The 72,089-nt window shown below is 42.6% G+C and overlaps 2 protein-coding genes and 1 long non-coding RNA gene across 6 annotated transcripts in view; 1 reads left to right on the top strand and 2 right to left on the bottom strand.

Moving 5' to 3' along the window:
* LOC121548620 (frizzled-3-like) overlaps positions 1–9,508 on the bottom strand; it is a 39,530-nt gene extending 30,022 nt beyond the window's left edge. The window contains exons 1-2 of the mRNA XM_041860137.2: positions 9,422–9,508; positions 6,464–7,161 (exon numbers count right to left, since the gene is read on the bottom strand). Coding sequence (XP_041716071.1) covers positions 6,464–6,676 — 213 coding nt within the window. The 5' untranslated portion in view covers positions 6,677–7,161; positions 9,422–9,508. The remainder of the gene's footprint in view (positions 1–6,463; positions 7,162–9,421) is intronic.
* Positions 9,509–22,848: 13,340 nt separating this feature from the next.
* LOC121548617 (CYFIP-related Rac1 interactor A) lies at positions 22,849–64,617 on the bottom strand. Of its 4 annotated transcripts, none has more exons than XM_041860127.1 (12): positions 64,486–64,616; positions 43,807–43,861; positions 36,517–36,596; positions 32,843–32,964; positions 32,510–32,615; positions 32,034–32,170; positions 31,815–31,892; positions 31,398–31,514; positions 31,062–31,141; positions 30,813–30,939; positions 24,263–24,333; positions 22,849–23,763 (listed from the first exon to the last, which is right to left on the bottom strand). In XM_041860127.1, exons 3-12 carry the CDS (start codon positions 36,587–36,589, stop codon positions 23,700–23,702), a joined length of 975 nt encoding a protein of 324 aa, XP_041716061.1. In that variant the 5' UTR covers positions 36,590–36,596; positions 43,807–43,861; positions 64,486–64,616; the 3' UTR covers positions 22,849–23,699. The 4 variants fall into 4 exon arrangements, with proteins under 4 accessions (XP_041716061.1, XP_041716063.1, XP_041716062.1 ...); XM_041860129.1 differs by lacking the exon at positions 36,517–36,596 and adding an exon at positions 36,837–36,916 and having other exon boundaries at positions 64,486–64,615; XM_041860131.1 differs by having other exon boundaries at positions 23,729–23,763; positions 24,263–24,373; positions 64,486–64,617.
* LOC121548618 lies at positions 58,587–60,067 on the top strand. Its single transcript, XR_005996678.1, has 3 exons — positions 58,587–58,837; positions 58,955–59,067; positions 59,341–60,067. It is a non-coding gene; the product is annotated as an uncharacterized LOC121548618 (long non-coding RNA).
* Positions 64,618–72,089: the final 7,472 nt, after the last annotated feature.

Raw genomic sequence — 72,089 nt, 5'->3', positions numbered from 1 at the left:
TGTTTGAACTCATTACCTGTATAAAAGACACCTGTCCACACAATCAATCAAACAGACTCCAACCTCTCCACAATGGCCAAGACCAGAGAGCTGTGTAAGGACATCAGGGATAAAATTGTAGACCTGCACAAGGCTGGGATGGGCTACAGGACAATAGGCAAGCAGCTTGGTGAGAAGGCAACAACTGTTGGCACAATTATTAGAAAATGGAAGAAGTTCAAGATGACGGTCAATCACCATCGGTCTGGGGCTCCATGCAAGATCTCACCTCGTGGGGCATCAATGATCATGAGGAAGGTGAGGGATCAGCCCAGAACTACACGGCATGACCTGGTCAATGACCTGAAGAGAGCTGGGACCACAGTCTCAAAGAAAACCATTAGTAACACACTACGCCGTCATGGATTAAAATCCTGCAGCGCACGCAAGGTCCCCCTGCTCAAGCCAGCGCATGTCCAGGCCCGTCTGAAGTTTGCCAATGACCATCTGGATGATCCAGAGGAGGAATGGGAGAAGGTCATGTGGTCTGATGAGAGAAAAATAGAGCTTTTTCGTCTACAACCCCAAGAACACCATCCCAACCGTGAAGCATGGAGGTGGAAACATCATTCTTTGGGGATGCTTTTCTGCAAAGGGGACAGGACGACTGCACCGTATTGAGGGGAGGATGGATGGGGCCATGTATCGCGAGATCTTGGCCAACAACCTCCTTCCCTCAGTAAGAGCATTGAAGATGGGTCGTGGCTGGGTCTTCCAGCATGACAACGACCCGAAACACACAGCCATGGCAACTAAGGAGTGGCTCCGTAAGAAGCATCTCAAGGTCCTGGAGTGGCCTAGCCAGTCTCCAGACCTGAACCCAATAGAAAATCTTTGGAGGGAGCTGAAAGTCCGTATTGCCCAGCGACAGCCCCCGAAACCTGAAGGATCTGGAGAAGGTCTGTATGGAGGAGTGGGCCAAAATCCCTGCTGCAGTGTGTGCAAACCTGGTCAAGACCTACAGGAAACGTATGATCTCTGTAATTGCAAACAAAGGTTTCTGTACAAAATATTAAGTTCTGCTTTTCTGATGTATCAAATACTTATGTTATGCAATAAAATGCAAATTAATTACTTTAAAATCATACAATGTGATTTTCTAGATTTTTGTTTTAGATTCCGTCTCTCACAGTTGACGTGTACCTATGATAAATATTACAGACCTCTACATGCTTTGTAAGTAGGAAAACCTGCAAAATCAGCAGTGTATCAAATACTTGTTCTCCCCACTGTATATTAACTTCACCTATATTAACATAACCTATATTAACTTCACCTATATTAACTTCACCTATATTAACTTCACCTATATTAACATAACCTATATTAACTTCACCTATATTAACATAACCTATATTAACATAACCAATATTAACATAACCTATATTAACTTCACTATATTAACATAACCTATATTAACTTAACCTATATTAACATAACCTATATTAACTTAACTTATATTAACATAACCTATATTAACTTCACCTATAACCTATATTAACCTAACCTATATTAACTTCACCTATATTAACATAACCTATATTAACTTAACCTATATTAACATAACCTATATTAACGTCACCTATAACCTATATTAACTTAATCTATATTCAGTCTCCAAGAAAGAGAAATACACAGCAGCACTATTCAATACACACACACACACACACACACACACACACACACACACACACACACTCTTCCTATGACTAAGATAGCAGGCACATCCACCAGTCATTCATCATCACCATAGCTTAACCAACATACTGTATTGCACCAGTCATTCATCATCACCATAGCTTAACCAACATACTGTATTGCACCAGTCATTCATCATCACCATAGCTTAACCAACATACTGTATTGCACCAGTCATTCATCATCACCATAGCTTAACCAACATACTGTATTGCACCAGTCATTCATCATCACCATAGCTTAACCAACATACTGTATTGCACCAGTCATTCATCATCACCATAGCTTAACCAACATACTGTATTGCACCAGGCATTCATCATCACCATAGCTTAACAAACATACTGTATTGCACCAGTCATTCATCATCACCATAGCTTAACCAACATACTGTATTGCACCAGTCATTCATCATCACCATAGCTTAACCAACATACTGTATTGCACCAGTCATTCATCATCACCATAGCTTAACCAACATACTGTATTGCACCAGTCATTCATCATCACCATAGCTTAACCAACATACTGTATTGCACCAGTCATTCATCATGATGTATAAATGCAGACCCTGGCAGTAGACAGGATCTCATTTCTGACACCAGTGTTCTGGGCTGCCTCACAGACGGCTGGCTGTATTTAAAAGGATTAGGACGGCTGTTAGGCTTGCCGATTCCCACACAAAGAACCCACATCACATCCACATCCAGACAGCTTTTGTAAATGCCTTGTACATATCAAATGCAATATTTCTGCTTTCAGATTTTCCATCTGCCATAACATAAAGGGGGTGACGTTGATGTGTCGTTTTATTATGGTTTAGTGACTGTTGGAACGTGAGGCTCAGACAGACATCTGAGATGACTGACATCATCTGGACAAAATAATAAATGAATTCCATCCTCACATACAGTATTTGAGTCTAGAGATGCAGTTTTTTTTTTGTGCTTCACAGCAAGTCGCACTCGCCTGGGAAAATATATTTTACTGCATTAAATTGTAATATCAAATGCCATGTGTCATCATCATCATCACCAGGGAAATGAAATGATTTTGTGTAGGCTTTGATCACTTTCTACTGTATCTGTACTAGTCTGGTTTATTCTGTTGTTTCTGTGTCTTTCAGTAGACTGGTTCACGTACACACCTACATTTTACATTACATTTGTCATTTAGCAGACGCTCTTATCCAGAGCGACTTACAGTTAGTGCATACATTTTCATACTAATCTCTTCAAATTGCACACTCCACATTCAATACAATATTTAGGGTTTCGCGAATGAGCTGCTTAGTTTGATACACCGACCACACGGTTAACAGCTACAGGCAATAACCTGCCCTTCATGGTCTGGAGAACATGTTGGGAGTAGGTCAGCAACCTGATTCTGCACCGCAACACGTCAGAGAAGACACCTGTCAAAAATGTATCCATCAACCTGTCAAATCAATCGTTAACTGATCCATCAACCAGTCAAATCAATCATTAACTGATCCTTTAAGCAGTCATATCAATCATTTATGAATAAAAGGCCCTGAGGTCGCTTGCTTTAAAATAGGAAGAACAACAGATTTAGGGCTAGATTCAATCCGTCTCAAGGAAAATCTGTGTTATTGTGCAATTGAAATGTAAAGGTAATTTTTGATTTAGCCGACATATGTACTGTGGCGTGAATGCATTCGCCGCGAACGTGGGAACATTGCCTTTAAATTTCAATCGCACTATAGTGCGTTTCTTCTGCAATACGGATTGACTCCAGACTTTAGAGCGTATTATAGGGTCTCTATGGGAATAACTTCCTTCATAGTGACCAATCTGTCTGTTACACCAACTCAGCAGCATTCCTTTTCATTAAACCAACATCTTATGACACACCTGGCACCATCTTCCTTATGACACACCTGGCACCATCTTCCTTATGACACACCTGGCACCATCTTCCTTATGACACACCTGGCACCATCTTCCTAACCAAATCTTTAAGATCAAGCCAGCAGGCAAAAACATCCACATTTATCTGCTCTGTATAGAATAAAACAGGGTGGCACCTTCGCAAGTCTCCAGTCCGGTGACATGCATTACCTTATCAGAGCCCTGTCATGGTGCATTACACACACAGACAGGACAGAGACAGGACAGACAGGACAGAGACAGGACAGGGCTGATCTAATGAACTTCAAGTGGATGCATCTGGGTTTCCCCTCCCTCCCTCCCTCCCTCCCTCCTCACCCCCAGGACAAAATGTGTGCTGTAGGAGGAGATGAATGTACGGTACAGGGTGTGTGTCTGTATGGAGGGGGGTCTTCCTGTGTGTGTGTGTGTGTGTGTTATCTTTATCCATACGGCAGCCCAAGCAAGCAAATGTGAAGATGTCTTGTCTTGCGGCCTCTGGAACAGAACAGTGGATTATGGTAACTTGGTCACATTAGAAACAGCTGCTGTGTGTCTGCCACAGAGGTTGGCTTGCTGTTGCCACAAAGCCTGTGTGTGTGTGTGTGTGTGTGTGTGTGTGTGTGTGTGTGTGTGTGTGTGTGTGTGTGTGTGTGTGTGTGTGTGTGTGTGTGTGTGTGTGTGTGTGTGTGTGTGTGTGTGTGTGTGTGTGTGTGTGTGTGTGCGTGCGTGCGTGCGTGTGTGTGTCTGTGCGTGTGTGTGTGTGCGTCTGTGTGTGCGTGTGCATGCGTGTGTGTGTCTGTCTGTGTGCGTCCTTCCGTCGCGTTCTGTTGCCCCAGAGCCAGGCCTCTCACTCCACTGTTACTATGTAAGGGGCTCAAGCATGTAACACAGTACATCCAGTTGTGTCAAGTACTGTTCTAGCCCTGAGGGTAGGTATGAAAGTATGGCAATTTCAATTTGCAGTAACGTGATTATGTATTTATGGGGTTAGTTAAGACATTTGGATATCAGAAAAAGTGGTCAAATTAGATGCAGTCATCTGGAAATGGCTGCCCTCGAAAATACATCAATTCAAAAACGAATTGTTACTTTGAGGTTTGTGTGTGTGTGAAATTTTTGTATTTTTAGATGTCTATTCGAAGACCAAGGTTCGGTTAAGCTTATTTTTGACTAAAATGAAATCACTGATGAGAGAATCAATGACAGATGAATCAACATTGTACTGTATCTACACATACAACTGATCTGAGTGATTTACTACTATATCTGGAAGAAGTATCTCTCACACTTTCCTGGATCTATCTTCCATTCCCATCTATCCCTCCCTCAATCATTACCTTTCTCCCCCTCTCCTTGCTCTCTCCCTCCCTCTTCCTCCTCTGTGTCCCTCTTCCTCCTCTCTCCCCCTCTCCTTTCTCTCTCCCTCCCTCTTCCTCTCTCTCCCTCCCTCCTTTCTCTCTCCCTCCCTCTTCCTCCTCTCTCTCCCTCTCCCTCCTCTCTCTCTCCCTCCCTCTTCCTCTCTCTCCCTCCCTCCTTTCTCTCTCCCTCCCTCTTCCTCCTCTCTCCCCCTCTCCTTTCTCTCTCCCTCCCTCTTCCTCCTCTGTCTCCCTCTCCCTCCCTCTTCCTCCTCTCTCCCCCTCTCCTTTCTCTCTCCCTCCCTCTTCCTCCTCTCTCTCCCTCTCCTTTCTCTCTCCCTCCCTCTTCCTCTCTCTCCCTCCCTCTTCCTCCTCTCTCTCCCTCTCCTTTCTCTCTCCCTTCCTCTTCCTCTCTCTCCCTCCCTCTTCCTCCTCTCTCCCCCTCTCCTTCCTCCTCTCTCTCCCTCTCTGCGCCTTCCTTCCTTTCCCACTCTCTGCTCAATTCTCTGCATTTCTACCCTGACTGCCATGACAATGGCTGATGCACCAACTGACGGAGGGACTAGTTTGAAGGCGGGCCATGGTGTGTTCAGCAGAGGTCAGAGGGCGGCGAGCGTGGACCACCGCCTGAGAGCCACAGAAAGCCTGCTCCTTTGTTAACAACACAATTGGGACCTGTTTCCCAGGCAACCGTGCAGTGTACCTTGCGTGGGGGAAGGGGAGGGAGCGAAAGACAAAAGACTGAGATACGGCAGAGGAGACGGAGAGAGAGAGAGGGATTGGCCACCTCCTCCTTCAGATAGACAGCCCTGTCATTCACACAACTGTTTTTAAAAAAACACACACAAGTTGTTGTTTAGCCAGAGAGAGAGAGAGACTCCATTCAGGTCGGAGCTAATAAACAATATTAAAATATATAATGTGCAAAAATATTCAAGGAAAATTCTAATTTGCAGTGTACAAATTTAGCATGATGAATAGCAATTACATTTACTCTCACAGGTGGCCAAAAATAACTATATGAAAGCCACACCCTTAATAGACTCTCTCTCTCTCTCTCTCTCTCTCACTTACTTTCTCTCTGGATGTATCAGAGAGTCTGGCACAGATAAGGACAGTTGCAGTACAGTTGCAGTACAGTTACAGTCTCTTCATCCAGACACATGGTACTACTCAAGCACTTGATTAAACCCAGCAGCAATAATCTTACTATCCCAACTAAATGGCAATGCCTGAAATGAGAGAGAGAGAGAGAGAGAGAGAGAGAGAGAGAGAGAGAGAGAGAGAGAGAGAGGTGAGAGTGAGAGTGAGAGTGAGAGTGAGAGTGAGAGAGAGAGAGAGAGAGAGAGAGAGAGAGAGAGAGAGAGAGAGAGAGAGAGAGAGAGAGAGAGAGAGAGAGAGAGAGAGAGAGAGAGAGAGAGAGAGAGAGAGAGAGAGAGAGAGAGAGAGAGAGATGAAAAACTGCGAGTCAGTGTTTACCTCCATGGCGAGCGCGGCGGTCTGCTGGTCGTAGTGGTTGAGGAGGTTGGGCATGAAGGTGGAGTTATAGAGCAGCCCCTGACACAGGCGCAGGGTGATAGGTTCACAGGTGAACATGCTGTGGCTCCCAGCTGCAGACTCCATGGGGATGGCCTCCACCACCACTGCTGGAGCAATCAAAAAGGACACACACAACACCCACAGCAACTCCATGGTCCCCGCAGGCTGGTGCACGGACAAGGACAGGGTTAGGGAAGGACCCAGGCTGGTGCACGGACAAGGACAGGGTTAGGGAAGGACCCAGGCTGGTGCACGGACAAGGACAGGGTTAGGGAAGGACCCAGGCTGCGGACAGGGACAGGCCAAATCATCAGCCTCATTCACAAAGCAGTAGGTCGGTGACCGAGAGCGAGGAGTATGGGTATAGATAAGTGGCGATCAGGGGAGAGACTGGTCCTGTTCCTGGTCTCAGAGTGTACCAGTCTGTGTGTGTAAAAAGATGGCCACCATGGCTGAGGCTGGCTGTATCCATCACCCTCTTGAGTCATAGGATCTTCATCACCTGAGCATGAGGCCTGGCGTTGGGTTGTCTGACCACAGGGGTCCCCTTCTCACCACGCCACTGTTTATACACAGATTATAAACAATGATTTAGATCGGAGAGTGGATCCCTGCAATAGGTGTAGATGTCAAGGGATCTGGGGGGAAATAGAGAGAGAAAGGTAAGCACATTGTAGCCTGAATAATACCTGCTTCCAAAAGTCAATAATTGCATAACTAAAATTAGTTATATCTTTGCACAATATTTTAAGAGGCTCTTTACAAAAAATTATCCATTATTGTCCTTTCATGACAATTAGATGTGGATATGGAATAAGTTAATTAGTAGAATTTGTACACTAATTCTATCTATGTAGTAACAGTAGAATACCATAATAGTCAGTGCTTGACTTGGGCAGGAGCTGTCCGGAGCTCCCTACCAGCACCTCAAATTATTTTGGTAATTGTGTACCAGCTCCTCTATAAAACAAAATAGACTATCGCCGGCCCAGATTTACAGACCGAGGCAAAAAAGGTTGATCAAAGAGTAATGAAGGCGAGGTCTGCATTAAATAGCAATGGAGAGTGGGCATTAATTTCCTGATTACGCTTTGTTCAAGTTTATTTTCCACTAATCTGTGAATCTGTGCTTGACAGTAGGCTGTTTGAGATTGTGCAGATTGTAAATTCGCCGACCTGTATGCGCATGATGCGCTGTTCCAAACGGTGAAATTAGGGTTTGTAAGGTCATGAAAAGTCATGGAAATGTGTTTAATAATTGTTGTTAATTTAATTCATAAAGGCACACATTTTAAATATGATCAATCACTTAAAAATCTACATATCACCCATTATCGGAATGACCCTTCAGTGAGTGTCTATGTGTGCTGCGTGTGTGCGGTTGCCCGAGGAGAGAGAGCGCGACATTTCTGCAGCAGGTATAAAATAATGACAGACAGACTAACTAGATATCCAATTCAAAACATATCTTGTAGCAGTTATCACGCTAGTTAACTATAACTAACTAAGCATTAATGTGGTTGTCGCCTTTCCACCGGCACTGTAGATAGCCTAATTAAATCTGCACCATTGGAAAGCTATGATTCCCCTCTATTAAACAGTAGCCATGTAATTACGAAAACGTAAAAAATATTCTAAGAATAGACTAATTGACAAATAACTTGCCGTGCTTAGATCTCCCCTGAAACATGAATATTTTCACCTTATATATAAACATGTCTAGTTAGATACCTTGCTTTGAAGTAGCCTATTTTATCCATTTAATCCCTGATTCATTGAATGAGGGAATACTTTTATAAAGACAAAAGTATTTGGTTCTAATGTTACAATATTTTATATCAAGGGTGGCAGACTTGGGTGTTTCAGGGCTGGATCAAAAGCCAAGGCCGCACACCCAGGAGCTCTCCTGATGGAGGTCTACTTTGTGGGGGGTTAAGTGCCTTTGTCAAGGGCATAACGACAGGAGATGGTAGGCCTACATGAGATTAAACACAGCAGCCTTCCAGTGTCAATAATGCTTACTTTTTCGTGTAGGCTATAATAATAGTCATGAAAATGTGGTTAAAAGTCATGGAAAAGTCATGGAAAATGTGTATGAACCCTTAACAGTGAATGATCAGAAGTCTCTAGCATAATGTCATTTGTGAATTTCGGTGAACATAGTCTAATGGACCGACTTGGAAAAAGACAGCTGCACTTTCATCCCAAATCAAACACTGATAATTGTACAGTTATAGCACAGAAATGTGCATTATACTGTATATTGTCTCTGTAAATAGGCACAGACCCTGTAGGAAGATAATTATTCCCAGAAGCTCTTTGCCACAGCATTCTTAATTACCACTACCATCCCATTATTACTATAGAACAGCCAACAGATCATGCACTTTAAAATATGACACGTAAGATAACCAAAAGGTTTGACACAATATGTGATATTAAAAAATGTAATATACCGGTAGTGTCTTGCACTGTAGTCAAATTACCGTGCGTAATAGCATTTACTCACGTCTCCGGCTGGCTTTACGTGCATAACATGCTTGGAACAATGTTACAAAACTACCGGTAGACACAACAGTGATGACATGAAAGTGTAGTAGTTTATATTTGTCAAAGCCAGCTGGCCACTCCTCCGACCGCGCGTAATGGCCAAACCAATGTTATCCATTCCGACAAATAAAAATGAAGCAGAACAAAAGATGACGTTTGGGCTACTTCATCTCAACTGATATTGAATGTATGAAGGCTATTCTACATAAACAGAATCACTACAAGCGTATCCCGATTGTATAACGTTACTACGATCCCGCCAGCGGTATTGGCAACAGGCTACATGTGTTCGCAATAAACAGAAAATATTTAGGCGAGTGACAGAAAATATAATAAAATAAGATTTACCTTTCTGTCGGGAAAATAATTAACGTGTAGGGGTCTTCGCCGCTCCCCGAGCCGGTACCAATGAGTGAATAGCCCACTCCTCTCCCCCTCCTCCCGCCTCCTCTCCCAGCAGGTTTACGATTGCGATGATGTTCTCGAATAGCGATAGCGGTCATTAAACCCGGACGCGGCAGCCAATTGAACCCAATGCCTTTTCTATCTTGCAGTAGTTGTGTGTAGCCCTATGAATGTTTTCAAATATTTAGGCTAGTCTACTAAAAACAAAATACAATTTCAGTTTTGAAATGACAAAATTACTTTTTGAATTAGGTTTACACATTTATGTGCCCCAATGAAGGTCTATACCTGGAATAATAAAAACTATATGGATACCATATTTCTCTATTTTTTACGTTTTTATTTTATTCCAGGTATAGGCCTTCAGTGGGGCACACACGTGTAAATAGTATAGGCTTTTACTTCATATTGCAACACGAAGTCATCAAGCTAGCTGAATGGCAACATTTGATTTGTAGCAAACTAAACAAAATCCTTTGGTGCAACATGCCCAGCGTGTGTTTTGCAACATTGTAAACAGTGTGTGTCCGTTGAAGCCACATGCATGCCGCACCTTGTGTGTGTGGATTGTATTTCGGTTGGTGGCAACAGCGCCACCTATGTGTGTCAAGCGGTATTTGTGCCGCTCATGTCATTGCTCTTGATGACGCAGAGCGGCGACGGTGACAGTGTTGGATAGAGAGGGGCTGGTGAACCCTAGGTACACCCATTACTATGGAAACTGGTCAACTGTATGAATGCTTCCAGAACACAGTGACATTTACTGGTAATCATATGGATAAGATATGAATACATATCACTGAGGATTCGTGATTGTCATAATAACTATGCATGCCCCATCATTATGCGTTGGAGGCGCAGTGGTGATGCAGTGGTCTAAGGCACTGCATCGCAGTGCTAGCTGTGTCACTAGAGATCCTGGTTCGAATCCAGGCTCTGTCTTAGCCGGCCGCGACCGGGAGACCCATGGGGCGGCGCACAATTGTCCCAGCATCGTCCAGGGTAGGGGAGGGAATGGCCGGCAGGGATGTTGGTAGAGCATGGCGTTTGCAACGCCAGGGTTGTGGGTTCGATTCCCACTGGGGGCCAGTATGAAAAAATAAAAATATATAATGTATGCACTCACTAACTGTAAGTCGCTCTGGATAAGAGCGTCTGCTAAATGACTTAAATGTAAATGTGAGGCGGGAGGAAATTGATGGTAGGACTAGTCCAGTAGACAATGACCATCTAATATAGATAATAATATGATCTCCTTTCTATGTGACTTTTATGCATTGGCTAATAAAAGCCAATTTATGCTTGATCCGAAAATGTGGTCAGAGGCTTCATATGGATGTGACGTCATTGCGGATCCTCGGGAGGCATGCAGAGGCCAAATCAAGCTCCATACCGCAGTGGCGATTTTAGCATGTACATTTTGTTGGGGCAAACTCCCCAAAAATGTTTGGGATGCATGCCAGCAAAGCGACAACACTAAACAATACATTAATTGCACTACTGTTAGGGCTTACATAAAGCTGTCCTAACAGCAGAACTTTCTTTTCAGCACCATGGAGTGAATCCTTAACACTGCTACACCTGGCTATCAGCGGAGCCTTGTCTGGCAGCGAAACAGTTCATTCAGCCTCATTTACTGGCTTTTTAAAAACCATAGCTGACTTGCTTAAACAAATGTGGTTACTACTGACTCCTTGTGGATTTGTGTAAGTCAATAAGAACCGCATTCTCCTTCAATAATAACAAACACCAAAATGAGTTTTGAACCATACACAAAACACCAAAATGAGTTTTGAACCATACACAAACATTACAAAACGTATGTTCAGTAAATTCATCATGTTTGTTCTTATATCATTAACACTTAGCTCTAAGTATAAGAAAGTGCAAGTAAACGAGCTGCGACGAGGTAGGCCTATTAGTTCAGCACTTTCATAATGGACACGACAAAAATTCAGATAGATGTTAGTTCAGATAAATTCAGCAAGATGTTGAGGCCTTAATTTTACTCTTCTTTAAGTCACCACACAGAGAGAGAGAGACTCGGTTAGCCTACAATTTTAAGTATTTTATTAGGTCTATGTGGTCTAAAAAGGAAAGAAAATACAATCATGAGCATCCACTTTTATATACAATGTACTGACGCACAGACTGCACATAGAGCAAACAAAACAACCCTCGCAATATCAATTGGAATTACATGGGTCTATTACTGAACTTTTTGTTGAAAACAAATATTTGAATGGGAAGAGAATGTCACTGGCAAACGTGGTTATAGACCCAAAAACATTATATAGTATCCCCTCCTCCTCAAGAAAGCTAATTATAATACACAAAGTAAGCAAAACAATGACATCATTCTAACATTGCCTAAAATGATGAATAAGATACTGAGATAGACCTACTGTAGTGATTGTTTTCCAACGCTTGCAGTTAGTCACTGATTCCTTCCAAACCACTCATTGTGTAATGTTTATGTCCAATGGCCGATGAGCACCGATACATTTTGTCTATAATTTCTCTTCATATGACAAGGATTGAAAAGGATTTGCCAGTAGTTTGTCGACCTGGTTCATGATGATGACTGCTTGTCTAGCTTGCTAGCTAAGATTTTGAAAGTATGATGTTGACATGATCAGTCCAATCAAAGCTAAGGTAGATATAACGTGATTTGACGCCATTTTATCTGTGGGCAATGACCTTGAGCCTTCTTGGACAGGCACTTCTAATGTAAATCTATGGCAGCACCCAAGGGGGCTTGAACTGCCTAGGTCTCCCTGTAGATTATGCGGTGATGTAGTGTCCCCATGAGTGACAGAACACTGAGCCAATCACAGCGCAACTAGAGAAGATTACCAACGCCTACGCTCTGTATTTTCCACTACAGAACGCACTGAGCTATGCTGAAACATCTGCATTTTGGAGCTGCCTTACTCAAGAAAGCAAGAAAGAGACCATGTTTGTATGCGTCTTTATTCACTCAATAAATGTGTTTTTACATTGTTTGCAAACTAATATGTGACACGAATTAATGCCAAAATAACATGCAAAACAGCAACAACTAAACATTTTTTTTTTAGCTAAACAGGTTCTGCCCCACCTGCCCTGAATGACGGGTCGCCACTGCAATGCAGAGGGCTCCATATAGCTCCGCATTGACATGATTGGTTGACCGTAGATGGGGGCTGGAGGTCCGGTATAACCACAAACTCACTTCCTTGACAACTTCCTTCACAACACCTTTGCTATGCTCTGCGAAGAGCAAGAAGTATGAATGCCCTAACTTCTGCAGAGGCCATATCACAGTAAATGCTGTAGGGCCACTGCAGACGTCGGATTGACCATGGAGAGCTTTTTAGGCTATACTTTCTGATTTAATGACAGAATCATGCAAAAAAGACATGTAATAATTATGATTCACTGCATGTCTCTATCAGGTGATAAAGTCTTCTTCCTCTACACAGATCTGACTTGTTGCTGACAGTTGAACCTGAGGTCCAGTCCAGCTGAAAGATGCCCTTTGCAGCGAAGACCTCACTAATCTTTGCAAAGAAGCAGGTCAAGAGGAATGCCTGGAAACCTCTTAACCATTTTTTTTTGGGGGGGGTAGAAGGATTACTTTATCCTATCCCAGGTATTCCTTAAAGAGGTGGGGTTTCAAATGTCTCCGGAAGGTGGTGAGTGACTCCGCTGTCCTGGCGTCGTGAGGGAGCTTGTTCCACCATTGGGGTGCCAGAGCAGCGAACAGTTTTGACTGGGCTGAGCGGGAACTATGCTTCCGCAGAGGAAGGGGAGCCAGCAGGCCAGAGGTGGATGAACGCAATGCCCTCGTTTGACTGATCAGAGCCTGTACTAGAGCTCCACATCGGCAAACCTAAGGTGAGTGACTGGAGGCCTGGACAGTGTTTAAAACGACCTGCAAGGAACAGACACAGTTCTTGTGAAACCTGTGTGTTCAGACTCCCTCACAGCAAGAGTTCATCCTCCCCGAGGTGACGTCCATAAACACTGTGACCTTTGACCAATCAGAAAGTATCGTCAGAGAGGTGCAGTCCGCACCCCCCGTCCAGCGAGAGATGGGCGATGGTGGCACCACGAGAGGGTCAGGAGGGTCCCAGCTGAAGGGGCTGCCCCCGTGGAGGGGTGCAGACAGATACCCCACTGACACCGTGCAATTTAACTATCTGGAGAATCTGGACCCCATAGAGTATGATGTAAGACCACTTCCTCTGGTAGTGTGTGTGTGTTCATTCCCAAATGAAAGCACAACCTATTATGAACTGCCCTGTGGCCTGGGATAAATACAGTTGTATTGAATTGAACAATCAGCACATTGGTTTAATTAGGCTATGAATTCCCATGTAACTTGACCTGGTGTTCCTGTGACATCATCTAAGTAAAGAACAGGGGGTCATCATCACCAACAAGCCAGACAACACAAAGAAGAAAGAGCTGTCTGCAGCCAATTATAAACTACACAAGGCCAAGCCAGACAACACAAAGAAGAAAGAGCTGTCTGCAGCCAATTATAAACTACACAAGGCCAAGCCAGACAACACAAAGAAGAAAGAGCTGTCTGCAGCCAATTATAAACTACACAAGGCCAAGCCAGACAACACAAAGAAGAAAGAGCTGTCTGCAGCCAATTATAAACTACACCAGGCCAAGCCAGACAACACAAAGAAGAAAGAGCTGTCTGCAGCCAATTATAAACTACACAAGGCCAAGGCAGACAACACAAAGAAGAGCTGTCTGCAGCCAATTATAAACTACACCAGGCCAAGCCAGACAACACAAAGAAGAAAGAGCTGTCTGCAGCCAATTATAAACTACACAATGCCAAGCCAGACAACACAAAGAAGAAAGAGCTGTCTGCAGCCAATTATAAACTACACAAGGCCAAGCCAGACAACACAAAGAAGAAAGAGCTGTCTGCAGCCAATTATAAACTACACAAGGCCAAGCCAGACAACACAAAGAAGAAAGAGCTGTCTGCAGCCAATTATAAACTACACCAGGCCAAGCCAGACAACACAAAGAAGAAAGAGCTGTCTGCAGCCAATTATAAACTACACAAGGCCAAGGCAGACAACACAAAGAAGAAAGAGCTGTCTGCAGCCAATTATAAACTACACCAGGCCAAGCTAGACAACACAAAGAAGAAAGAGCTGTCTGCAGCCAATTATAAACTACACAATGCCAAGCCAGACAACACAAAGAAGAAAGAGCTGTCTGCAGCCAATTATAAACTACACAAGGCCAAGCCAGACAACACAAAGAAGAAAGAGCTGTCTGCAGCCAATTATAAACTACACAAGGCCAAGCCAGACAACACAAAGAAGAAAGACCTGTCTGCAGCCAATTATAAACTACACAAGGCCAAGCCAGACAACACAAAGAAGAAAGAGCTGTCTGCAGCCAATTATAAACTACACAAGGCCAAGCCAGACAACACAAAGAAGAAAGAGCTGTCTGCAGCCAATTATAAACTACACAAGGCCAAGCCAGACAACACAAAGAAGAAAGAGCTGTCTGCAGCCAATTATAAACTACACCAGGCCAAGCCAGACAACACAAAGAAGAAAGAGCTGTCTGCAGCCAATTATAAACTACAAAAGGCCAAGCCAGACAACAAAAAGAAGAAAGAGCTGTCTGCAGCCAATTATAAACTACACAAGGCCAAGCCAGACAACACAAAGAAGAAAGAGCTGTCTGCAGCCAATTATAAACTACACAAGGCCAAGGCAGACAACACAAAGAAGAAAGAGCTGTCTGCAGCCAATTATAAACTACACAAGGCCAAGTCACTGGTAAGCACCTCTTATTAGAATGTGACACACACAGTTTTGTTCTTCTATCCTCGTGGGGATCTGAAATGTATTTCCATTCAAAATCCTATTTTCCCTAACCTTAAACCTAACCCTTACCATAAGCCTAAACCTAACCACTAACCCCTTACCCTAATTCTAACCCTAAACCTAACTCCTAAGCTTAGAATAGCCTATGTCCTCATGTGGACGTGGGAAATGTCCCCACAAGGGAGAATTATCCTTGTTATACTATCCTTTTGGGGACTTTTGGGTATTTTAGGTCCCTACAAGGATAGAAGAACCAACCCACACACCAAGAGGCATCATGCATATTGAACAGACTTTAAATGGAAATGTATGTTAATACACTACCCAGGGGACTGTGTGTGTGTGGACAAAAACGCTGATGCTGCTTCAGTGGAGGGGGAGAGGAAAATTCTAAGTGTTTCTGTCTACAGAAATACCACATTTTATCAGTGGAAATACCCAACTAAAAGATAAAACACCTAAATATATTGTTAAATAATACAATATCATCTGACAGGGATAGGGACAATCAAGACACTAAACATGTATGAAAATGTATGCACTCACTAACTGTAAGTGGCTCTGGATAAGAGCGTCTGCTAAATGACTAACATGTAAATGTAAATGTAGACATACAGCACATGAAAATACAGTGTCTGCATCTGTTCTTCTCCCTCTTAGATGTTCCTGTCCTTGGACCGGAGTCCAGGTTCTGGAGCAGGGCAGCAGAACCGTTTCCACCCCAGTGGGCCACACAGAGCCTGGAGTACCCTGTCACCAAGGCAGCAGTCAAGAGCCTGTCTCGGTTGAACCAATAAAACGCTGGGATACGACCTGGTCCGGGGAGGTCAGCGGTGCCCAGGCTCAGTCAGGAAGGACTGAGGGCATCAACGAGGACACACAGGATCACACCCAGTATGAAACTACACTATGACCTGCATGTTTAAAATGCATCTTTCTTTCTTCAGTTCCTTCCTTCCTTCCTTCGTCCCTTCATTCCCTCTTTCCTTCCTTCCTTCCCTATTTCCTTCCTTCCTTCCTTCATTCATTCCCTCTTTCCTTCCTTCCACCTTCGTTCTCTCCTTCCTTCGTTCCCTTCTATCTTACATCCTTTGTTCCTCCATTCCATCCTTTGTTCCTTCCCTTCTCTCATCAGAGGACACACAGGATCACACTTAGTAAGACCAATCCTTTCAATGTAAATTCTTGGTGGAACCATAACAGAATGATAGAGCTCTCCATCAAATAAGAATCCTTTCTTTGTCTCTGTGCTGAAGTCTCTCTGTCCACGGCAACATGTGACATTACATTCTTACCAGGGGCGGCCTGTTCAATAGGGCGATATGGGCGACGCACTGCCAAACGGGAAAAGGAAGGGATTTTTTTTCTAATCAATTATATCACGGCAACAGTAGTTATCAGTGTTGTAATCTATACGTCTGATCTGCCACAGTGCCACACTGCCACTAAATGTCGAATCAGGCTAAAGTCGTGCTTCAAATGGCTCCCCCCCCCTTTTGGGGCGATTTCAGTCAGGTTGAAAATCGCCCAGAAGTCTGTCATAGACTCCCATGTAAAATCTATTTTTTTCAAATTTCAGAGCCTTCAATACAATCTCAATGGGTGTCTGTGGGCTTGCACTTACGCGCTTTCGTCATACGTTACGTAACCATGAACGTAACTGAGAAAAGAGCGGATTGTTTGAAAGAAGTTCCTTTTTGTCGGCGAACAAATGAAGATAAATTGGCAACGAAACAATTAGGACCTCCCAGACCAAATTTAATAATTCAACAGGTTTCTACTAAAGGCGGAAAGTCCTACACCCGAGGATTTTCCAAAAATTGGTACGAACGAAAAAGACATTGCCACTCACTCAACTGGATGAGGGATACAGGCTAGCTGTCCGCCGCCACAACGATGAGGTTAGTGTTGATAATCACAAGTTTACTGGAGAACTGAGACCAAGTAGAGACTTTGGACAGGGTGGATATGGTATAATAAAGGCAGTTTATTCAGAGGTAAAGATATCTGGAATCGCGTGCACGGACCCGTTCGTCAAACTCTTAGGGAGCTATAAATTAAGCCCCATTACTTACCATATCAGATAAGAGAAATTGCTGCAGCTACATATATTTTACATCCTGGCCCTACATAGTTCACTATTTGCATCACTTACCAAAATATTACATGTGGTCATATATGCTTGGAAAGTGGAGATGCCATAGAACGTCAAAAAAGTAAACATTGCTGGAGACACATTGCCGTTTTGGAGAAGACATCGCGTTTGCTAGCGAAGAGATTTGTTGTGGCAAATGAACTTGGGCTGGGAATTGCCAGGAACCTCACGATAAGATATATGCATCAGCATTGCGAGTCTCATGATTCTATATACGTATTGCGATTCGATACTGTGATTTTATTGCGCACCATATGTCTGTTGCAGAGGGATCAGAAAGCCATGAGAACGAGTTTTGATCAGTCATGGAAATAAAAGTGCTGAAAACAAATTGGCTCCCAATGTGAAAAGATTGAGAACAAGCTATGAAGGAACAATAATGGTGTTTTGGTGCAGGTACAGCCAACTAGCGCTAAAATATTGCGATATTGTCAATACAGTATATCGTAAAGTATCACTATGTAACTCGATTTCTTTCACCCCAATCCCTCAAATTAACGGTAAATAACTGAATTGTTTGCCCCACATTTAGCTAAGATGATTAGCTAGCCAGCTAAAATGTTTTATTTAGTTAGTAGTCGCATCTACAATAGTTTACTGTCAATAACATGTCTCCAAAAATGACGTGGTGTCTCCAATTGTGTTGACATTTTACAATTGCGATGCGCATCCATGAGTATCCACTTTCTGTAGCTCAGCTGGTAGAGCATGGTGCTTGTAACGCCAAGGTAGTGGGTTCGATCCCCGGGACCACCCATACACAAAAATGTATGCACGCATGACTGTAAGTCGCTTTGGATAAAAGCGTCTGCTAAATGGCATATTATTATTATTATTATTATCTGAAGAGAGCCCCGAAACATTGTGTGCAGACATTTTATGCAATAAATGAAGTAGGTTGAATCTAGTAGTTCTGATCTTCTGATTGGTCCTGATGAGTTGGGCGAGGTCCCCTCCAGGCTACTGTCACTGTTGCATTGGCTCTGAGTCGGGTTCTCTGTCTTCAAATGTTCAGCCTAAGAGAGGGGATTTGTGTGTGTGTGTGTGTGTGTGTTTAACAGTGATGATGTGTGTGTGTGTGTGTGTGTGTTTAACAGTGATGATGTGTGTGTGTGTGTGTTTGTGTGTGTGTGTGTCCTCAGAGCAAGAACTCGTGAGTTGGAAGAACTGAGAGGCCTATGGCGTGGGTGTTGTCCTTGGCCACCTGCTGACAAGGCTGACAAGATAGGACCCTTTTGTCCATTGTTATTGGATAGGAACAGAACTTATAACCAGCTCCTGACCTAAATAGATCTTAGCACAACATTTTACTCAACATATCATATTCCATATTCACTATAACAAATATATTTACTACGACATTAGCAAGAACCGCCACATCCTCAGCCGGCTAATCCAGTGTGTGAAGTTTTGCGGAGTGTTTGAGTTAGCTTTGCGAGGCAAAGATGAAACTGAGGGCTCCACCAACCCTGGTAAGCCAACACTTTTGAGATCAGTCAATAAATGCTTCTGGTATTGACTTATATGCTGCCCCTGTCTTCATGTTGTTGCTGGACATATCTTTTTTTAAATGTGTGTAGGTCACCTAAATCATCAGAAAAATTGCCCCTCCTGAGAATTTTTTCAGGAGCCGCCACTGATTCTTACTCAATCAAAGCTTTCTTTGTTATTGTGCATGTCCTGTATCATGTGTCATTGACATACATGTTTTGGGGTTTCAGCGACACCACAACTACCAGCTTCCAGTGGTGGATCAGATCAGTTAATCATAACGCTACCCTGTGGAGCACTTAAGTACTGCAGTACTCAGACACCGAACAGCACTGCAGACTGCAGGGACAGCGTTCCAAACCATTAAATAAACAGAAGTCAAGAAACGTTTATTTTTTATATATATTTTTTTATATTCAAATATCTCAATAATATTCAATACAGCTTGCATACAACACACAATAATCATAATAGCATATATTGGGCTGAAAAAGGCATTTTGGAGTTCAATACTGACAGAAATCTGTTTTGGAATGAAACCTTAGAAACAACTTCAGTATATGTATCAATATCATACTGTACATCTTGCTGAAAGTCTTGTCCATGTACAGTATTCATTCATTGCATATACAAAGTATGTCCATCACACAAAAAGTATGTCTCAATTGTCAGTGTATTATGGATTACCAGAAAATAAACAATTAACATGAATGTTAAAATCCATGGTGGATATTTTATGTCGTTCAACTAATGTTTTTTAGTAGTATTTTATGTTACGATGAGTGCACAGATGCATTGTGTGTATGAAATATCAAAATTGATACTGTTTAATATATAGCTAGATATTTAGACTTTGCATGGATTTCAAAATCTATAGCCCATTGTCTCATTTCACAATAGCACTGTAAATCCTATTTACTGTCTAATTAAATACATTTAATTCATTATTCTCTGAGGTTGGTGTCTATATTGCTGACTTAGCGACAAGTAAAAGGTACAAGCTACTTTAGTCTATTGAAAAAGCCAATTTTAAATGGTCCTAGGGTTGCCTTTCTCTGATAAGGAAAACTGAACAGGACAGTGAACAGGATACATTTGTAAAGGCTTAGCTATTGTTTAGTAGTCTTTAGTGCCAGTCTGTTTGTGCCATCATGCCAACTCCGTCACTCATGGCTGTGTTTAGACAGGCAGCTGTATTCTGATCTTTTTTTCACTAATTGGATCTTTTGACAAATCAGATCAGCTCTTTTGCCAATAATTGGGCAAAAGATCAGAATTGGGCTGCCTGTGTAAACACAGCAATGGAGTTGGCAGGAGCTGGCTAATTGTTTGGATGCTGCTCAACATGACAACGGCCTATTAGTCTAGTGGTTACCAACCAGGGGTACTAGGACCCCTGGGGGTACTTGGCCTACCCATAGGGGGTACTTGAGAAGACCAATGAGACCATAGGCCTACTGGTAAAATGCACAAGGGGTACTTCAGTGGTACTCAGGGCAGAGCAACATTCAGTTGGTGGTACAGTAACCCAAAAAGGTTGGGAACCACTGCAGTAGTCTAATGGTCCATCTTTTAACAGCTTAAATTCCACGTTGGTCTGGACAGACAGGATCGAGACCGCAGCACAACACAGGTTTTCTACAAGTCATTAATCCTGACATGCGATTGTCTGACCTATATGTTAAGTCAGATCCCCAAACAACGGTTTTCTCCAATTCATAGAACACCATGTATTTTCATTACAACAGACCCCACTCACAATCCTGCCATTTTGTAGATAACTTTCCAATACGGTTCTCTGGTTATTAACTATATTAATTTAATTGACCACTGAACCAAGTTAAATATACATACACTATTGTATACAAGCTGAATGAGCTTAGAGAATTCTCCCAGAATGCTCCTTTGGTCAACATTCATTAGCATGAAACAATGGTCTACACAGTCTACACAAAGAACAGCTCAAAAGGCAGCAGATGTTACACAGGTTTAACACCAGTCTGAAATGTATACATTTAATCAATCATCAAATTAAGACTCCAGATTTAATCTTTGAGTCATTCCAAACTAAATCAGTGACACAAATATCTTTGTATTCTGGATGTGAGTAAAAAAATAAATAGAAAGAGACCAGGCTTTATTCTTCAGAATGGCACTTTATATACTGAAATGATACATTTTCAGGGATTTCTTTTTCACCGCAGTCCAATTCCCAACCCTGCTTCTCGAAGTGTGTACTTCATGGAATGGACAGGTGTGAGAACTCCCTGTACTCAATACACCACACCAATGTGGGAGGGAACGAGTGTACACTCAGGTATAGAGGCCCACAGTGTCATAACACCCATAAAACCTAGAGGTCAAACAAGGAAATGGTTCCAATCATTTTTCCAACATTAATTTTTCTCATAGGGGATTTTAGAAACACTTCAAATAAGGGCTGTGTTTCACGTAGGCTTACCCTGGCGTGATGTTTTGATAACCATGTAAATCTCTCTCGGACAAGGTGACTTTAATCAATATATTCAGTTCTGTTAACTCTCAGATTCGAAAATGCTAATTAGCATCAAAGTAGACATCATGCAAGACTACAAATCGCTGCACGTCATCTCTAGCTGACATCTTTGCTTAGAGGTATTGTGTCAATTTCAGGGGTAGAAAAAATACCCAATTGTCATACTTGAGTAAAAGTAAAGACACCTTAATAGAAAATTACTCAAGTATAAGTGAGTCACCCAGTAAAATACTACTTGAGTAAGTCTAAAAGTATTTGGTTTTAAATATACTTAAGTATTAAAGTACAAGTATAAATAATGTCAAATTCCTTATATTAAGCATATATATTTTTTAAACTTACAGATAGCCAGGGGCCCTCTCCAAAACTCAGACATAATTTACAAATGAAGCATTTGTGTTTAGTGAGTCCGCCAGATCAGAGGCAGTAGGGATGACCAGGGATGTTCTCTTGATAAGTGTGTGAATTGGACCATTTTCCTGTCCTGCTTAGCATTCAAAATGTAACGAGTACTTTTGGGTGTCAGGGAAAATGTATGGAGTAAAAAGTAAAAGTAGTCAAAAATATAAATAGTTAAGTACAGATAGCCCAAAAACTACTTAATTAGTCCTTTAAAGTATTATTTTATTTTTTTACTGGTCAATTTAAAATGTGCACAAGACAGTTAACAGAAATGTCAATTTAAAGAAATGTTGACAATTTATTAATTACTAAACTTAGCTAACATTATCCAGAGATTCTTACCAGATTACTCGTCCAGATCTTTATGGCATTTGTAGTTCTTTATGATAGCCACATTAGCAGCTAATTAATGTTTCATTTTTGGGGGTTAAATACAGGCAAATATATTGATAAAAGTCACCTTGTCCTAGACAGATTTATCAAAACCTCATTCCAGGGTAAGCTGACACGAAACACAGAACTTATTTTAAGTGTTTCTAAACCGTATGGGAAAAATGAATGGTGGAAAAACAATTGGAACCATTTCCTTGTTTGACCGCTAGGTTTTATGGGTATTATGACTCATACTGTGGTACTCTATAGGGTAGAGAAGTCTGACTGGTCCTTACAGGATAAAATATAATTACTAGGAGAGAAGTTAAAAGGTTCATCATCACCACCGCCATCCTACTACCGGAGTAGAGATCTCAAAAACGGTGGAAGGAATTGTTTTTTGGCACTCAGTGTCACTTAAATATAACCTGACAGTTTTTATTTAAAGCTGCTTTTTTGAACAATAGATTTCTGTTGATACAGAGCCCCAAATACCGACAAGAAAAACCCCTCATGAAAGATAAAGAAAACTAAAATCACACTGTATCTCCATCCTCCAGTCATACAAGTAAGAAAATTAACATTTGGTTGATTTGTTTATTTCTTATGGCGCGTACTGCCTTTTCTGTCAATTTCTTGCCAACAAGGCACAATGCACACCAACTTACTGAGAACACTTTATATGAAAGCCATCACTTTTTCCCCTCAATGCTTCCCTTGCTAAATTCCAAACCAACCCCTAGCTAGCCCCTACTCCCTTGGCACTCCTGTAGATAGGAGATGCTCGTGTAGGTTTGAACAATTTTCACCTTGCCATCTGACATCCATAGGAGTTGGGAAGACAGGGCAAACAGATCTGGAACCAGAGGTGTATTCATTAGTCTTCAAAAGTTTTGCAACGAAAACCGTTTACTCCAATCAGAAAACGCTTTGCAACAGAAACAAGAGTTTCTATTGGACACATGCAGGTAGGTCCCTGCACGTTGGGTTCCGTTTGCTCTGTTTGTTTCCGTTTGCTTCCTGCAGTAAACAGTAAACGGTTTCCGTTGCAAACGGAATCCGACTAATTAATACACCCCAGGCTAGGAGTCGATTTGGAATTAATCTTTTGTTGACGCAAACCACAGATGAAGCTCCTTTCATTCGCCCGCTCACTCACAGGAACTAACCAGTGTGCTTGGCTCAGTCACAGGAACCAACCAGAGTGCTTGTTTCTCCAAATACTACTTGCCAAGCTAAGTTTCTAAGGCTGAAAGGTATGTCAACATAATAACAGAATAGGTTATTCATTTTTCTAAGTAAAAGGTACATGTTCTTGGAGGGAATGACTATGTAAATACACAAGTATTAACATCCAGTCTTTTAAATTATGTAAACATATACATCTTTCGTTGAGGTCAGTACACTGATCCTCTTCATATAAAAACCTTACTGAAGCATCGATCTGATGTTTTTTGGAGTGGACTCGTCGTGCAGGTGTTTGGTGGTGAACCTGAAAGACAGAGCAGGATGAAGCCACAGGGCTGAAACACCTAGGTGGCTGTTTTGAACCTTTTCTATCAAAATGAACCAATTTAATAAAAAGGTTTTTAAAAGATATACAGGAGTTCCTTGGATTGTTTGCTGTATTGCTGGGGAAACCCTTCTATCCAGAGAGCACCCTCTACCATTCAGTAACATTGGAAGCGAAGTAGCACTCCTACCACAGCACCATTTATAAATAATTTGGTATTTCAATTCAATAAGGTGGGACATCAGAGACGTACAGTCTCCTCATCAGAGACGTACAGTCTCCTCATCAGAGAAGTACAGTCTCCTCATCAGAGACGTACAGTCTCCTCATCAGAGACGTACAGTCTCCTCATCAGAGACGTACAGTCTCCTCATCAGAGACGTAAAGTCTCCTCATCAGAGACGTACAGTCTCCTCATCAGAGACGTACAGTCTCCTCATCAGAGAAGTACTCAACTGGGGCGAGGATAGAGACTTACTTGAGGGCGTTCAGGAGACCTTCAACATTATCTGCTGGCTGTTCTTTGAGGACCTTTATGCATCCCTTCATCTGATGAAAAACAACAAAAATCCACAATTACTCTGGATACCTGTAAAACATTCAAACAGACATTTACACACATTTTCAATTGACATGATTTAGACAAAACAGCGAGGTACAATTGATGCTAACATCAGGCTAATATTAGGCTTTCAGTAGCCACTGTATGTATAGAATATATACTTTATTATTCCATACGTGATGGGAATTTGTTTCCTGCTTTAACCAACGCCTCAGCACTGGGATTCGAACCGGCAGCCTTCTCTAACCTCGAGGCTACCACCGGCCCATTTATTTATAAATATACAGTGGGGGAAAAAAGTATTTAGTCAGCCACCAATTGTGCAAGTTCTCCAACTTAAAAAGATGAGAGGCCTGTAATTTTCATCATAGGTACACGTCAACTATGACAGACAAAATGAGGAAAAATTCCAGAAAATCACATTGTAGGATTTTTAATGAATTGATTTGCAAATTATGGTGGAAAATAAGTATTTGGTCAATAACAAAAGTTTCTCAATACTTTGTTATATACCCTTTGTTGGCAATGACACAGGTCAAACGTTTTCTGTAAGTCTTCACAAGGTTTTCACACACTGTTGCTGGTATTTTGGCCCATTCCTCCATGCAGATCTCCTCTAGAGCAGTGATGTTTTTTGGGGCTGTCGCTGGGCAACACGGACTTTCAACTCCCTCCAAAAGATTTTCTATGGGGTTGAGATCTGGAGACTGGCTAGGCCACTCCAGGACCTTGAAATGCTTCTTACGAAGCCACTCCTTCGTTGCCGGGCGGTGTGTTTGGGATCATTGTCATGCTGAAAGACCCAGCCACGTTTCATCTTCAATGCCCTTGCTGATGGAAGGAGGTTTTCACTCAAAATCTCCGATACATGGCCACATTCATTCTTTCCTTTACACGGATCAGTCGTCCTGGTCCCTTTGCAGAAAAATAGCCCCAAAGCATGATGTTTCCACCCCCATGCTTCACAGTAGGTATGGTGTTCTTTGGATGCAACTCAGCATTCTTTGTCCTCCAAACACGACGAGTTGAGTTTTTACCAAAAAGTTCTATTTTGGTTTCATCTGACCATATGACACTCCCAATCCTCTTCTGGATTATCCAAATGCACTCTAGCAAACTTCAGACGGGCCTGGACATGTACTGGCTTAAGCAGGGGGACTCGTCTGGCACTGCAGGATTTGAGTCCCTGGCGGCGTAGTGTGTTACTGATGGTAGGCTTTGTTACTTTGGTCCCAGCTCTCTGCAGGTCATTCACTAGGTCCCCCAGTGTGGTTCTGGGATTTTTGCTCACCGTTCTTGTGATCATTTTGACCCCACGGGGTGAGATCTTGCGGATCGAGGGAGATTATCAGTGGTCTTGTATGTCTTCCATTTCCTAATAATTGCTCCCACAGTTGATTTCTTCAAACCAAGCTGCTTACCTATTGAAGATTCAGTCTTCCCAGCCTGGTGTAGGTCTACAATTTTGTTTCTGGTGTCCTTTGACAGCTCTTTGGTCTTGGCCATAGTGGAGTTTGGAGTGTGACTGTTTGAGGTTGTGGACAGGTGTCTTTTATACTGATAACAAGTTCAAACAGGTGCCATTAATACAGGTAACGAGTGGAGGACACGGGAGCCTCTTAAAGAAGAAGTTACAGGTCTGTGAGAGCCAGAAATCTTGCTTGTTTGTAGGTGACCAAATACTGATTTTCCACCATCATTTGCAAATAAATTCATAAAAAATCCTACAATGTGATTTCCTGGATTTTTTTCCCTCAATTTGTCTGTCATAGTTGACGTGTACCTATGATGAAAATTACAGGCCTCTCTCATCTTTTTAAGTGGGAGAACTTGCACAATTGGTGGCTGACTAAATACTTTTTTTCCACCCACTGTATATATTACAGTTGAAGTCGGAAGTTTACATACACCTTAGCCAAATACATTTCAACTCAGTTTTTAACAATTCCTGACATTTAATTCTAGTAATAATGCCCTGTCTTAGGTCAGTTAGGATCACCGCTTTATTTTAAGAATGTGAATTGTCAGAATAATAGTAGTGAGAATGATTTATTTCAGCTTTTCTTTCTTTCATCACATTCCCAGTGGGTCAGAAGTTTACATACACTCAATTAGTATTTGGTAGCATTGCCTTTAAATTGTTTAACTTGGGTCAAACATTTCAGGTACCCTTCCACAAGCTTCCCACAATAAATTGGGTGAATTTTGGCCCATTCCTCCTGACAGAGCTGGTGTAACTGAGTCAGGTTTGTAGGCCTCCTTGCTCGCACACACTTTTTCAGTTCTGCCCACAAATTCTCTATAGGATTGAAGTCAGGGCTTTGTGATGGCCACTCCAATACCTTGACTTTGTTGTCCTTAAGCCATTTTGCCACAACTTTGGAAGTATGCTTGGGGTCATTGTCCATTTGGAAGACCCATTTGCGACCAAGCTTTAACTTCCTGACTGATGTCTTGAGATGTTGCTTCAATATATAACATAATTTTCCTTCCTCAAGCTGCCATCTATTTTGAGAAGTGCACCAGTCCCTCTTGCAGCAAAGCACTCCCACAGCATGATGCTGCCACCCCCGTGCTTCACGTTTGGGATGGTGTTCTTCGGCTTGCAAGGAACCCCCTTTCTCCTCCAAACATAACGATGGTCATTATGGCCAAACAGTTCTATTTTTGTTTCATCAGTCCAGAGGACATTTCTCCAAAAAGTAAGATCTTTGTCCCCATGTGCAGTTGCAAACCGTAGTCTGGCTTTTTTATGGCGGTTTTGGAGCAGTGGCTTCTTCCTTGCTGAGCGCCTTTCAGGTTGTCGATATAGGACTCGTTTTACTGTGGATATAGATACTTTTGTACCTGTTTCTTCCAGCATCTTCACAAGGTCCTTTGCTGTTGTTCTGGGATTGATTTGCACTTTTTGCACCAAAGTACGTTAATCTCTAGGAGACAGAACGCGTCTTCTTCCTAAGCGGTATGACGGCTGCGTGGTCCCATGGTGTTTATACTTGCCTACTATTGTTTGTACAGATGAACGTGGTACCTTCAGGCGTTTGGCAATTGCTCCCAAGGATGAACCAGACTTGTGGAGGTCTACAATTTTGTTTCTGAGGTCTTGGCTGATTTCTTTTGATTTTCCCATGATGTCAGGCAAAGAGGCACTGAGTTTGAAGGTAGGCCTTGAAATACATCCACAGCTACACCTCCAATTGACTCAAATTATGTCAATTAGCCTATCAGAAGCTTCTAAAGCCATGACATCATTTTCAGGAATTTTCCAAGCTGTTTAAAGGCACAGTCAACTTAGTGTATGTAAACTTCTGACCCACTGGAATTGTGATACAGTGAATTATAAGTGAAATAATCTGCCTGTAAACAATTGTTGGAAAAATGACTTGTGTCATGCACAGAGTAAATGTTCTAACCGACTTGCCAAAACTATAGTTTGTTAACAAGAAATTTGTGGAGTGGTTGAAAAACGAGTTTTAATGACTCCAACCTAAGTGTATGTAAACATACAAAAGTTTGGACACACCTACACATTCAAGTTTTTTTTTTTTTTTTACATTGTAGAATAACAGTGAAGACATCAAAACTATGAAATAACACATATGGAATAATGTTGTAACCAAAAAAAGTGTTAAACAAATCAAAATGTTTTATATTTGAGATTCTTCAAATAGCCACCCTTTGCCTTGATGACAGCTTTGCACACTCTTGGCATTCTCTCAACCAGCTTCACTTGGAATGCATTTCCAACAGTCTTGAAGGAGTTCCTACATATGCTGAGCACTTGTTGGCTGATTTTCCTTCACTCTGCCGTCCGACTCATCCCAAACCACGGGGGATTGTGGAGGCCAGGTCATCTGATGCAGCACTCCATCACTCTCCTTCTTGGTCAAATAGCCCTTACACAACCTGGAGGTGTGTTGGGTCATTGTCCTGTTGAAAACAAATGATAGTCCCACTAAGCCCAAACCAGATGGGATGGTGTATCGCTGCAGAATGCTGTGGTAGCCATACTGGTTAAGTGTGCCTTGAATTCTAAATAAATCAGTACACCAGCAAAGTGTCACTAGCAAAGCACCCCCACACCATAACACCTCCTCCTCCATGCTTTACGGTGGGATCTACACATGCGGAGATCATCCGTTCACCCACACCACGTCTCACAAAGAAACGGTAGTTGGAACCAAAAATCTCACATTTGGACCAGACCAAAGGACAAATTTCCACCGGTCTAATGTCCATTGCTCGTGTTTCTTGGCCTAAATAGGTCTCTTCTTCTTATTGGTGTCCATTAGTAGTGGTTTCTTTGCAGCAATTCGACCATGAAGGCCTGATTAACACAGTCCCCTCTGAACAGTTGATGTTGAGATGTGTCTAATTTCTAAGGCTGGTAACTCTAATGAACTTATCCTCTGCAGCAAAGGTGACTCTGGGTCTTCCATTCCTGTGGCGGTCCTCATGAGAGCCAGTTTCATCATAGCACTTGATGGTTTTTGCGACTGCACTTGAAGAAACTTTCAAACTGATTTGCTCAAACGCATTAAGGAAAGAAATTCCACAAATTAACTTTTAAGAAGGCACACCTGTTAATTGAAACGCATTCTAGGTGACCTCCTCAAAAGCTGGTTGAGAGAATGCCAAGAGTGTGCAAAGCTGTCATCAAAGCAAAGGGTGGCTATTTGAAGAATCTCAAATGTAAAATATATTTTTATTTGTTTAACACTTTTTTGGTTACTACATGATTCCATGTTATTTCATAGTTTTGATATCTTCACTATTATTCAACAATGTAAAAAATAGTAAAAATAAAGAACAACCCTTGAATGAGTAGGTGTGTGCGTATGTATGTATGTATGTATGTATGTATGTATGTATGTATGTATGTATGTATGTATGTATGTATGTATGTATGTATGTATGTATGTATGTATGTATATATATATATATATATATATATATATATATATAAACTCAGCAAAAAAGAAACGTCCCCTTTTCAGGACCCTGTCTTTCAAAGATAATTAGTAAAAATCCAAATAACTTCACAGATCTTCATTGTAAAGGGTTTAAACACTGTTTCCCATGCTTGTTCAATGAACCTTAAACAATTAATGAACATGCACCTGTGGAACGGTCGTTAAGACACTAACAGCATATAGACGGTAGGCAATCAAGGTCACAGTTATGAAAACTTAGGACACAAAAGAGGCCTTTCTACTGACTCTGAAAAACACCAAAAGAAAGATGCCCAGGGTCCCTGCTCATCTGCGTGAACGTGCCTTAGGCATGCTGCAAGGAGGCATGAGGACTGCAGATGTGGCCAGGGCAATAAATTGCCATGTCCGTACTGTGAGATGCCTAAGACAGTGCTACAGGGAGACAGGACGGACAGCTGATCATCCTCGCAGTGGCAGACCACGTGTAACAACACCTGCACAGGATCAGTACATCCGAACATCACACCTGCCGGACAGGTACAGGATGGCAACAACAACTGCCTGAGTTACACCAGGAACGCACAATCCCTCCATTAGTGCTCAGACTGTCCGCAATAGGCTGAGAGAGGCTGAACTGAGGGCTTGTAGGCCTGTTGTAAGGAAGATCCTCACCAGACATCACCGGCAACGTCGCCTATGGGCACAAACCCACCGTCGCTGGACCAGACAGGACTGGCAAAAAGTGCTCTTCACTGACGAGTCGCGGTTTTGTCTCACCAAGGCTGATGGTCGGATTCGCGTTTATCGTCGAAGGAATGAGCGTTACACCGAGGCCTGTATTCTGGAGCGGGATCGACTTGGTGGTGAAGGGTCCGTCATGGTCTGGGGCGGTGTGTCACAGCATCATCAGACTGAGCTTGTTGTCATTGCAGGCAATCTCAACGCTGTGCGTTACAGGGAAGACATCCTCCTCCCTCATGTGGTACCCTTCCTGCAGGCTCATCCTGACCCTCCAGCATGACAATGCCACCAGCCATACTTCTCGTTCTGTGCGTGATTTCCTGCAAGACAGGAATGTCAGTGTTCTGCCATGGCCAGCGAAGAGCCCGGATCTCAATCCCATTGAGCACGTTTGGGACCTGTTGGATCGGAGGGTGAGGGCTAGGGCCATTCCCCCCAGAAATGTCTGGGAACTTGCAGATGCCTTGGTGGAAGAGTGTGGTAACATCTCACAGCAAGACTGGCAAATCTGGTCCATGAGGAGATGCACTGCAGTACTTAATGCAGCTGGTGGCCACACCAGATACTGACTGTTACTTTTGATTTTGACCCCCCCTTTGTTCAGGGACACATTATTCAATTTCTGTTAGTCACATGTCTGTGGAACTTGTTCAGTTCATGTCTCAGTTGTTGAATCTTATGTTCATACAAATATTTACACATGTTCAGTTTGCTGAAAATAAACACAATTGACAGTGAGTGGACGTTTCTTTTTTTGCTGAGTTTATATATGTGAGAGAGGAGGTTCTCACATCTATCTTGGAGGACTTGTTGAAGGCTCCGTTGGGATGAACGTGGTCGTACAGGATGATGACGCCAACCATCACTCTCATACAAAACAGCAGCGTGTCCTCACTGTTGAACCTGCTCGTGTAGTCTCTGGAGGGAGAGAAAGACGCGCTGAAGTGTCGTTTATAGTGTGGCATTGTTAAACAGACCGTCACTCAGGATATAGTCACTCTGCTAAATGTCTACAGGTAAAGTAAATCAAGTCAACTCACGGTGTCTCCAGCATCACTTTACAGACACTGGCCATTGTACTGAGAACGTCAGTGGTGTTCTCCAGGGGTAAGGTCTTATTCTGGAGATACAACAAGGTAACGATTATCAACACAACCATCATCAGACTGAAAATGGTGAAGAAATGAGGGAACCAGCCTTAATGAACTTACAACTATCAACACAACACCCACTTCCTTCAAAATCTGACTGAACAGAGTGTAACAAAAACTGAACTCTATTAGACAGTGCTGCTATCAACTTAAGTTAACACAAATCTAACCATCAAATCTTTTCACAGAGCAGCTAACAATAAGAAGTAGGAGGTGTCGCCCTACCTCTGTTACGAAGTTTGTCGTAGCTGTGCTTAAGGTTTTCAGCATGGGCGTCGCCTCGGCGTAGAACAGTGACATCCTGTTAGCCATCTCATTGTTGACCTCTCTCTCTATATCCAACTTAAGACAAAACAGAACAAGAGGAAAGCACAGAGTCTGAGGGTCAACATCTGATCCATCTTTAGCTTCAAGGCAGAGGAGACTTGATGTCAACAACAGAGGACTGCTAACCAGGCCAAACACAGACAAGCTATTCTGTCACATCAAGACTAAAACAGACATGACTAGGGTCACAAAATTCTGATAACTTTCCCAAAATTGCCAGGTTTTTCAGAAATCCCTGTTGTAAGATTAGGAAACATTACATGATTTTTTGCAACCCTAGACATTACCGACATAACATTTATTTCTCTGACTCACATTCATGTTGTTTATCCTGTTTCGACTGATCGTCCTCCGGTAATAACTGAAGTCGTTCTGGATGGCAGGAATTCTCATCTGAAAGTCAAGAGGACAATCATTTAGTTCCAACAGACACAACATGGGAACTCTTATTTATCAGAGGGAATAAAACAGGTGCAAACTTGTGTACAGAAATTAACAGTTGAAATTATTTGTGTGTGCGCGCGAGAGTCTGACCTTGAGTTCGTCGAAGCGCAGGGTAAAGTGAAGGATCTCAGCAAACTGTTTGGCCAGAGCCTGCTCCTTCTCCAGGTGCTGGGTGGGGGTGTAGGGGGGACACGTCAGGGACTCCAGCAGGCTCTGAAGGGCCCTCTCTACAGGAGAAGAAACACACAGATATTACATTACAAATATGAGTTAGGTTTTAAACACGCCAGACTCTCCAGCAGGCTATGTAGGGTCCTCTACACACACCTGGCAAAGGAAAAAGGTTGTACAAAAAATAAAAATGTTAATTTTTTCGCTCTGGATAAGAGCGTCTGCTAAATGACGTAAATGTAAATGTAAATGTTAATGTCTCCAATGTGAAAAAGATTACACTTAATAGTATACCAACATCACAACATGTTATTGATTGGCTTTTGATAGTAGTTAAAATGTAATCCCCCTCTGCGCTAAGTGCTTCTTTGTGGAGGGAAGAATGTTGGACTTACCTAGTCTCAGCGAGAAACTGTAGAACTTTTTGAGTCGTATGACTAAGGGGCAGACTGAGTTCCAGGCTCTCTCCTGTAGGAGCATGTCATTTGGGTTCTGAATGGCCTGGGGACACACACCATGGTTAAATATACATCATCTATATGGAATATAAAAAAAAAAAACAGGTCAGAGAACTGGAAAACATTCTGAGATGTCTGGTATGAAATCATCAATTGCGCGATAAATGTATAGGTTTGTTTGAGTGAGTCTGCACGCACATTTGTGAGTGCGAATATGCATAGCCTATGACTACGACTGTGTGTGTCAGCATATCCAGTAGATATACATACATCTCGTATCTCAAGTCCGGCTCCCTTGTAGGCCTGTAGGCCAGAGAGGATGCTCTCAGAGTCCTGGAGCACCGCATTCACCTGGTTCCATACATCTCTCTCACAGTCTGTGGGCTGTGCATCTGACACACACGACAACAGTTAGATCGGCTAACTAGCAGGCAGCATATAGACAACACAACAACATTTAGCCTGGCTAGCTAGCAGGCAGCATATAGACAACACAACAACAGTTAGCCTGGCTAGCTAGCAGGCAGCATATAGACAACACAACAACAGTTAGCCTGGCTAGCTAGCAGGCAGCATATAGACAACACAACAACAGTTAGCCTGGCTAACTAGCAGGCAGCGTATAGACAACACAACAACAGTTAGCCTGGCTAGCTAGCAGGCAGCATATAGACAACACAACACTGTACTGGACATTAAACTCGTACACATTCTGACACTTTGGTTTTCAATGATTATGTGATGAGACAAACTGTCATTTAACAGGAATTTGGATGTATTACTGTGTATGACTATTTGTTTGTCAAAAACAAATCATGTATGTATGTATGTATGTATGTATGTATGTATGTATGTATGTATGTATGTATGTACGTACAGTGCATTCGGAAAGCATTCAGACCCCTTGACTTGTTACGTTACAGCCTTATTCTAAAATGGATGAAATTGTTTTTTTGCCCTCAATCTACACACATCACCCCATAATGACAAAGAAAAAACAGGTTTTTAGAAATGTTTGCTAACTTATTAAAAATAAAAAACTGAAATATCACATTTACATAAGTATTCAGACCCTTTACATTTACATTTTAGTCATTTAGCAGACTCTCTTATCCAGAGCGACTTACAGTTAGTGAGTGCATAAGTGACTTTTTTTATTTTTCATACTGGCCCCCGTGGGAATCGAACCCACAACCCTGGCGTTACAAAACGCCATGCTCTACCAACTGAGCTACATCCCTGCCGGCCATTCCCTCCCCTACCCTGGACGATGCTGGGCCAATTGTGCGCCGCCCCATGGGTCTCCCGGTCGCGGCCGGCTAAGACAGAGCCTGGATTCGAACCAGGATCTCTAGTGGCACAGCTAGCACTGCGATGCAGTGCCTTAGACCACTGCATCACCACTGCGCCACTCGGGAGGTTTACTCAGTACTTTGTTGAAACACCTTTGGCAGCCTCTAGTCATCTTGGGAATGATGCTACAAGCTTAGCATACCTGTATTTGGGGAGTTTGTCCCATTCTTCTCTGCAGATCCTCTCAAGCTCTGTCAGGTTGGATGGGGAGCGTCGCTGTACAGCTATTTTCAGGTCTCTCCAGAGACGATCGGGTTCAAGTCCGGGCTCAGGCTGGGCCACTCAAGGACATTCAGACTTGTCCCAAAGCCACTCCTGCGTTGTCTTGGCTGTGTGCTTAGATGGTTGTTGTCCTGTTGAAAGGTGAACCTTCGCCCCAGTCTGAGGTCCTGAGCGCTCTGGAGCAGGTTTTCATCAAGGATCTCTCTGTACTTGGCTCCGTTCATCTTTCCCTCGATCCTGACTAGTCTCCCAGTCCCTGCCACTGAAAAACATCCCCACCGCATGATGCTGCCACCACCATGTTTCACCGTAAGGATGGTGCCAGGTTTCCTCCAGACGTGACGCTTGGCATTCAGGCCAAAGAGTTCAATCTTGGTTTCATCAGACCACAGAATCTTGTTTCTCATAATCTGAGAGTCATTTAGGTGCCTTTTGGCAAACTCCAAGCGGGCTGTCATGTGCCTTTTACTGAGGAGTTGTTCCGTCTGGCCACTCTACCATAAAGGCCTGATTGGTGGAGTTCTGCAGAGATGGTTGTCCTTCTGGAAGGTTTTCCCATCTCCACAGAGGAACTCTGGAGCTCTGTCTGAGTGACCTTTGGGTTCTTGGTCACCTCCCTGACCAAGGCCCTTCTCCCCCTATTGCCCAGTTTGGCCGGGCGGCCAGCACTAGGAAGAGTCTTGGTGGTTCCAAACTTCTTCCATTTAAGAAAGATGGAGGTCACTGTGTTCTTGGGGACCTTCAATGCTGCAGAAATGTTTTGGTACCCTTCCCCAGATCTGTGCCACGACACAATCCTGTCTCGGAGCTCTACGGACAATTCCTTCGACCTCATGGCTTGGATTTTGCTCTGACATGCACTGCCAACTGTGGGACCTTATATAGACAGGTGTGGGCCTTTCCAAATCATGTCTAATCAATTGAATCTACCACAGGTGGACTCCAATCACGTTGTAGAAACATCTAAAGGATAATCAACGGAATCACGATGCACCTGAGATTAATTTTGAGTCTCATAGCAAAGGGTCTGAATACATATGTAAATAAAGTATCAGTTTTTGCAGACAAAAAATAGAATAAGGCTAACGTAACTAAATGTGGAAAAAGTCAAAGAGTCTGAATACTTTCCGAATGCACTGTATGTATGTATGTATGTATGTATAAGGCCATTTTCTTGCACAGTAATACAACTTCTAAAGCTTAGAATATAATCTCAGCAACGAATAGCATGATACAATATACTTTAGTGAGGGAATTGTAAAACATTCAGCAAGCATGACATAAACATGAATATCTCTAGATTCAAAGATCACCTAAGCATGAGGAGACAAGGAAAGGCTACTCTGTATTATACCAGCACAACCTGCTCCTCCCTACAAAGCTACAGAAGGCAGAGGCTTATAGCTCTGCCATTTAGAGGGCATGCTCTTAATTATACTCAAGGCATTTTGATATTATAAGCTGCCGCTAACACAGTCAGTCAGTAACCTACATTATTTCCCGACAGACTAAACACAGAACATCAGTTTATTTAAAAATACTACGACTGTGTAGAGTAAATGCATTGTAAAATATTCCCTTCCTTCCCTTTCTCTATGGTAGATAAACAAGTGATGGCACTATGACAACAAGAGAGTGAATTAGGCTACCACTAAGGAATATGCTTGGTGTGAGTGCTTCCCCCATTTCTCTGTGACATTTTTCAACCAAAACAGGATATTTTAATATGTTAACAGTTCAGCTGCTGTCCCTAGCCTATATCATGTGTAGGAAGAGTGCAAGGCAATGAAGCAATGAACATACAGCCTAGCCATTCCAGATAATACATGATGTACAATAACATGAGACACTATTGTTTACAATCACTATGTTAGTTCTAACTAAATTTGGGCTTAGTTCTGCTTTCTACTCCAGGACAACTAATCAGGAAAAGCAGAGAGCACTAAAAAGGTCAGGACATCATCAGGACGTATTAAACATCAAATAGGATAACATCAGTTGAAGGTTTTTTTTGTTGATGATGCATAATTTGCTGCCCTTAGACATGAGGAAATGGTGCATGCAAAAGAGCTCAGCTTTAAAACAGATATCACTTGATTAGATGATAGACAATAGGCAAGCAATGGGCTGTTCTAGGAGCATAGACTATGAAGCATGCAGGTAGCTTAGTAACAGGGTCAGAATCAATTCCAGTTCAAGTCGGCCAATGAAAACAAATCCTAATTGAAAATACCTGTCACTTCTCAGTTCTGGAATTGGAAGTGTATTGAAATGGAATTGTCCCCAAACCCTGGTTAGTAAAGGAGCTGTACAGAAGTAAAGATATAGAGAAGGAAGAAGAACACAGGCCAGGCAAAAGCTTTGCTCACTTTCAAAGTCAAGGAAAAAGTTTGGCCCCTGCTCAAGCTCAGTGCAAGTGAGCACTTTTAATAGATTCCCCATTTGGTTTCTGAAAGAGAGAAAAGCGAGAGAAAAAGAGAGAGAAAGAGGTGTGTGGTGTGTTAGAGCGATAGAGACAGGTACAGACAGACACCCACACAGCTTTATATCCAGGGGTGACCCATAGATACAAACCACCTGCTTGTATCTATGGGTGGTTTTGTGGTTACACTGACTGGGGCTGAAGGAGAGAAGAATTTAATGGTTACACCTCCGGTCAAACTCCTGCACACTCCTCCTTCAGACTTACTTTCAAAGTCCAGGAAAAAATGTGGATAGTTCTCTATTTCCCTTGTAAGGACTTTTAGAAGATTACCCATTCCAGCAAACCTGATCAAAAATGATAAAAACAAAAATAAATACTTGTAGATACATTTAAATATATTCACAAATGCAATGTGTCAAATGATTCAAGAGAACAATTACTGTGGAAATAACATTCAATGATTAAAAAGAGAATGCATTTATTTGTAATCCCCTTTGAATACATTTCACAGTACTACATAGTACACCAACAGAGGTTATTTCAACTTGTTTCTCCCTTTTATATAGACTTGGATAACCACAACGACAATAATTGTGTAAAGTGAAAGTGACTAAATCTCAGAGGCCTGACTGGTAATATTGGTTCTTTCACAGAGACACTCTTACATTTACATTTTAAATTTTAGTCATTTAGCAGACGCTCTTATCCAGAGCGACTTACAGTTAGTGAGTGCATACATTATTTTATTTTTCATACTGGCCCCCCGTGGGAATCGAACCCACAACCCTGGCGTTGCAAATGCCATGCTCTACCAACTGAGCTACATCCCTGCCGGCCATTCCCTCCCTTACCCTGGACGACGCTGGGCCAATTGTGCGCCACCCTATGGGTCTCCCGGTCACGGCCGGCTATGACAGAGCCTGTATTCGAACCAGAATCTCTAGTGGCACAGCTAGCACTGTGATGCAGTGCCTTAGACCACTGCGCCACTCGGGAGGCCGCTGTCAAACAATCAGCCCACTAACACTCTCCAACTAACCAGTGTTTGGAAACGTTCTAGTATTAGGTTCTCTCAGTGTGTGTGGTGCAGTTCTAGTATTAACTGAGGGTGTCCTCTACTCAACATCAAGATATAGGCCTAGTGATGTGATTTAGCTGGTTCTAATTGTGTGGTTAGGTGTTCATGGAATGCATGTACCAGGCCTGTGTAATGGAATAACAGTGGCTCCTCTATGTCTCACAGTGTGTGTGTGTGGCTGTGCATGTGTGTATTTAAAGGCCTAAGGAAATTAAACAAGGTAGAATCAAATTCTTCTGAACAAGTCTTTAGAAGATGAAGTCCTTTACGATCCCAGAAAGGGCTAGTTAAGTCTTAAACGCCGGTAGAGCTACTCTTTAAACCGTTTCATTGGAGGCAACAAGACGGTAGTAATTTCCAGAGGATCGGCTACCGTAAGCACTGCTTAGCGGCTGGTCACCATAACACATAATTACACAGCAGGCTAGCTACATCAGAGGCTAGTGAACATGATTACTGTTTTAAGAGAGGGTGATCTAATGTAGTCACTGCTGGACCAAACAGAAGGGGGAGGCAGAGGGTGTAAATGAGTGCCAGCTTTAGGGAGAAGGGAGATGATCAACATTGGCCTATTGGCCGTGTGTGTCTACTTATGCCGGTGTTTTGTGGTTTGATTGGTCCATAAACTGAGGGTGTTAGTAAAACTGATATCATTTTCTATATTGTACTGTCGTATATCCAGGTGTTGAATTCTAGAGAATTTACACAGTACAGTCACATATTAATGCTGATCTTTCCAGATTCCTGACAGTTAGATTGGTGATACAAAGAGCCACGGTAACAGTCTGCTCGGCACATGATCATCACACCGCATGTCTCCCTCTCCTTCTCTCACATTGCATCTCTTACTGTTAGATATTTAAAGTGATAGGCTAACACTCACCAAAAAAGCACACCTACAGTGCCTTCAGAAAGTATTCATACCCCTTGACTTATTCCACTTTTTGTTGTGTTACAGCCTGAATTCAAAATTGATTCAAATTGATTTTTTTCACAATACTGCATATTGACAAAGTGTAAACATGTTTTTTGAAATTTTCGCAAATGTATTGAAAATGAAATACAGAAATACATCATTTATATACATATTCACACCCCTGAGGGTCAACACTTTGTAGAAGCACCTTTGTTGGCAATTACAGATTTGAGTCGTCTTGGGTATGTTTGTATTAGTTTTGCACATCTGGATTTGGGGATTTTTCAATGGGATTCAAGTCTGGGCTTCAGCTTGGCCACTCAGACTTTCACCTTCTTGTTTTGAAGCCATTCCAGCGTTGCTTTGGCTGTATGATTGGGGTCATTGTCCTGTTGGAACGTAAATCTAAGGTTGTTTGCACTCTTAAGCAGGATTTGCCTGTATTTGGCTCCATTCATTGTTCCCTCTACCCTTACCAGTCTCCCAGTCCCTGCCTCTGAAAAGTATCCCCATACCATGACGCCATGCTTCATGGTAGGGGGTGTTAGACGGATGATGAGCTGTGCCTGGTTTTCTCCAGACATAGCACTTTGCATTCAGGCCAAAGAGTTCAATGTTTGTCTCATCAGACCACAGAATATTTTGCCTTATGTTCTCATTCTTTCACATGCCTTTTTGCAAACTCCAGGTGTGCCATCACGTGCCTTTTTCTCAGGAGTGGCTTCCGTCTGGCCACACTCCCATTAAGCCCAGATTGGTGAAGTGCTGTAGAGACTATTGACCTTCTTGCAGGTTCTCCCATCTCAGCGAAAGGGACTCTATAGTTCTGTCAGAGTGGTCACTTGGTTCTTGGTCACCTCCCTGACCAAGGTTCTTCTTGCCCGATTGCTCAGTTTGGTCGGTCGCCCAGCTCTAGGCAGAGTCTGGGTAGTTCCATATTTGTTCAATTTCCCACTGTGCTCTTGGAAACTTTAATCACTCTAGAAATTGATTCATACCCTTCCCCAGATATATCCATCATTCTATCTAGGAGATCTATGGACAGTTCCCTTGGACTTCATGGTATAGTTTCTGCTCTGACATGCACTGTCAACTGTGGGACCTTATCTAGACAGGTGTGCTTCTTTCTAAATCATGTCCAACCAATTGATTTGGTCACAGGTGGACTCCAATGAAGTTGTAGTGACATCAAGGATGATCAAAGGAAATTGGATGCACCTGAGCTCAATTTGGAGTGTCATAGCAAAGGGGTGTGAATACTTACAGTATATAAATGAGTTATTTCTGTATTTCATTTTTTCAATACATTTGCAAACATGTTTTCACTTTGTCGTTATGGGGTATTGTGTGTAGATGGGTGAATCAAGCTCAATCAAAATGGACAAATCTGCAGGAGAGCCATCCTACTACAATTCAAAAACAGAGCACCACTTTTGCTGCTAGGGGGTGGTGTTGGATCATGGTGCTTATTCCCAGTACAAACCAGTACTTCAGTGAACAGGGCAGGCTATACTAGAGTATACTACTAGGTCTGCTTCTCTCCACCATACATACCTTAATTCAGCCAATCATGGTCTCAATTCTAGAGATTCTTGAGAACATGATTAGTTGAATCAGTCATGTTAGTGCAGGGCTGGAACAAAAGCCTGCACCCTCTGTTTGCTCTCCAGGACTAGAGTAGGAGAACCCTGCAGTCAACCCAGTGAGGCTGTGTGGCTGTGGGCCTGGTAAAGAGGCAGAGGAGGACGTGGAACACAATGGTGTTTCTGCCTTGGCTGGCTGGCCATCAGATAGACGGTGGAGATACACTAGCGTTTCCTGTCTCAGTCTCATGTGTCGCACCGAGAAATGAAGAATCAACAAGTCCAGGCACAGGGCCAGTCTAAATAAGCACAAGCTAATATTCAGAGAAGGAGAGGGGGATAGTTAGGTTGGGTATCAACATAGTAACAACAATGTGCTGACTAGCTGTATTAGAAGTGTACTATTAAATCACCTTTATGGTGGCTATTTTCACGTTTTTCAAGGTTTATTGTCACATGAACAGGATACAGCAGGTGTAAAACAGTACAGTGAAATGCTTACTTGCGAGCTCTTCCCCAACAATGCAGAATAAAAGGATGAGAATCCAAGTTATATACAGGTCAGTGGCAGTACCATTATTCCAATGTGCAGGGATACTGGCGTGGCTGAGGTAGGTATACATGTAAACAGGGGTAAAAAGAGGCTGGTAGCAGGATAAATACCAATGGTAATTGGCCTTAATACCACCTGGAATTTTCTGCATAGAAGGCCTAATGTAGTCAGGAACACTGACTACAAACAAACATGTTCCTTTTTAAATAATTCCATTAAAATCAGGGAATCTGAAATGTTTAAACACTCTCCCTCCCCCTCTTGATCTGCCTCTGCAGTGAGCTGACAGTAAGTAATAATGAATGATGACACCTTGGCGGTATGTGTCTGTGGTAGATAGTCTTCAGAAGGCCTCCTGCTACCAGATAAGGCCTTCCCAGTGTAACCCTAAGAAGCCTCTCACTGACAGAATGGTACATACAGTACCAGTCAAAAGTTTGGACACACCTACTCATTCAAGGGTTGTTCTTTATTTTTTACTGTTTTCTACATTGTAGAGTAATAGTGAAGACATCAAAACTACACATGGAATCATGTAGTAACCAAAAAAAGTGTTAAACAAATCAAAATATATTTTATATTTGAGATTCTTCAAATAGCCACCCTTTGCCTCGATGACAGCTTTGCACACTCTGGCATTCTCTCAAACAGCTTCATCTGGAATGCTTTTTCAACAGTCTTGAAGGAGTTCCCACATATGCTTAGCACTTGTTGGCTGCTTTTCCTTCACTCTGCCGTCCGACTCATCCCAAACCATCTCAATTGGGTTGAGGTCGGGAGATTGTGGTCAAATAGCCCTTACACAGCCTGGAGGTGTGTTGGGTCATTGTCCTGTTGAAAACAAATGATAGTCCCACTAAGCCCAAACCAGATGGGATGGCGTATCGCTGCAGAATGCTGTGGTAGCCATGCTGATTAAGTGTGCCTTGAATTCTAAATAAATCACAGACTGTGTCACCAGCAAAGAACCCCCACACTATAACACCTCCTCCTCCATGCTTTACGGTGGGAACTACACACTGAGTCTCACAAAGACACGACGGTTGGAACCAAAAATCTCCAATTTGGACTCCAGACCAAAGGACAAATTTCCACTGGTCTAATGTCCATTGCTCATGTTTCTTGGCCCAAGCAGGTCTCTTCTTGTTATTGGTGTCCTTTAGTAGTGGTTTCTTTGCAGCAATTTGATCATGAAGGCCTGATTCACACAGTCCCCTCTGAACAGTTGATGTTGAGATGTGTCTGTTACTTGAACTCTATGAAGCATTTATTTGGGCTGCAATTTCTGAGGCTGGTAACTTTAATGAACTTATCCTCTGCAGCAGAGGTAACTCTGTGTCTTCCATTCCTGTGGTGGTCCTCATGAGAGCCAGTTTCATCATAGCGCTTGATGGTTTTTGCGACTGCACTTTGAACTTTTCCAGATTGACTGACCTTCATGTCTTAAAGTAATGATGGACTGTTTCTCTTTGCTTATTTGAGCTGTTCTTGCCATAATATGGACTTGGTCTTTTACCAAATAGGGCTATCTTCTGTATACCACCCCTACCTTGACACAACACAAGTGATTGGCTCAAACGCATTAAGGAAAGAAATTCCACAAATTAACTTTTAAGAAGGCACACTTAATTGAAATGCATTCCAGGTGACTACCTCATGAAGCTGGTTGAGAGAATGCCAAGAGTGTGCAAAGCTGTCATCAAGGCAAAGGGTGGCTATTTGAAGAATCTCAAATATAAAATATATTTTTTATTTGTTTAACTTTTTTTGGTACTACATGATTCCATATGTGTTATTTCATAGTTTTGATATCTTCATTATTATTCTACAATGTAAAAAATAGTAAAAATAAAGAGAAACCCTTGAATGAGTAGGTGTGTCCTAACTTTTGACTGGTAGTGTATGTACAGTAGGGGGATTCAGAACGGCTTGGTTCCACTGTCACAACTATTTATCTGCATGTTTTAACCTGAAAACCAATTATTGAATTTCACTTTCCTGTCTTGGACTGGGTCAACCTGGAAACATGATACCTCAATAAAGAGGTCTTATTTAGCCAGCCTTATGAAAGAGCCATTGTGTAACATCATAACCCATATTTTAAAGGTAAGTCTTTTAGAAAGACAGAAATGAATACTGCTTTAACAGTCTGAAGGTAAAGTCTAAATGGTTGTTTTTCTTCATTTCTCTGCTGTGTGACCGAGTTGTTGTCCTCAGTAAAGAGGTGATGAATACGTTCCACAATACTGTCCTTTAGAAATAGAACATTATTAACCTCATTGTCACTGGTTGTGGAAACAGGGATAAATGCGTCATGCTTTGTAATTAAACTCGCTCAGCGCAATTAAAGTCGAAACGAGCAGCATGCTAAACGGCTTTTCTCGCTGTGTTAAGATTTGAAACAACCTCTGTTGGGGAAAAGAGCGAGTCTAGAGAAAACAACGCAAACCACAACATATTCTGCTGTGGGTTGAAACCAGGAAATCATTTTGTTGCACATATTTCATAACTGTCTTAAATTGCTAACTAAACCCTGGAGGGTGGTTGCCCAGACCAAGATGAAGTCCTACTCCCATGTTGTGTTATAAAACTGAGGCTGTGCAACAGTAAACTTGTCCAATAAGAACCTAGATGTACATTTTACTGTTGCAAAACTGCTCTAACTGAACCTGACCCTGGCCTTAAATGGACTCTAACATGGGTTTTACTGCAGGAGTAGGCTTCACCTGGGTCTGATCATAAACAGGTTTCTGTCTTCATTACCCTAAAGCTGTGGCCACAGACTGAAAGAGAAAGTATTGTATTTTAAATAACAGAGGCTAATCTAAGACTAGCGGTAAGTACCATGTTATGATGATAACCACAGTAGCGTTGTTACAGGGTTGTTATGAATCACTGCATGAGTAAAGTGTGGTGTTGTGGTTAGGCCCTGGTTTCACAAAGCCTCTCAGAGTAGCAGTGCTAATCTAGGATACCATGTCATCTTTCTGATCTAAAAGGCTAAAGGGATCCTAGATCAGCACACCTACTACTCTAAAACACTATGAATCCAGGTCCAGGTCAGGCATGTCTAAACAATGTGATGAAGAAATGTGTTACTGTACCTTATCTGGAGGAGGACTTTGCTTCCCTTCTAGAGCATCCACTCCTTCTTGGTTTCTGAAAAAGAATCCAGACCACTTTTGTCAATATCTCATTTTCTTGCATTATGAGTGTTAGATCAACAGTAAAGTGTATGTATGACCACATATTGTTCTCGTTGTTCCTCTGACTAGGTGTGTGTGTGTGTGTGTGTGTGTGTGCGTGCCTGAACAACGAACAGTATTAGCATTCCGTTGATCAACGTCCTCCGGGGTTGAACACATGCCTAAATGATTCAGGAGTGAAAGAGATAGCGCCATTCTAAAACAACGAACGGCAGGCGGAGGCACGATGATTCAAAACACATCTCTCAGCTGTCCCATGTTAACTGGGCTATTAAATATCCAGCAGTGACATCCTCCGAGTCCTAGCCCACTGAAGACCCAGGCCGCAGGGCAGGAGCACACGCGCCCACACACACGATCAGGCCTATCCCGACTACAGGGACTTCCACAAAGCACATGTCAGATGCCACAGCTTGTCTCTGTGTAATGACTCAAATATGTAGAGCAACAATGTCACTCTGTATTTGTCCCACATACTGCAGGCCTGTATGGCGCATAGGCTTACTGTAAAAAGAGGCATGGCATAGGCTTACTGTAAAAAGAGGCATGGCATAGGCTTACTGTAAAAAGACACTTCAAAACAAAAAAGTCCTGTGTTGCGTAGGGCAGTGATGATACCAGTTACGCAATATTTTTTCTATGGCAAAAATGAAAACACGAAGCAGACTAAACTCTTTGGTCCTTTAAAAACCTGCTGTATGTAAAATTGTGTGCTATAGCTTGGAACATTAATACAATGTGACTCTGGATGACAACATGTTTGTTTCCAACATTAGGGCTGTTTTCCTGAAGAAGTTAAATCCGCTTTGTGTTTTGTTTTGTTTCCTTGCCACGATACTAACGGGCATCGTGATACTGGTATCGTCCCGGCCCTAGTATTATGACAGAGTTGTGCATCTAGACCAGTAACACACAGCAGTAATGTGCCAGGAAAGAAATCGGATAGTTCCAGGAAATATGAAAATTCCATGACTGTTTGTCTTGTTCACGATCAGATCTGCCAGATCTAATATTGAGGACTTGGAATGGAAATCAGGCTATACTAAAAGACAGATGTGCAGGAGTAGCTAAATGTGGAAGTACAAAAAAAACACACAAAACAAAATAATATCTGCAATACCCAAAGGCCATCTACATGTTATGTAGCCGACGTATGTCAACAATCCTGAAAAGCAGTCAAACACAAGCAACCATTTTCTCCCACCACTGTGTACCAACGTGTGGGCAGGGAAATTAAGTCATCAGAGAAGAGGAGCAGCAAATCAACAGGACAACCCTGAAGACGGTCCACACAGCCCAGCCAAGGAGAGGGAGGGAGAGCTAGGCAACACGTGCTGACCTGGTTTCACTGAGAAAACACCAATCTTTACTTGCTTTGTCCACACACACCCACGTGTTAGCAGCAGTAGCACAAACAGGACTACAGTACACTCACACTATCAGGGCTACCCCATTCATTCACGCAAGTGCAAACACACACACACCTCACTCAGCTGGGTTTCCCTTAGACTCCAGCTCCTGTCCTAAGAAGGCCCCATCTTTTAGCTCTGCTTCAGGGCCTCTGATCCTAATGACAGCCCCTTAGTCTCTGCTCTGGTGGGTCACACAATACACCTTTATCACTCTGGAGTGGACAGAGAGAGACAGATCTGCTCCTTCTACCTCGATTCCCATCTGTCACAGCAAATAGTCCTCACCCCTCTCCCCTCCCCCACACCTCCATCCAACCTGCCTGGCTGTGGAGCGAGGGAAGAGAGGAGGAATGGATGGATGGAGAGGGCTGGTCAGGTCCCATGGGGATTGTTGTAGTCGTGGAGCTGAGCAGCACTCCTTATATGGTCATTGTGGAGAGCAGGAGGATCCCCATGGTTATTTGTATTAATTTTTTTGCCACACACACACACACACACTAGTGTTGCATGGTATACCGAAACTTCAGTACTTACTAGAACATGAAAAACGGGTCGGTACTAGATTTTTTTTTACTTTCGGTACTTCTGTCAAATGTCTCACGGATCAACTCTGTCTATTTAGCGTAGCCGATGTGCCTCTTCTAGCGTGCATGCAACATAACGAAAATATGGTTTTAAAAGCTAAATGGCACCTAAACTTTATTCATTCACTTAAAAATCAGTCTCTCTCTCACATCTCTCCCAAAGGTTATCTATCTATAGACGGGTTGGTTGTTTAGCAACAAAACCAACCCGTGCGCAACTATGGGGCAAACCAGATGGGGTTGGCTTAGATTGTTGACAACATGTAAGCTATATTTCGTCTTCAATGTTTATTGAAAACATAAATGCATTTGCACAATTAGCACTTGTGGTCTCAAATACATCGTTACAGCTGTTGGTTATCTAGCTAGCGATTTTTTTGCAATATTAGCATAGACATGAAATCAGTCAAAACAAGACATGGTTTCACGACCATGAAAAACTTAAACGAGCCACTTACCCCCACATGGCAGTTTCTTGTCATTCTTGTAGCAATCTGGCCATCCAGAATCACAACATGCTGACTTCTGCCCCATGGAAGTGTGCACATCGTTTTAGTGACGTTGTCAGCTAACCCATCTATTGCCTCAGCGAACTAACTGCCTAGTGAATTAAGTCATTACTGGTTAAAGAGACAGCACGCAATTTAATAAAATAAGCTACCTTTATGCAAAGGTTGTTGATCAGTTCAATAAAATAAGTCCCAAATGGAAGGGAAACAAATTGTTTGCAACCTGTATCCCCATGAAATCAGCCAAAACAAGCTGAATAACTCAATGCATGCACACACTCCTATTGAATATGCATTAACCTGTATTGTGAACAGGCCTAGGCTACATCTTGATTTACCCAGTTATCAATAGAGATTTACCACTCAAGATTGGTAAAAACAAAAGTCAAATGTATTATATAATTGATTCATTAAATGCATACATGGCTGACTGAAAAAGGTTGATGTAGAAAATGTCTAATGTAATAATCTTGAACTCAAAACATGCCCAACGATTGAACAGAGCAGTAGCTGAGTTTGTCTGGATCAAGTGCCATATTAGATGTTGGTTAATATGTCTTCATTTTTTGCAGTGGTATCATTTTGGTATCGAGAATCGTGACACTAAACTTGGTATTGGTATCGAAGTCAAAGCTCTGGTATCATGACAACACACACACGAGGATCCCCATGGTTTAACACGAGTGGTCTTCTCTTCGCCAAGCTACACACCCCTCTACTCACCGCACCTAATACACACACACTCCAGAGGCTACACACACACTTCACTGACCAAACAGCCTCTCTTCCTCTCTCGTCCTCTTTCTGGAATGATAATGGAGAGATTCAGTCTGTGTTTCCGCTGACAGACACAGAAGGTACTGGAATCAGCAAGAGAGATTGTCAGCGTCCCAAATGGCATCCTACACCTTTTTCTAGCACTACATTTGACCAGAGCCATAGAGCCCTGGTAATAAAGTACTGCACTAAACAGGAAGCCATTTGGGGAGCATACAGAGAAGCAGTTCCAGAAAATAAACATGTTTTTCCCAGCAGAGTGGAATTTTCCAGCCCAGTGACTCTAATACACTAATAACACAAGCACCAGCGTTGCACCTCGTCAGAAGAGAGAGAGACGCACTATCCTATCTCTTATCACAGGGTTTGAAAGGTTTTGGACATTCAACGAGGCTGAATCATGGCCAGCCCATTAACAGTGACGTGGTGTTGCTCATAGCATGATGAAGTGGCATCTACAGGAAAAGCCTGCTTTCTGCTTAGACACACACTATTTCAGCACAGACAAGTGCTGTGTAGGCTAAGGCTACATCACAAGAAAGGCTACTATCTAGATAAAAGTGTGATGAAGTGTCAACATGCAGAAAGACTTCCAGCATGTGTGTGTGCGGTGATAATGTGATGCTGATTGATCGGTCAGCCTGGAGCGGTAGTAGAGTCACAGTGAATAATGGGTGTTCCCCTTTGACCTCTAATCTTCAGGTCTCCTATCCTGTCATGAATTATGGACAACGTGATCCATCTAGTCTCCTCAGTCATTCTGCACACACCACTTGAAAATAGCCTGCAGCCTCCTACTGTCTGGGCACTAAACTGTTGCCATGGTTACCACCAGTTGTTGGACAGGGGGAAGCACATGCAGATGACACCCCACAGGACTTCCTCACTGCCACAGTGACTGTTAGCAAAAAGGGAAGGTTAATTGGTGTTAAGTGAATTGTCACTTCTGGCCAGGATTCCTGCTAACAGTATTTTCAACAACTGCTGTGAAATGCTGTCGAGATCAAAGAGTCGGTGCCATCCTGTAAGACAAGTCATCCGCTTCTGTGAGAGAGATGACATTCACAGAGTTTACATAACAACACACAGACTCAAGACCACACTGCTTATTGAAATGGAACCGGAACATTCAGTCAGACATTCTACTGAAAGTGTTCAAAGCCAGCCAGCCAGCCAGCCAGTGATAACCCCTCTTATCTTGCTTCTCATTCAGACCAGGGGGAACTTCCTTTCAGTCATCCCAGAAGCAGAAGAGACATTTGAGGAACATCTTTCTCTGTCACTTTCAATGAGGAAAACAGACAATTATCTTAGAGTCAGAGAGAGAGAAAGGCTGGGGCTGTGTCGTCTAGCCCTAGTAAGTATTTAAATGGCTCTGTCACAGTCTTGACATGGCAGGACTTTATTATCATAGTCATAGAAAATGTGAAAATGCTTGTTACAAATAGTGGCCATACTAATGAATAGCGTATCAGTCAGGCAGTCTGTTGTTGATGATCTAACTGACAGATCCCAGATTTGACCAGGGAATCCAAGCAATTATTTTCCAGTAGGAGAAAGAGACAGAGTCTCAGAGTGGAGGAAAACACAATTCGATGCTCCCTCCCTGCTGCTGCAGCCTCAAGATTCCTAGATGTGTGTGTGTGTGTGTGCGTGTGCAGGGGGGGTCTATGGCAACAGGGGGGGTCTATGGCAACAGCGCTCTTCGGCTCCTGGCAAAGTGTTTCTCCTGTGGTATAGTAAAAGAGCAAGCCATCTGCCTTAACGTCGCGTGAGCAGCTCTCAGCCGGCAGGCAGACACTCTCTCTCCAGGGTCAACCCAGGGTTAGTGATGGAGGTTCAATAGACTGGAAGATCCACAGCGTCCCATGAGGAAATGACTCACTGTGTCCAAACACCAGGCCATCTAGCAAATCTCAACTCTGCATGGAAACAGCATGGAAGTCTAGCCTGTCTCCTATCAGTCCACTGAACCAGTAGATCTGATTTAGTGTGAAAGCACACAGTTGTTCTTCAGGAACATGTCGTTTTATTTGACCAATCGTTTACTAAACACGTTGACAGAACATATTCTGAGCCATTCGGAAGCTGGGGATTAGTAGGTGGTTCAGGGTCAATTCCATTTTAATTGAGTTTTCCAGATTAGAAAAAGCACCGTATTTATTCATGATTTGTGGAGGGCAACCTGCCCAACCGCCATGGTTACCTTGCTTCTTCTGACTGACCGACTAACACATAGCCTAGGCCTCCTCTGTAGGGCACTCAGCTCTTCACACTACACTACCACATTCAATTAAAGGCTGGGGCTGAACTCACACACGTTCACTGACTGTAGCCCCCACATGTGGTTCTGTAGGTGAGTTAGTGAGAGATATCTGATGAACACTGACTAGAGGTTAGGGGTCATGGCACTGGCATCAAAGGAAACTGTTGAATTTTAGACGTCGACCCACTTTTTTGTTTATCAACATCCACTGAAGTAGCTAGCAAGTTTACTAGATAGTTACAGTAGTTGCCTTGGTAACCAAACAAACAGACTTGCTAGTTTAGCTAACCAAACCATCAGTCCTAGGTTGCTACTATGAAAAACTAATTCAAGAACGCCAGTAATGTTTTCAATTCAACTTTTAATAATTGTGCCAGAGGAGATTGTTGCCGTTTTACGGGCTCCTAACCAATTGTGCTATTGTGTGTGTTTTTTTTGCGTTATTTGTACCTTATTTGTACATAATGTTTCTGCCACCGTCTTTTATGACCGAAAAGAGCTTCTGGATATCAGGACAGCGATTACTCACCTCGTACTGGACAAATACTTTTTCTTTAACGAGTCGGGCGCAAAGAATTTACTTCAGACACCCGACAAGGCCCAAATCCCCGTCATTCACATACAACTGGCGGGGTTTGCACTGCATCGGCAAGATAGAACAGCTGCCTCCGGTAAGACAAGGGGTGGCGGTCTGTGTATATTTGTAAACAACGGCTGGTGCATGAAATCAAATATTAAGGAAGTCTCGAGGTTTTGCTCGCCTGAGGTAGAGTATCTCATGATAAGCTGTAGACCACACTGTTTACCAAGAGTGTTTTCATCTATATTTTACGTAGCCGTCTATTTACCGCCACAAACCAATGCTGGCACTCAATGAGCTGTATAAGGCCATAAGCAAACAGGAAAACGCTCATCCAGAGGCGGCGCTCCTAGGGGCCGGGGACTTTAATGCAGGGAAACTGAAATCAGTTTTACCTAATTTCTATCAGCATGTTAAATGTGCAACTAGAGGAGAATATATATATATATATATATATTTTTTTTTTTAAATAAAAAAATAAAAAAAACTCTACACCACCTTTACTCCACACACAGAGACACGTACAAAGCTCTCCCTCGCCCTCCATTTGACAAATCTGACCATAATTTTGTCCTCCTGATTCCTGCTTACAAGCAAAAACGAAAACAGGAAGCACCAGTGACTCGGTCAATAAAGAAGTGGTCAGATGACGCAGATGCTAAGCTACAGGACTGTTTTGCTAGCAAAGACTATAATATGTTCCGGGATTCTTCTGATGGCATTGAGGAGTACACCACATCAGTCACTGGCTTCATCAATAAGTATATCGATGACATCGTCTACACAGTGACAGCACGTACATACCCCAACCAGAAGCCATGGATTACAGGCAACATCCGCACTGAGCTAAAAGGGTAGAGCTGCCACTTTCAAGGAGAGGGACTCTAACCCGTACGCTTATAACAAATCCCGCTATGCCCTCCGACGAACCATCAAACAGGCAAAGCGTCAATACAGGACTAAGATTGAATCGTATAACACCGGCTCCGACGCTCGTCGGATGTGGCAGGGCCTGCAAACTATTACAGACTATTAAGGGAAGCACAGCCACGAGCTTCCCAGTGACACGAGCCTACCAGACGAGATCAATTACTTGTATGCTCGCTTCGAGGCAAGCAACACTGAAGCATGCATGAGAGCATCAGCTGTTCCGGACGACTGTGTGATCACGCTCTCCGTAGCCGATGTGAGTAAGACCTTTAAACAGGTCAACATTCACAAGGCCGCAGGGCCAGACGGATTACCAGGACGTGTACTCCGAGCATGCGCTGACCAACTGGCAAGTGTCTTCACTGACATTTTCAACCTGTCCCTGACTGAGTCTGTAATACCAACATGTGTCAAGCAGACCACCATAGTCCCTGTGCCCAAGAACACTAAGGTAACCTGCCTAAATGACTACAGACCCGTAGCACTCACGTCTGTAGCCATGAAGTGCTTTGAAAGGCTGGTTATGGCTCACATCAACACCATTATCCCAGAAACCCTAGACCCACTTCAATTTGCATAGCGCCCCAACAGATCCACAGATGATGCAATCTATATTGCACTCCACAATGCCCTTTCCCACCTGGACAAAAGGAACACCTACGTGAGAATGCTATTCATTGACTACAGCTCAGCGTTCAACACCATAGTGTCCTCAAAGCTCATCAATAAGCTAAGGACCCTGGGACTAAACACCTCCCTCTGCAACTGGATCCTGGACTTCCTGACGGGCCACCCCCAGGTGGTAAGGGTAGGTAACAACACATCTGCCACGCTGATCCTCAACACGAGGGCCCCTCAGGGGTGCGTGCCCAGTCCCCTCCTGTACTCCCTGTTCACCCATGACTGCATGGCCAGGCACGACTCCAACACCATCATTAAGTTTGCAGATGACACAACAGTGGTAGGCCTGATCACCGACAACGATGAGACAGCCTATAGGGAGGAGGTCAGAGCGCTGGCCGTGTGGTGCCAGGATAACAACCTCTCCCTCAACGTGATCAAGACAAAGGAGATGATTGTGGACTACAGGAAAAGGAGGACCGAGCATGCCCCCATTCCCATCGAAGGGGCTGTAGTGGAGCAGGTTGAGAGCTTCAAGTTCCTTGGTCTCCACATCACCAACAAACTATCATGGTCCAAACACACCAAGACAGTCGTGAAGAGGGCACGACAAAGCCCATTCCCTCTCAGGAGACTGAAACGATTTGGCATGGATCATCAGATCCTCAAAATGTTATACAGCTGCACCATCGAGAGCATCCTGACTGGTTGCATCACCGCCTGGTATGGCAACTGCTCGGCCTCCGACCGCAAAGCACTAGAGGGTAGTGCGCATGGCCCAGTACATCACTGGGGCCAAGCTTCCTGCCATCCAGGACCTCTATACCAGGCGGGATCAGAGGAAGCCCATAAAAATTGTCAAAGACTACTGCCACCCTAGTCATAGACTGTTCTCTCTGCTACAGCACGGCAAGCGGTACTGGAGCGCCAAGTCTAGGTCCAAAAGGCTTCTTAACAGCTTCTAACCCCAAGCCATAAGGCTCCTGAACAGCTAATCAAATGGCTACCCGGACTATTTGCATTGCCCCCACCCACCCCCTCTTTTACGACTCTGTACCGGTACCCCCGGTGTACTGCCTCGCTACTGTTATTTTACTGCTGCTCTTTAATTATTTGTTATTATTATTATTTAATTTTTTTACTTAACCAACAATGCAGTTTTAAGAAAAATAAGTGTTAAGGGCTCGTAAGCAAGCATTTCACTGTAAGGTCTACACCTGTTGTATTCGGCGCATGTGACAAATAACATTTGATTTGATTTTTGATTTGATTGTTTCAAAAGCAGCTCAACATAGAACATGTAAGAATGAACTATAGCCATTGAATTCTACCGTGCGGATAAACCGTGCGTTATAGGGAAATAATGCACGCTCTAGAATGCCCTTCAAGTCAATCAGATAGGTATTCAACAATGCAATGGTATAATGAATTTCAGTCCTTTAGCTTTGAGAATGAGATATATATACACATAGATTTAGAAAAAGTCCATGTTATCACACACAAACCATCAGCCACTAGCTAACTGTCAGCCGACGTTCGAAGTTAGCGCAGTTCTGCCCACGGAGCAGTGACAGAGTTCTAATGAGCAACGACCACTTTTTGACCATGGCCGTAATTACATTCTATTCACTCTAATCATGCTAAATTCTCTGAGTAAATCGTCTAACTTTTGAACTATATATGGTCGAGACATAGGGCTTGGAATATTGTTTTTCTGATGCAATTCTCTATTGAATGAATCATGTTATGGATGAACACCCTGGACAGAGAGACAGACAGCGAGAGAGAGAGAGATATATATAGAGAGATTTTGTGTTTCAGTATGGACAGTCTGAATGGACGAAAGAGGAAGAGGTGGTCAGGAGAGCAGTATTCAGATGATAGAACTTGGTCAGTGTAATCTCCCCTGGCTGTATTCCATTGATGTAATGAAATGCTATACATTCCCCAACTACTGAAGAAATGGAAGTAGCATCTAGCAAAACACACACCAACGACAATATTATCAAGTATTTTTCCACTTTTCATACCAAGGCTGCAAAAACTGCTATAAGGCCAAGGAAGAGCACATAAAATCAACACTAGTTCAAAATAACTTCTGGCAGGAGCAGGTTCGTAGAAGGCCTGGCAAGTGCAACTACTACTATTCAGGCCATATTCAAACATCTGGTCTTTGGACAACCATCACATACAGTGAGTAGGTCTATGTTGGAGGGGAATTCATGCCCCAAATCCCCAGTAAGTTAAATTCCACGTTTGGCCCATTCTAAGAACCCTCAAGCAAATCCCCCAATTAGTGTAAAATTTTTGCTTCATAATGACAGAAGAACCATAACAGTCCTTCTGAATCTGACTTTATTTAGCAAATATGTAGGCCTAACATCTGGCGTTGGTTTACATGTCTAACCTCAGAAGTGAATGTTACGTGAGGACAGCAGCGAATACGACTCACTGTAACACAATAGTAGTAGTAGAGCACTGTAGTCTGTGGATCTGATTCTGTAGCAAGGCAAGTGTGTTTCGGGTTCTGTGCCACAATGCCTAGCCTACTCATCCTCTATTACGGTAAGCTTTAAAACAGCGGTCTCATCACCTGTTACTGGACATAAGTCATAAACCTTACTTCTAAGTAGAACATTGTCATATACAGTGCCTTCAGAAAGTATTCATAGACCTTGAGTTATTCCATATTTTGTTGTGTTACAGCCTGAATTCAAAATGGATGATTTTTTTTCTCTCACCCATAATGACAAAGTGAAAACATGTTTTTAGAAATCTCTAGAAATTTATTGAAAATTAAATAAAGAAATATATAATTTACACAATTATTCACACCCCTGAGTCAACACGTTAGAATCACCTTTGGCAGCAATTACAGCTGTGAGTTTTTCTGGTTAAGTCTAAGAACTTTAAACACCTGGTCTACACAATATTTGCACATTCTTTTTTTATTCTTCAATATCACCATAGATTTTCAAGCTGATTTAAGTCAAAACTGTAACTAGGCCACTCAGGAACATTCAATGTCATCTTGGTAAGCAACTCCAATATATATTTTGCCTTGTGTTTTAGGTTATTGTCCTGCTGAAAGGCGAATTCCTCTCCCAGTGTCTGGTGGAAAGCAGACTGAAGCAGGTTTTCCTCTAGGATTTTGACTGTGCTTAGCTCCATCCTGTTTCTTTTTATCCTAAAAAACTCCCCAGTCCTTATTGATTACAAGCATACCCATAACATGATGTAGCCAATATATGGATAGTGGTACTAATATCTTGTATTGGATTTGCCCCAAACATAACACTTTGTATTCAGGACAAACCATTAATTGCTTTGCCACATTTTTTGCAGCATTATTTTAGTGCCTTGTTGCAAACAAGATGCATGTTTTGGAATATGTTTTATTCTGTACAGGCTTCCGTTTCACAGTCAATTAGGTTAGTATTGTGGAGTAACTACAATGTTTTTTTTTTTTGTTTGTTTTTTTGGGGGGGATGGATCAGCTTAATATTGCAGATAGATTGTATCTTCTATCAATGTAATTGTCTGCATCACTTCCAATCCCCCATGTTTTTTAAATTTTTTTATATATATATTCCCCTTTATTACTTTTCAACCCCACCATCCTTTCCCTACTTGGAGTAAATTAGTGAACAACAACGCCCAGGCCTCTACTTCCGGTCTATACTTACTATCTACACCTTATGGACAGAGCCAATTTTACAATAATTCTATATATATATATATATATATATATATATATATATATATAAATATATATAAATTTATTTATTTATTTTTTTGCTCCTGAACTTCTTCTACTCTCAACCTCTCCGATCATCTTCATGATGTCCATCCGGTTTGCTTCTAAATGCCATATCTTTCCAACTGTGCTCCTTCCCAAAAGCTCCCAACATACAACCTATATACTTATTATGGACACAGTATGCCTACATTACCTACAATGTTGTTAATCCATCCTCAGTTTTCTTCTATCACAGCCATTAAACTCAGTAACTATTTTAAAGTCACCATTGGCCTTATGGTGAAATCCCTGAGAGGTTTCTTTCCTCTCTGGGAACTGTGTTAGGAAGGACGACTGTATCTTTGTAGTGACTGGGTGTATTGATGCACCATCCAAAGCTAAATTAATAACTTCACCATGCTCAAAAGGATATTCAATGTCTGCTTTTTTTTTTTTACCCATCGACCAATAAATGCCCTTCTTTGTGAGACATTGGAAACACTCCCTGGTCTTTGTGGTTGAATTTATGTTTGAAATTCACTGCTCAACTGAGGGACCTTACAGATAATTTTGTGTGTGGGGTACAGAGATGAGGTAGTCGTTCAAAAATTCACGTTAAACACTATTATTGCACATGGAGATAGTCCATGCAACTTATTGTGACTTGTTAAGCACATTCTTATTCTTGAACCTATGTAGGCTTGCCATAACAAATGGGTTGAATACTTATCGACTCAAGACATTTCAGCTTTTCATTTGTTATTAATTTGTAAAAATGTCTAAACACATAATTCCACTTTGACATTATGGGGTATTGTGTGTACGCCATTGACACAGTCTCAATTTAATCCATTTTTAATTCAGGCTCTAAAACAACAAAATGTGGAAAAAGTCAAGAGGTGTGAATACTTTCTGAAGGCACCATAGGCATAGCCTATAAGGCATAGCCTAAAAGGAAATTCAATCTCAGACGGAAACATAGCCTTCTCAGACCGAAACGTCAGCTGCAATCTCAGACCGAAATGTCAACACAGCCTTCTCAGACCAAAACACAGCCTTCTCAGACCAAAACACAGCCTTCTCAGACCAAAACACAGCCTTCTCAGACCAAAACACAGCCTTCTCAGACCAAAACACAGCCTTCTCAGACCAAAACACAGCCTTCTCAGACCAAAACACAGCCTTCTCAGACCAAAACACTGCCTTCTCAGACCAAAACACTGCCTTCTCAGACCAAAACACTGCCTTCTCAGACCAAAACACTGCCTTCTCAGACCAAAACACTGCCTTCTCAGACCAAAACACTGCCTTAGCCCACATCAACTGCATGCTCCACCTTATCACAACAAAAACAGAAGGCCAACCCATTGTGGCTGTGGCCCACTCATATCCATATTTAAAGACCCTGCTGACTGCACTGTTTTGACTGGCAAGAAAAACAGGCCTAAAAATGGGTTAGGAGAGCAGAGCTGTGCCTCCATCAGGCTTGACGCACCTTCCTACAGTACCAGTCAAAAGTTTTAGAACACCTACTCATTTCAGGGTTTCTTTATTTTTACTATTTTCTACATTGTAGAATAATAGTGAAGATATCAAAACTATGAAATAACACATATGGAATCATGTAGTAACCAAAAAAGTGTTAAACAAATCAAAATATATATTTATATTTGAGATTCTTCAAATAGCCACATTTTGCCTTGATGACAGCTTTGCACACTCCTGGCATTCTCTCAACCAGCTTCACCTGGAATGCTTTTCCAACAGTCTTGAAGGAGTTCACACATATGCTGAGCACTTGTTGACTGCTTGTCAGTCCAGCGAGTCAGCCCAGCCAGTCAGCCCAGCCCAGTCAGTCAGCCCAGCCAGCCAGCCAGCTCAGCCAGTCAGCCCAGCCAGCCTGTCAGTCAGCCAAGCCAGTCAGAGAGACTGAGGGTTGTTGTGGTATTCAGAGCCAGATAGGACAGAGAGGAGGAGTGCACTGCCCTGCCCAGCCGTGCTCCGCCCTTACTACCAGTTTATTACCGCGTAGGACTCCAGGCGTAGAATTCCTCCAACATTGACCTCCTCGGCCTCAATGGCACTTCTGTTCTGGTGGTTTCTGCATGTCAAACGCACTGCGACACAAAGGAGCCATGTCTCAGTGTGTGAAAGAGAGTGTGAGGGGGGAGAGGCTTCTACACTATAGGCCTCTTCTTGTGTGTGGGCTACTATGGCTATGCCAAGCTAGCTAGGCCCAACATAAAGACAGAAATGTTAGGCCTATTTGTTGTAAGCTTTCGTTAACTTTTGTGAAGCCATAACATGGTGATTTAGCAGACACTTTTATCCTAAGCAACTGCTACTCTCAGTAGATAATGTGTGGCCCATTTAAGAATCAAACCAATGCTGCTCCTACTCCCGAGTTGCGCAGTGGTCTAAGGCACTGCATCGCAGTGCTAGCTGTGCCACTAGAGATCCTGGTTCGAATCCAGGCTCTGTCGTAGCCGGCCGTGACCGGGAGACCCATGGGGCGGCGCACAATTGGACCAGCGTCGTCCAGGGAATGGCCGGCAGGGATGTAGCTCAGTTGATAGAGCATGGCGTTGAAAGCCAGGGTTGTGGGTTCGATTCCCACGGGGGGCCAGTATGCACTCACTAACTGTAAGTCGCTCTGGATAAGAGCGTCTGCTAAATGACTAAAATGTAAATTGTAAGCAGCACCGACAGCGATCGGAACCACTTTGCATCACTGTATATTACTACTACAGTATGGTCTGAGGGGACAATGAATGATCATCACAGGGTGTTGTCTAAATGAGATACAGCCTAGGTCTGATGCCACAGGTCCTGACTCCTCAACATGGTCGGAATTCCACGCCTTTGCACTGCGGCTGCTGGCCAGCAGGTTGTCCTCGGCAACACAGAGCGTTATATATTAGAAGTTATAGAAAGCGTATGAGGGAGGAGTAAAATCTAAACATAAGGTATCTGCAAAAGAGGAAGAGAGTCAAACAATAAAGCTAAATGAGTTTCATGTTCCTAGAATTAGGATCTCTGTGGTCATGTTATGATTTCTTCTTAACGCCGTAGTTAGTTTCAGGACCTCTTTCACACTACTGTCAAGCGCGCACGCTCGCTCACTAGATCAGTTCCTGAATGCTGCTCCTGATCCCTTGTCTTTTTTGGCTCCCCTCTGTTACTATAGCTATACTACTCAGAGAAGCATGACTGCGGTTCTTCTTTTCTGCCCAAATAATATCATCAGTGCTTTCACAAAACAGCAGAAATCTCCCTCCTATTCCAGACTGTTCCCATGGAACAAAACAGCAGAAATCTCCCTCCTATTCCAGACTGTTCCCATGGAACAAAACAGCAGAAATCTCCCTCCTTTTCCAGCAGCTGCTGAAATCCATAAGCAGGCTGCGGAGCGGAGAACAGACAGGCAGCCTTGCAGGCAGCCAGGTGCCAAGGTTGCAGTCAAGATTAGATGCCAGCTGGAGAACTCGGAAAAACAGGCGGCAAAAGAGCGGTAAGAATGCGTGGCTAGCGAGCTAACTCTCCAGGATTATGTCTAGGCTATATCATTGACCCGTCTATTAAAATCACAGGGAGGCTAACGAGTGAACTGTTTTGCATTATTTGGCAGAGTGCAGGGCTAACTGACACGCCTGGATAAACCAGGGTTTTGGGTTATCATTGACCCGTCATCAACTAAAACAATAAGGACTAATGACTGAACAGCTCTTGTGGACATGGCAGGTGAGATGTATTGGAAGTCAAGCCTAGGTCTATGACTAGAATAAGGAAACTGGTGTTTGAAAGCATTCAGAGGCTATAAATAGACTTGTGACAAAGACTGTTTAGAGGCATTTTCAACCACAGAGATGAACAAATCGATATGAGAGAGTTCATTATAGGTCTACTTTTGCCTCAGCTCTAGCTTCAACTTCATTGCCAAATGTGACTTCATTTCAAATAGGCTACTATTGTGAGTAGTAGGTCTAATGTTTGTCCATTTCTCCACATTTCTAGGCCCATTTCCTTCCACACGACACACTGGAACCTCCCTCTTAGATTTTAACACAAAGCCTTACAGTCTTCTACTCTCCGGATATGAATAAGAAAAGTACAACCGGAGCAGGAAGTGTGTGTGCTAACAGAGTGCAGCCATATAACCAGGGCAGTTCAGTTCAAAACACTTGTTTCCCAGACAGACAGGTTGGGTGCAACAGGAACTGGAACTGCCAGATGATGATTTACATAGCATTTCATAGCAACAGTACAGGGCAGGCAAGGTCATATACAAATAACTCATTTCCTGTCTGGGAATTTTTTTGTGTGGAAAAATAAAATCCTGGAATGCCAATATTGAACACAAATAAAAATCGGGAAAATGGCTACTATGGCATGTAGGCTAAGGCTTGTCGACTGCTTTAGGGACACTTCGCAGAGTTACCAACATTCAACACCTAATGTCACAGTTTGACACTGAACAATGTGGCTGATTAAATTCAACTCCACGACTTAGAGCGGCAACTAGTGTGGACGGACTGGATCGCCGACGTAACATAAAATGAAGTTATTAAAAACTACTGATTTCAGCATCCAAAGTATAGACCGCAATTACACACGACATAGGTCTGTAATTACAGGCTACTCTTTGGGTGCTGACATCACTTGGGTTTTTTGTCACCGCTCAACTCCATCGTAAATGGTGGAGTTGGGGTTTAGTCGGCTATGAACAAGGAAGCCATAGAGCCATACACATTGATATCTATCTATGATGGTTCTGAGGTAGCCTAAAGGCTGGTTCACAGATGAAAGTGTCCAGTCAACCTATCTAGGCCTATCCAGAGTGCAACCGAAGCTGCTCATCTGAGTCTGAACAATGAGGTTCTGGTCTGTGCTGCTGCTGTTTGAAGCCATTCCAGGTGGCCCTTTAGCTGATTCAGCATGCTGCTGCACCATGGCAAACTGCCTGATCATCTGTAGAGGACATCTGAGAGGGGGAGACTGGGAGGGTTTAAAACGTGGTGGTGTTACTAGCCGGTCCTTATGGAAGTCATGCTAAAGCAGACAGCAGTCGCTAGGCTATATGATAACATTGCTATGGCCTAATGGTGTGTGAATGTGTTACTGAGATGTTTATGTTAAACACTTCTCTAGGCGTTGAAAGATCTGATCATCTGAACATCTCGACTGTGAATGCAACCCATAGGCATATGTCTTGAATAGAGGAATTAGGCTACTTGGTTAGCTAGGCCTATTACCAAAATAAAATATTATTTAGGCTATTGGAAAAAATCCTGTGGAATAATCAATTTTATGACCCAAAGAAGCTTGTGACACAAAGCTCGATTTAGACTTGAACGAATGACTACCAAAGCAAAATGTAAGCTAGCTCTCTACAAAAAGCCCTTTATAAAGAATGGGTTTTAATAAACGCAACATGATAAAGACTAAAAAAATCCAACAAATTATACAATAATTCTGGCAAAGCTTTAGTGCAGCTAAAACGCATAAAGCAAATCAAATTAGATAATGTGTAAGGTATGTTTTTGCTACTGCTGAGTTAATGCACACTGAAGCAGAAGCTTAAAAACACAATAAACAGCAACCCTCTGACAGGTTATGGAAGTGGCAAGCAAGCACATCCTGTTTTTCAGTCACAGTCAGATGTAGTACAAAACTGAGCGGAGGACGTTTGTGGATTAGCTAAGATTTGACACTCCCCACCCCAGTCCCTTCTCTGCCAGCTGGAGTGGCAAGGGGAGAATTTTGGGCGGGCAAACTATGCCGATATTGTGTTTCTTTGCGAAGAGCCAATAGTTTACTTCAAATTGTCTTTTGCACTCTGTCCGTATAGCCTTAGGCTACATGTTAATACGGTCAAACATCACTCAGCATAATATATGGCGTCTATAGAATGTCTAACATAGTCCTCACAGTAATTGATTAGTCATGGTTCAGCAAACCCTCTACAGGAAACAATCTCTTGCATTGCTCCAATTAGCCTACAGAATTGTAGGTATGATTCTTCAGCTTTTCAAACTGCCTGAGGCCAAAACAAGGGTCAAGAGGAAGTTTAGCCTACTTGGTTCAGTCAATCCCTGGTCCATATTCACAAAACCAATCTGCCATAACAGTGGCAGCACTGACTGAAGAAATGCTGCAACAATATGCCTTGCGTTCCAACCTAAACAAAACACACAGACACCAAAACGCCCCACTCCCAGCTCAGCTCTGTGTTGAGAAGGGCAGCTGTCCATGTACATCCAACAACAAGCACAGTTTCACAATGGATCAGGAACAGTAATGAAACAGTAATAAATCAGGGAATCCTCTGGCGGTGAAGGAATATCTCAGGCTGGTCTGGGCACACAGACAAACACAAAAATGCCAAGTATTCAGGTGGTCCAGTCAGCTAGTTATATTCCCATTTGTACCCAATCAAGGTCCTTTTCCACGGTTGCTGCTGACTTGTGTGTGTGCCTCCATAGTGTGTCTATGCTGAATCTGTTGAAGCTCTAGTAGTGCAATCACTTTTTCAAGAGCGTACAGCAGGCAGTAGTGTGATTCATTGGCAGTTTGTTGTCAAGAGCAGTTGTGTAAAGTTTTTAAGCAAAAAATACTTATGTCGTTTTTGGGGGGTAAAATGGTCCAATTCACACACTTATCAAGAGATTATCCCTGGTCATCCCTACTGTCTCTGATCTGGTGGACTCACTAAACAAATTCTTCGTTTGTAAAGATGTCTGAGGGTTGGAGTGTGCCCCTGGCTATCTGTAAATGTAATGTATAGGGTGTCAGGTAACCTAGCGGTTAGAGCGTTGGGCCAGTAAGAAAGGTCCCTGGTTCGAATAACCGAGCCGACAAATCTGCCGATGTGCCCTTGAGCAAGGCATTTAACCCTGGGATGCCGTACTATGGCAGACCCTGTAAAACAACCCATTTCACTGCACCTATCTGGTGTACGTGAAAACAAAACTTTTTGTAAGCAATGGAATTTAAATAATGAATAAGGGTTAGCGCAATGCCGTGCTCAACGGAGAGCTGTTTGAATTCAACAGGTTATCAAAAACAAGTCGTTATTTTGGAGTAGTGTAGCTGTATGAACATGCAAAGGTCGGGTTAAGCAGCCAGCTAAATAACGTTAGCTAGCACCTATATCCATTAGCAAATTAGCTCGCTAACTAGTAGTTAGCCCAATTTAGCTAGCTAGCTGGCTCAATCACTAGTAGCACTTTAGCTCTCGAAAACCTTTCTCAGTGGTTAGCTTCACCCACGGCAAAGAGTGTCTATAAAATTGACAAGATAGTCAAGTGACCGCTCTAACAATGGAAATAAATGTCCTCAAAGATGGAAGGCAAGCAGGAGGAGGCGAGAACAGGTAGGACCACTCTAGCCAATGAGAGGGCAGGTATGTGTGAACTAGGGTTGGGCAGTATCCAGATTTTCATACCGTTTCTGTACCATCCCGGAGTATACAGTATTATTGGAAGTGCGGGGCGCTATTATTTATTTATTTTATACTCTTTTTTTTTATGCACAAAATAATTTAGGCAACATGGATCTTGATCCAGGCGGGGATTGATTGTCTCTGCTGTAACCAAGAATCTTGATCTTGCCATCTAGCCACTTAGCTAGCAAGTTCGCAAACCAAAATGAATAGCTGGAGCCCTGAGCTGGACATTATTTATTTGGCACATCTATAGTTAACTTATAGTTATAAGCAGTGGAGTAGCATGCACCCCCACAAGGTGTGGGGCCCCCAACACCATAAAGAGAGGAAATCATACCGTTGGTATGTCTAAATACCCCGGCACAGTATATCGCCCAAGCCTAGTGTGAACAACAGTCCATAGATAGAGGACTCATCTTTGTATCTGTGCCATTATAGTGTCTGTGACAGCCTCAATGGTGCTGCCCATGCTATCTCCATTTTAAAGTAGTGATGGGGTGGGGGGGAAATTGATAGTTACATAATCGGGATATTATATTTGACAATATATCGTAAAGTTTTGACAATATCGCAACATTATTTTTTGCACTAGACGGCTGTACCTGCACCAAAACTCCAGTATTTTGCCTTCAAAATATCTGCAGCGTCCGAACGGTTTGGCCTACAAACTATTATGACCACTCTATGAAAAGGGGAGACTCTCACGAACACGACGGGGTTCTCCGTTTTGCTCTATGACCCCCCACGTGTCACAGGCCACATCTGAAGGTATCCCATACAAACAAATTGAAGTATGACGGAAGTTGTGTGCCAACAACAATAAGGGGTTAAATGTGTCCAAAAGCTTTCTTACATCTCCTAGATATAGGACAGACACTTCAAAATCGAATTCCTTATGATTATTTTTTGGACTGTCTTTTATGCCATTTATGAATGTGTTATTCGATGCTTCTCTATGGGCTATAGTAGTAAAGGCTAAATTCCATATTTTATCAAATATTTTTTAGGATACCTAAAGGGGTCCTAAAATTCAAAATCAAATAGCTAAATGATCCATGGTATGACCATCTTAAAACAATTCCATACGTTAGCTTAGTACCCCCCGGTTTTGGTTGTTTGTAAATTTGTATTTAGACCTTTTTTGGAAGTACATACCGGCCATAACGGGAGTAAATTAAGATAGTTGCTCAGCGAAACTCCATATTTGGTGATCAACGAAAGTATTTTGACATTATAACGCTTGCGGAGCTGGTGAATGAGTTTCAATCAGCGCTTTCTGGCGTTAGGTCTCTTAACGCACAGATACAGCAGGTTCAGTTAGCTATGAATGAGGTAGCAGCACTCATGTCAGGCTCATGACCAGAACCATTTCATTGCAGAAAATAACTCCGTATTTGGAAGTTTTACGATGATAAATTTTTTTGAACGAATGATCTAGCTACATTGAAATTGTAGTTAGGCAAGTGTTAGTTAATGGATTTAGGTAGCTAACTAACTAACGCACCATGCATGAAATCAGATTTGGGCTAACACGAGTAGCCTAGCGAGCTAGCTACGTTAGCAATCTCACTACCTGCGGCTTCTTATATCCATGTGAACTCGCTTGACGCTGAATGATTCTGCGTCGCTAACGTTGGCTACCAATTTCAGCAACTATCGTTTATCTTTATTAGCCACAAAACGGTTTTAAAAGTTGACCGGTCTATTACACTTACCAGTGATTTCTTCAAATACTACTTTTGAATGGGAGATCCGACGTCTCTGCACCCGGATAGCGCCACTTTCACCCCCTACTTTCAACCGTACAACAACAAGTGTACCCCTCCCTCCAACGCAGTGAAAAAGCAGTAAAAATCGTGTCTTCCATACACAAATGTCATTGGTTAGCATATAGGACCCGTACGATATTGACCAATAAAACGTGAATTAGCGTCCTCTTTGGCCAATAGTGACGTTGAAAAAGTATAGTGGGCGTGTTTCGCTCTACTGCTGAAATGAATCCGGAAAATTCTGAGAAATAATGACATGATACTGGGATGCAAGAGGTAGGAATTAATATTTCTTAATTTAGTTTAAATGTTGATTTTTTATGTATCTATATTGCCTAGCTGTCTATGTGATAAAGGTACTCAAAGTGGCAAGATGTTGACCTATGCGAATTATATTTTAAATATTAGCAGTATTATATACGTTTTAAAAATACACACACCACATTGCCATGTATTCAGACAGCTCGGGGGGATTCTAATCCACTGTGTAGAGTAGTACTTCCTTTGTGCAATGCCAGCTCTATAATTAGGCTTTATAAAGATTGATTGATGTGCTCACAGGTATGTCAGAACATAGGCAGAGAACATGGCCCCCAGGGTTGCAATTTACAGTGCAACATTCTCCACTATGGACATAAAAAATGACATGAACAGCCTTTGAGAAATGTCAAGGCCAAAAGCACAACAGCTCTCCAAGAAACGTATGTTGCCTACTGTAGAACGTATCAACCTCGTACACCTAATAGCATGCATTCATTACAAACTATTATTATATGAGGCATCGGATCCTTGAAGTTGATGAAATGACATTTGTAGAGCCAGTATGATGGCCATCCTTGCAATATAGAGCTGTTAGAGGGAGCATACAGTGCTCAGGGACTTAAATACAACAGTATGTGCCGTCAGTTGGCGTATGTCTTACCTGGCCTTGAATAGGAGGACATTTAGTTATTTTAATGATGGGACATGTGCGTAGTTCATTTCCTATCATTCTCTGCTATTTGTCTTGCTGTCCCTGACAAGTGTAGTGTCACCTGTGCATAGCCGCATACTCACACTGTGTATTACAAGGACTGTATATTACAGGTGACACCTTGTGGTGACAGTGGATAATGCACCTAAAGTGGCTCAGACATTGGCCAGTTGTAGATCAATTCCACCAGAGGGCAGTCATTTACTACATACTGACCGATGGACGGTTAGGGGTTACTTTGAGGCACAGGCACGGCATACTAGTCGTTTACATCAGTGGCGATTTTAGCATGTACATCTTGGTGGGGCAAACTAAATAAAACATGTTTTAGATGCATGCCAGCAAAGCCACTACACAACACAACACTAAACAATACATTAATTGCACTCAACGTGACCAAGACAAAGGAGATGATTGTGGACTTCAGGGAAAGGAGGACCGAGCACGCCCCAATTCTCATCGATGGGGCTGTAGTGGAGTAGGTTGAGAGTAGGTTGAGAGCTTCAAGTTCCTTGGTGTCCACATCACCAACAAACTATCATGGTCCAAACACACCAAGACAGTCGTGAAGAGGGCACGACAAAGCCTATTCCCCCTCAGGAGACTGAAAAGATTTGGCATGGGTCCTCAGATCCTCAAAAAGTTCTACAGCTGCACCATTGAGAGCATCCTGACTGGTTGCATCACCGCCTGGTATGGCAACTGCTCGGCCTCCGACCGCAAGGCACTTTACCTCTACCCACATGTACATATTACCTCAATGACCTAGACTAACCTGTGCCCCCGCACATTGACTCTGTACCGTTACCCCCTGTATATAGCCTCCCTACTGTTATTTTACTGCTGCTCTTTAATCATTTTTTATTTTATTTTTATTTTTACTTATCTATTTTCTACTTAACACTTATTTTTCTTAAAACTGCATTGTTGGTTAAGGGGCTTGTAAGTAAGCATTTCACTGTAAGGTCTACACCTGTTGTATTCGGCGCATGTGACAAATAACATTTGATTTGATTTGATTGGACTTACTCAGCTACAGTATACATATCTCCCTGGCATGTTACATCATTTATGCAGCAGCATACAATACATTTTTGGACTCACCTTGTTGTGCTCACTTGAACAGGAAGGTGGCGCGGCAGTCCTTCGTGGGCAAATTTTGTCATCAAACTTTGTCATCAAAGTTTGGCATTCCCTGGATTTATGGTGCTTTCAAGACAACTGGGAACTCTGAAAAAAACAAGGTCGAATCACGATGACGTCAGTGATCTTCAGGTCGGAGCTCTAGAAAGAGGCCTGAGGTCCCGAGTTCCCGAGTTGCAATTCCGAGTTGGATGACCGTTCAAAACATATTTTCCCAGTCGGAGCTCGTTTTTTCCTAGTTCCCAGTTGTCTTAAACTCACTGAAGTCTGAGATTTCCCAGTTCTGAGTTTCCAGTTGTTTTGAGCGTGGCAGAAGTCATGCTGGATTGACAGCATGGCCAATGTTGAATGTTTATCCTTTTAAGCTTGGAAAAGAGACCCTTAAACCCAGGCTTGGGTCACACATCCACTCCACTGAATAGCAGGCTAGTGATTGCTTTACAATGCTTGCAGTTAGCCACTGATTCCTTCCAAACCACTCATTGTTGAATTTGCGATTTCCAACTTGTTGTGTAATGTTTATGTCCAATGACCGATGAGCACCGATACGTTTTATCTATAATTTCTCTTCATTATTTCTCTTCATATGACAAGTATTGAGAAGGATTTGCCAGTAGATTGTCGACTTGATTCATGATGATGACTGCTAGCTAAGATTTTGAAAGTATGATGTTGACATGATCAGTCCAATCAAAGCTACTGTAGATATAACGTGATTTGACAATTTTATCTGTGGCCAATGACCTTGAGCCTTCTTGGATGGACACTTCTAATGTAACTCTATGGCAGCACCCAAGAGGCTTGAATTTTCGAGCTCTACCCTTAGATTTTGCAGTGATGTAGTGTCCCCATGAGTAACAGAACACTGAGCCAATCACGGCGCAACTAGAGAACATTACCAACCCCTACTCTCCGTATTTTCTGCTGGCTTCCCCACCACAGAAAGCACTGAGCTACAGTAGGCTGAAACACCTGCATTTTGGAGCTGCCTTACTCAAGAAAGCAAAAAAGAGACAGAGTTTGTATGCGACTTTATTAACTCAAAAATGTTATTTTTTAAAAACATTGTTTGCAAACTGATATATGACACGTATTAATGCCAAACTAACATGCAAAACAGGCACAACAGGTGGGGCTCAAAACAAGTGAGGCTCAAAACAGGTGAGGCTCAAAATAGGTGAGGCTCAAAACAGGTGAGGCTCAAAACAGGTGAGGCTCAAAACAGGTGGGGCTCAAAACAGGTGGGGCTCAAAACAGGTGAGGCTCAAAATAGGTGAGGCTCAAAACAGGTGAGGCTCAAAACAGGTGAGGCTCAAAACAGGTGAGGCTCAAAACAGGTGGGGCTCAAAACAGGTGAGGCTCAAAACAGGTGGGGCTCAAAACAGGTGAGGCTCAAAACAGGTGGGGCTCAAAACAGGTGAGGCTCAAAACAGGTGGGGCTCAAAACAGGTGGGGCTCTGCCCAGAATGACGGGTCGCCACTGGTTAACATGATCCCTAATCATCAGGCTAGATAGTATACTTAGATCCTCTACTTTGATTCTGTCAATGTCTCAAAATAACAACATGTTAAGAGGAAGTTCAAATATATTTTTCAATTGCAGGTGGAAGACACTTTAATCCTCTGGGGTGCTTAGCAGTTACCACAATATGATAAAACATCATTGAGGGCTTCAATTCAGATGGGCTACAGCAATAGTGCATCAATAAGTCCCAATGCAGAAGACTTTGTGGAAAAGACTTGATGTTGACTTGACATGTTTTGGCCTCATCAAGAAAAGGTTGAGCCAGTTGTGTCCTGGAAAACCTTGCAGAAATCATTCTTAAAATCCCAGACTGGAAGGTAAACACAAATACCCTGAAAACGCTATGTCAGTGGGCCTTTTCGGTACAGTTCATCATTCTAGCTAAGCACAGCAGTCTCGACTTTTACTGATTTGAATGGCCTCTCACACAGGGGAAACCCCACCTGTTTTGGTTGCTTTGTTTGAACTTAATTTAATTTATGTTAAACAAAGGTTGTGAATTAAAGGAAAAATATCAGTATGTGGTATATTCAGATTACTCTCTGGTACATACTGTCCTGAATGACTTGAATGAGTGATGAATGCTATTATTTTTAATGGTTAAATTTATTCCACTTTGAATATGGGAGCCTATTTTTCATATTTCTTTCATGAAAGTTTCTTGCTTTACTGAAGTAAGAAATGTTAAATGATATGTCCACATTTCCATTTCGTGGGTCCGAATATAAATGTTTGTATCGAACTGAGTAATAGGCCTACAAATGTATGCAGTGATCTAAAATGTGATCTTGTTTTGAAAGCTGAATTCACAGCCCAGGTGTCTCTGTCTCTCAGCAGCTTGGCACATGACAGGATGAGAAATTAGAGAATTTTCAATGACAACGCCCCAAAAGACAGCTTCTTTGCTGGGCCAGGAGGGATCTACAGGGTCATCCATTTGGGTAAATTGCTGCTGTAATTCAACCAAAGTGACAAGCATGCATAGTGTCTCACACCAATGTGTAGGATGATCGCTGCTCTTGAAAATAGCATTTCCTGAAATATTGTGTGAATATATCCACTCAGACAGACCAGACTTCAGCTTGTCTTTTACACACCCACCCACCCACCCACCCACCCACACACCCACCCACACCCATCCAGGGTTTCCCTTAGGAAAATGTGGCGCCGGATAATGTGACCAGGAAGAATTTAATTGACCTGCCATTTGAGAAATTTACCATATCCGTATGCATTGGGTGCATATCCAATTAGGGCGCCCACCCACGGTGCTCAGAATTACATAAATCACATTTAGATTATGGTAATGCACTTAACAGAACATGCAATAAAACATCATTTTCAAACATTTGCCAAAATGCAATTCGTGGGAAAACACCATTCTAAACAGCGCACCTATGAAAACACCATTCTGCGCACCTGATAGTGGCTCCATATGTGACAGAGATTAAAATCTCTGTTAGAAACTTAGAAAGAGGGGGAATCTAAAGATGCAACAATTAGGATGGGTTGCTAATATGACTAGGATTGTGCCTTTGGCTTCTGGACAACGAAAGAAAGTTGATATGAAAACCAATAGAACAGGAGAGAAATGTCATAGTGGTGGGTCCAATAGAAAATACATTTGCCAAAATTATACCAGTCTGCAATTATATAATAACTTGTCTGTACATAAATAAAATCATTCAAAATACTTCACCAGAAAGCACGACTTAGCCACAGAGGAATTGAGGATCATTAGTTTATTTAAAAACAAATAGCTGTAGATTGTTTCAAATCACAAGTGCATATAGGCTTATGCCTATTTGGGAAGCCAGCAGTTTGGGCAGCGCACGTGGCATTAGGCTGAGCTTATTGAGTTGGGAGTGAAAAGCATCTAAAATGTGGGAAGATAAATATGTCAAGTATAATTTAAAATGTTGAGACAAGAAGAAGGGGAGGGGTGTGTGGCGAAGATATAGACCAGTCTCTCTCCAGAATGGCTCAGCTGTTGTTTCATTGTGTGAATTGTTTGCCCTTTGATAATAAAAAAAATCTATTCCCCATTACATGTCACCAGTAGTAAATGTACCGTTAATCCCAGTCATTTGGTTACATTCATTTATGTTACTCAATGTGTTAATTACAGTCATTTACCATTCTTGGAGTGGAGATGTTGTTGCAGAGTTCACAATCTGCTAGGCCTACTCTTGTGAGAAACACGTTATTTTTTTTGGATAACCATAATTTACGAGATTTGTAAATTTTCGTTGTCTTTTGTTTGGAGTGCTCCATGTGAGCAATGAGCATGTGTCTGGTTTCTGTGGATAGATTGCATTTAGAATTGTTGGGCAATGAATGGGCTTATAAAAGCAGATGTTTTACTCCAGCAGCTACCAGCTGAGGAGCAGCAGGAGAAATCCCGCTCAGAATAGGCTCTGGATGCTGTGCATGTGTGATAGTTGTGTTGGTTAAATAAGATACATTGTAACGATCCCGGCAGTCTGAGTCGGGTCCTGTCTGTGGACTAGTTTTTCTGCTCGTGATCTCCAGTTTCCCGAGGGTTCTGGAACGCTCCGGGGAGCTCTCTTGATTTCCGCACCTGCATCCCATCAGCAATCTGCACACCTGGTCCTGATCATCACCCTTCTTAGGCTCTGGCCTAACATCCATTCCCTGCCGGATCGTTAGCCATGAACATCACTCGTCCGGAACCTTCATCCAACCTCTGCCTGGTGGTCGGCGGCTGCCGAGCCATGATTGGATCAACCACTGCACCCCCAACAACTAATCAACGCCGCCCGCTCTGTTCCCTGGATTATTCAGCATCACTCTTGAATTTGTAAATAAACACTCACCTTCGTTTCAACTAACCTTGTCCTGGTCTGCTTCTGGGTTCTGGCTTTGTAACTCGTGACATACATGATGACTAACGAAAATACACACAGGACAATTTAATTCCACTAAATTATGCAAATTAATCTATAGACCGATAAGCATGACGGTCAAATGTATTTACATCGACTGGTATTTCCATCAATGAGTAAAAAGCATTATTTCGCCATGGGATTTTTTTTCTCCCGGTCATTTTGGCTGGCAACAGTTTTATTTATCGGCTTTAAAGTTTAATTTGCGGCCAACAATTGCCGGCTAACGGAAACCCTGACACGCACGCACGCACACACACACACACACACTCGCACACACATACACTCTCCCCTCCCCTCCCCACACCACACAATATTGTCCAACTAATAGGCTTCTGTTTCTGCATGGCATCCTTGACAGAATACAGACGTTCTCAGATCTGCCAAGCATTTGATACTCCAAAGCTCTTGTTAGGTCTTCCGGGGCATCTGATCTCATTAACATTGTCATAGCCTCTGCTACTTCATTACCCAGACTCCCTTGGTAAAAAACAACACTCAGATTGACTGCATTTGTTGTTTGTTTCCTTAAATGATTCCTCTCTCACCTCATACATAGAAATGGGAAACTAGAGGTGTGTTTGTGTGTGTATATGTGCTTGCACTGCATGTTGGTGTGTGTACACGGACTGCACTTGCATGTGTGTATGCACGTATGTGTGTATGCACGTGAGTGTGTGTATGCACTTGTGTGTGTGTGTGTGTGTGTGCACCTGTGTGTGTTATTGCATAGCGGCACACTTCCTAAGAAAACAGGCCATAAATGGCTGGGGCGGCTGGCTGTAAAGGATTCCTGGGTTATTGATGGCAACACAGTCTCCTTTTGTGTCCAGATCGATGGCCTGGGCCACAGCCGAATTATTGGCTTGGTGCTCTGTCAGAGATGAGAATCTCTGATGGGACTGGCTGACGTGTCTGTGGGGCAGGACAAGTGTAGGGAGGTAGAGCGAGGGGGGGAGATAGAGGAGAGCCAGGGAGAGAGAGGGAGAGAGAGGGAGTAATA

This window comes from Coregonus clupeaformis, chromosome 33, assembly GCF_020615455.1.
Source record: "Coregonus clupeaformis isolate EN_2021a chromosome 33, ASM2061545v1, whole genome shotgun sequence".
In the NCBI taxonomy this organism is placed as follows: domain Eukaryota; kingdom Metazoa; phylum Chordata; class Actinopteri; order Salmoniformes; family Salmonidae; genus Coregonus; species Coregonus clupeaformis.
The sequence above is the reverse complement of the archived record's forward strand: the minus strand, read 5'-3'. Positions and strand labels throughout refer to the sequence as shown.

What these genes read in the sequence shown, in the direction of transcription:
- LOC121548617 (XM_041860127.1), bottom strand. Translation starts at nt 36,589, where the DNA reads ATGGGGAATCTATTAAAAGTGCTCACTTGCACTGAGCTTGAGCAGGGG. An exon ending in CAGTTTCTCGCTGAGACTAG is followed by an intron (nt 32,171 to 32,509) that starts GTAAGTCCAACA and finishes CTTCTCCTGTAG; the next exon opens with AGAGGGCCCTTCAGAGCCTG. An exon ending in CGACAAACTTCGTAACAGAG is followed by an intron (nt 31,142 to 31,397) that starts GTAGGGCGACAC and finishes TTGTATCTCCAG; the next exon opens with AATAAGACCTTACCCCTGGA.